Source organism: Lepidothrix coronata, unplaced genomic scaffold (genome assembly GCF_001604755.1).
Source record: "Lepidothrix coronata isolate B3197 unplaced genomic scaffold, Lepidothrix_coronata-1.0 Scaffold23, whole genome shotgun sequence".
Lineage (NCBI taxonomy): Eukaryota > Metazoa > Chordata > Aves > Passeriformes > Pipridae > Lepidothrix > Lepidothrix coronata.
The window spans coordinates 832,154-904,242 of NW_016690203.1; the positions used below are offsets into that span (position 1 = coordinate 832,154).

Below are 72,089 nucleotides of genomic sequence, written 5' to 3' on the forward strand. Positions count from 1 at the left end.
TCATCATCAGCTAAAGTATCCAAACCACTCCACTGCTACCAGCTTTAGTGGGACACAATAAACTCAAGACCTTTCTGATGAGCCACGCACAGTGACAAGTCTGCACTTTTGCTTCTCTGAAAAGAAATTTATACTCAATCCACATGAGTGATACGAGGATTAATTTTTGAATACTTGCAAATTACTTCAGAAAAGAGATATAAATAGCAAATATGTTTTATTGAGCATTCCAGCATATGATTAACTTTTGCTTTATTCTTCTTTTAAGCTTGTTGTTTCCTGTTCCTTATGCTCACTTAAAATACTGTGAGATTACAGCTATTAAACAACTCTGCTTGGACATCCCTACCATGTAGGGAAAGACGAAAATGTGGATTTTTACGATGTAATTATGAGAAATCATGTTAAAAAATAAGCTTGGTAATATCTGCAATTACTATTAACATTTCTGTCACAATGACATCTGGCTTGGGACCTCTGTTTGTGGATAAAGTTCAGGTAGCAGAAGAAGGAAGTGCAGTTCTTTAATAGAACTCCATAAGTCAACACACATTATCAGCTTTATTGCAGTGAGTCACTCTTTCAAGCCTTTGCATGCTTCACATCTGACGGTGAAAGGAGACTTACCATTTCAGATATTCTAACATAGCAACTACTGCTCCTGGACTGCAATTACAACAATTACTACTGATGGGAAACTGAGTCATAAATTTGAGATGCATGTTCAATCTTCTACAAGGTTGGAGGGCACACCAAGGGCTTTGTGTCACTCCTATCTTTAGAGGGACCACAATGTCTTTAGCTGCTTACACCTTCAGCCATTGTCCAAAATGAGACACTGCAAAGAAGGCGGTGGGGATTTACATGCCACATTGCATGTCACATTTGTCATACTGACATGCCTGGAGTCCCACTGAAGCAGATGGACCTGAGGGATAAACTGTTTGTTTTACATGGTAATATTGTGCAACATTGCATGTTTATAACCATTCTTACAAGGCACCTGTCTGATGTGCCTCATACCTTAAGGCATTGGACTTTCTAACTTTGTCAAAGAAATAGAGAGGAAAAGGAGAAAGGAATCGGTTCATAAAATACACTAAAATTCTGGAAAAGACTTTGACAGAATGTGCTTTCAGTGGTTTATGGAAGGACTAGCACTAACAGAAGAAGACAAAAAATGTTGTTGTCTTGAATCAGAAACCAAAGAAGATCTGAGAAAAAAAACTCAAAGCCATGACAGTTAGTAAAGAGAAATGGTGGACAGACAGAGGCTTCCTCCTGCACTTATGCATATGTTCAGCATGTGTTACAGATGTGTTAAAGTCCACAGCCAGAGCTATACATGCTATTACAGACTGTAGTGCAAACAATAAGCAATATAAACCACTGGTAAGACATGGATAGCTCGGGAGTGCTAACATTGCAAAGCTTCCAGATAGGACTTTTAAAATAATGGCCTGAAAAAAAAGAATTCTAAGGTGGGAAAATTTGCAAGTGGCACAAATGTTCTTAAAGTAGCAAAGAGTAGAGAAGGTCACATGGAGCTTCAATCAGTTGGTTTGAATTTAATTAAAATTTTTTCAGACAAGTGCATGTATTTAAATTAATGGAATATTTTTAATTATCAGGCACCTGGAATATCTCATTTAATGGACTTCAGCAGAGTGCTTATTTAGGTATATTGATGTATACCCCAATATTTAACTAACTATATAGATATATATAGACAGAGATATACCATAGTTGCCTTAATATTCAGGAGGGCAAAGCACTGGCCACAAAAGTAAATTTCCATAGAGGATCAAACTAAATATTAAATAAAAGTCTTTCTGGTAATTATTTTTAGTCTTTAACGTGTTTTCAAATGCTAGTGAAAGCCGCTTCAAGAGGTGGAAAATTCACACTCTCCCTTTATACTCTGGGAAAGCGAGGTGAAGGATCACAGACCCTGAACTCTGCAGCAGTGTCTCAGAACACCTGCAGAGAAATGAAAATAACATCTTCTCCCTTACTCCTCAAGGAGCTCCCTCAAGGGAGCTTATTCCCTTCCACCCCATGAGATATCCCGGGAAGAGCATGCAGCCCTCACCTACCCACAGTGGTCATTTTCAAGAGAGCCCTGTAAATGCAGTCCTAACGTTAGGGATCTCATCTCTTCAGAAATGAGCGAGATGTTTGAGGTTTTTATCTCTCCTCCTTGCATGCTCAGGTACCACAGCAAGTGCTTACATCCAGTATCAGAAATGTAACCATCACACTGGCCTCCCACATGTTGTCAGGGCGCTAGATTACACATTTCTTGGAACAATGTAGACAGGTTATTCTTGTGCTGAGCCCTGCGCAGTCGATGACAATAACTAAACACCTTTTAACTCTCTAAAATAGTATCCTTCCTAATTCTGGGCTACTCGTGGCTTCTGAACTGGAGCCTTCCCCAAAATAAAGGCAAAAGCTCTTTGAAATGAAGCCAAATTCAAGCTGACGTTTCAGCAGCTTCCAGCCACCATCTTCTGAACCATCCCTCCTAATCAAACTGCCATCCCACACATGGGATGCTGGGGGCTGTCCTGGTGCTGTGCATGCACAACTTCTCAAACTCTGGGAAAGCCTTTGGTGTCCTCCTAATCAGGAAAGAAAATAGCTTTTTCATGAGTGTATTTAGTTATTAATAGGAAGGAATTGTTCACAGGCAGCTCAGAATAGCAGTATTTATTGAGAAGTTAAGCACTCTCTTAGATCTCTAGGTTTCTGATCTTTTGGATTCTTTAGGGGACAGATCCTACAGAGCTAGACTAAATTGAAAGTCCTCAACTTGACCTGTAGCCTGAGGAAGGGTTATTTGCCTTTGCCACTTTCAAATGCTATTTTTAAGTAATATCGTGCTCTTTCTCAGCCAGCTCAGTGAGCACGTTCAGTGCTGTTTGCTCCTCAGTCTCAGAAATGCCTACAGGTGCATTTGCCAGGTGTTAGTAGATTAACACAGCAGGGAGGGGAGAAAAACCACAAACAGCTGTGTCTGCCTGTGTAGAAAGGAAGTGAGATGGCAGCTGAAATGTTACCCAACTTCCAGAGTCCCTAACTCTCTAAAAAAATAGATGGCTACTATCTGGTGTAGCTACTAGTTACACATTTTGGGTGTTTTGTCTTAACTAATTTGTGGTGAGAAAGGGTGTGAAGAAAGATGAGCTGACTGCTTAGAGTCCTCTGTGGTACATGTGGAAGACACTCGGAGAAGAAGCTGAGAGTTCCAGTGGAAGATTCACTGGTAGCATTCACCAAAAGTGAAATACTGGGATGCTGCCAATGTTAGTAGTGACAAGAAGAGTTTCTCAAGTTCTTCAAGATAAATATGGTATGAATACAGCACAGTCATCTACGAGAGGATAAAAAGTGCTATCAGCTACCAAATGTATCCTGAGGGTACAGATGGAGATACTATAAACTACTGTCCAATACGTTGGTAATCACAGCTGCAGTGGAGAACACTGATGGTCTTGGCACCACAATGCCAAATCTCTTCCATCTTGAAACACAGTTTCTCTTGTGGTCTCCTTTCTGCTGTCACTTGGGACTGACTGGTGTTTTGTGGCATTTCCAGGTCAGAAAGCTCGCAAAAGCATTTTGGAGGTCCAAGCATGCTTCTACACAGTCAGAGTCCTGCTGCACCTAAGGTAGCCATACATTTTGATGTTTTTCTAAGAAGATGTTTTTGACAACACTCTCTTCTGATCTCATGAGAAGGTGTTTAACTTCCTCACTTTCTACATTTGTTCTGGGAATCCAGTGTGGTTCATGTTCCTTATCTATATTTTGCTACCTATAAGGCAAGAAAACTACAACACTTAAAAGAATTAGATCTTAGGCAAAGTTAATATGATATCATAAACAGGAAGCTTAAGTAGGTATTAGATGGGAAGGAAAGAGGCACAGTGAAAACTCAAGGCAAATCAAATCAATAGCGCATCATTAAAATAAAACTAGTTGTTTTACATCAAATGACAAACAAGTTGCAGCAGTGCTAAGGCTTGTACGGCTGAATGCTTAGAAACACATCAGGTAAGATCAGGAGCTGAACACCCCAATACCTTAAGGGGAATGAATATCAATGTGTTTTTAAAGTCATTAAAGCTGGTGATATGTTAACTCTGGGCTAACACTGGGAACAAAGAGACGCTCAACTACCACTTACCTTGCTGACAAAAGCAGAAAGTCATGATGACAGTGAGCAGCTCCAGACCCACCACTCCTCTCTGCTCCTCCCTTTCATCTTGTGCTGGCACAGCTGTGCATACCTTCATCTGACAGAGCCCACTGGGGCACTAACCCTGCTGGCAAACACCCAGCACAAGGGAAGGGCATCACAGCAACAAATAGTTGAAGGTGGGGGTCACTGCTGATCCCCATTGGGAGTTCTGGCAGCCTACGGAGCATCTCTAGCCCTGGCCCTGCAGGCACTGCCTGCCAGCGACTTGCAAGGTGGCTCTCAGCCCATAGCACTAGTCTGCCTCATCATTTAGGTGCCCCAAATGCCCTTGCATGGCATGGCAGCCTCTTTAGTCAGGAACAGGGCTGCTACAGTGAAAAGGTCGATTTCATTCACAGAACACTGGATGCGTTGATTTCTTCCAAGAGTGGTTGCGTTTTGTAAAGGAAATATTTATTTTTAAGTTTGTTGATTTCTTATTTTGCCCTGTGATCTAATGTAGCTTTTTTCTTTCCTTTCCTGGCACCACACTAGCTATTAGTTATTTATAGGGCAAACAAAAATAGGCTAAACTCTTAAAAAAAAAGAAAAGAGATATGTGAAAGGTGTGATCTCTTCCTCTAGTGCTAACAGTCTAACTTTAGATGTGATAGGATAAAGTGGGAGTGAGAAGACAGGTGGTTGAGATAGGCTCATGGACAAAGATTACAGTTTAAGTACATTTGGGATGTTCAAATTTTATAATAATATTGTTGATTCACAGGAAGTCATTATTTTCCCACCCTGAACTCATACCTCAGAAATCAGTAACTTTCTCATATCTTGGTCTAGTGGTTATGAAAAATTTTATTGCAAGCCATCTTCATGTTGTTTTGTATCCCTGTCCTTTCTGTTGTGAAACAAAAATAATGTTAATGGTTCAGTAAAGCCTAACTTTAGAATTCAAAATACCAGGAAATTTAAAGTTTAAAAATCAGCAGTAATTTTGTGTCTTTGTGTTGAAGGACCTAGAGCCCTAAATTGGATATGACAGTGCATGAAAACCAGCTCTGAGATCTGAAGTGAGAAGTGGCATGATGAAATTAATAAATTGTTTGAATTCAACCCATTTTAGGGGGGAAGCACGTGCCCCTGTGACACAGGCATGTTGCAAGAGCTAAAGAGCAACACATGGTAAAATAAAAGCTAAAATGAGAGATTTGGATGAAGTTATGGTAAAGACAGCTCTGTAGAAAAAGAAGTGGAAGGATCTTAATACAATCTAGCTGTATAGACAAGGAAGAGGAAAGAATAACAGAAAATAATCTCTACCAAGCCGGACTAGAAAGGCGGTTTCTGACACTGAGCCAGATCAAGAAGCAAATTTCATTTAAGACATATAAAAGATGCAGAACAAAATAATAGGTTCCAATGTCTCCTTAATCTTAGTATGAAGGCCACCTTTAGTTGACGATCCCGAACATACCATTTCCCACTGCTGCCCACTCTAAAACCCCAAAACTTGCTATATTCCTTTGTTAAATTAAACATATTAAGTCATATTTCATTAATCATGATGAATTTTGGGTCACATACAAATTTATCTTTAGAGGTGTTTAAATTAGATTCAAAATGCTATTTAGTAAGATATCTGTTTTGTCCAAAAAGCCATGTAAATAGCTGTACAGCTGTAACTTAGAGTTATCATATTTGTGAAGTCTGAGTTTCTCTGACTAGCTAGCAGAGGGATCTTCTCTCAAAAAGAACCACAACACAGTCACAAGGTCAAATTTTGAAACACTTTTTGTAAAAGAATTTGCCTCAGGTGATCCTACTTTTTTCACTCTCGAGCAAAAGAGTCATCCAGATCAAACATAGCAGCATTGATATGAACAAGTGATCCCTATTTTGCAGAATAAGACTGGAGACAAACAGGCTGAACTGTCAAATGCAAACTGTTGCGAGCTCATTTCACATCACCCATCATATGGGATCTTACTTTTAAAAACACAATGCTTTGACTGAGAAGACCTTAACCAGCTCCAGGATGTGTGTGCATTCGTGAGCAATACTTACCTCAACATTGAACTGTCTTCAGGGTTTTGTCAGTGTGGCTTTGGCACTTTAAAAAAGCTTGCTGCATTAGGCTGATACTATTAGTAGACTACTTAAAATAACTGGCTGGCTACCACAGAATGTTACATTAACCAGTGGGTGCCTGCCTCCTCCTCCTCCGCCAGGTAGAGCCTGCAAAGCATGCCTGGCTCTTGGTTGCATCCTGCTGTTTATCTGTGGCAGGCAAGCTGCAACCCCTGTGCTTCCAGAGCTTCAGCTTCTCCTCACCCTGGTGATAAGTTACTCCTCGAGTCCTTTCTGCCAATTGTTCTTGGCAAAGGGACCAGGGAAGACTATTGTTGTTGCTGGCTGTTATCTCTGCCTCTGACTCCACTTGGCAGAGGTGCAATTCCATCTCTCTGGTGCGGAAACAAGCTGCTGGACTCTGGATGAGTCAACTCATTAATAAACAAAGAGTTACAAAGGAAATGGGGATCAGTCTTAACAAAATAAATGCTTTAAAAGTTATTGGATGCTAGGGTGTTTGTCCTCCCCAGCATGACACTGCTTTATCTTGGGCCCCAGCCTTCCTATCAGAAAACATGGAAGTTAGTATTTTATCAAATTTTAATCAGCTTAAATGCTGATATATTACTTACATAGCATGGAAAGTATTTTCCTCTGTTGTTACTGGTGAAAGTGGGTTATTTTTAATTATAATTTATATCTGTTTCTGTACCTTCCCTGCTTTGTGGAGTATGCTAGTGCTAACTGGAAAACCTTCCATCACCTACTGCTTACCCTGTCTCTGTGAAGGAGCCCAAGCCAGCTGCCCTGTGGGAAGCTCAAGACTGAAGTATTAAATTCTCATGGAATTCTCTTATGTGCTGAAGCAGAAGTATGTGATCAGATTCAGGAACACGAGATGGGACTTGGAGGAGGGGTGTTGCTGCTTTTTGGCAGAGGGGTTGGTGGGGTTTGCTCTGTGTGCTTTTTTTTTTTTAGGAGAGGATGTTTGTGTATTCTCCTTGTTCATAGCTCACTGTTGGCCAGAAAAGATTTAATTTGAATTGGGCCTTAGTGTTAGTTCAGCACTACCGTTATAGTGGTAAAAGGAAAGCCTGGCTCAGCTTTCTTGGTTCTCCTTATACCACCCCTAAGGACAGCAATCCTGCTTTTCTTGGGCCAGTACCAGAAAAACCTCACAATTTCCTCATCTGTAAGGTGTCCACAGCCACATGCCCTTCTCTCACAATCAGAAGCTGATCTTTCTTTCCAATAGACACTTCAACAGTCAGTCCCCACAGAAGCACACGACTATTCCAGTGGTGTTAAAAGAAATCAAGATTACACGTCAGAAAATCTAGAAGCAAAACTAGATGTAGGCAAACATGCTGCTGGACTATTAAATTCCACATAAAGCAAAGCTATTTAGATAGGAAGCTTATTTACAGTGAACTCTTAATAAGCAAGAACAACAAATTATTACAGCTTTGCCACAGACAGTAGCCACCTTGCCTTTCAATACCTTTGCATAGTAAATTTATTTTAAAGCCCCATAAGTCATTCCAGTGGCATGGATGTATTTGATTTATAGGAAAAAATGTCATTCTTTGTATTTTCCTAATAAAAGCATGTCCTCTCTCTCTCTCCCCTAAGCCAAAGCACTACATAGTTTCCCCCATGGCACCTTGCAAAGCCATGCAGGATCCAATGTAACCCTGCCTCCCACAACATATTTCTAACTAACAGCACTGATAGATCATCCTGCCCAATATTCACTGTTTAAGCCTGGAAATAAACCAAAGATGACCAGCCACGTGCATGCTCCTCATTGAAAATTTTGTGAAATGCACATAAATCTTTACCTACCCAGAAAAAACAGCAAGGTGCAATAGGATGGGGGAATCTTAAAGAAAAAAGAATACAAATTTTTTTTACTTTCAGTAAAACATGGGAGTTTTTTTATTAATGTATTCCTAGAGCTCCTTAACTAATAAGAATTAAATAGCAATTGTTACATAACAAAAAGTGTGAAATAGATTGTTTGAAGAACTAAAATCCATCGAAAACACATACCTAAAGATTAGTGTCTGATAAGATGCCTTCCTCTGTGTTAGAAAGTGTTGTGCAAAGGGTAAGTATTCAAGAGTTAGAAAAGGTCACGATGAAATTTACCCAAGAAAGCCAACAGAAAGTTTCCTAAGTGGAGTCCTCCAATGAAGTGCGAACAATTTTCCTGGAAAGTTCACCTACAAAGCAGTTGGTCAACAGCAACCTGTAGTGTGGACTACAAAATAATTTGTGTTATATAAAAAAACCAATTTCTTTAATCAGTTGTAAAAGTCCAATAGATTTAATCCCTTTTCTGTCTACTCTTAGATAATAAAGAGATGTGAATAGAGGTGTGATTTATTTTCTCTGTACTGTTTACTGTACTGAAGACTGCACCCTCCACTTCAGACCTCTAAAAGTTTCTCTCTACATACATACTTCTCCGAATTTCATTTGATTTTCACTGTCCTTTTCTTTTCCCTTCTCAGTCATATCCCTTCTGAGATGAAGCAGACTGTATTTAGTAGTTCATGTGAGTACATACTGTAGATCAAGGTACTACATTGTTTATTTATTTATAGTACTGTTCTTTGTTCTTCTCTTCATGCTACCTTATTTCCCATATATCTATTTGCTTTTCAGCCAACAGTGCATGGAAAGATCTTTTCACTCAGTTCCTCACAGCCACATCTGTATCTTTTTCCCAGCTGGTTTCAGTGAATTAATATCTACTATATATAAATGGTCAACATTGTTCTCTAAATTACATTACACTGCAGTTGCAGCTCCATCATTATGTCAGATTGCCTGATCTTTGTTAAGTCCTTCCACATTTCCTTCACCTCCTTTCCAAATGTAACTGAGTAATTTTTGGGGCATGTGTTGATTTTACCATCCCACTGCTTGTGCCTTCCTCCAAATTAAACATTAGAGAGCACCAGCACAAACCTTGGGGGAACCCACTTAACCTCACTTAAACTCTATGAAAACAACTTGCATCCACCTTTTCTGTTATAAAGTGTTAGACCTTCTACCCTAAAGTAAACCAAACTGACCTTTTCGTGTTAAAGAAAGAAAAAAAGAAGGAAAAAAAATTGAAACTGTGCAACTCCTAATACAGGCTTGTTGAGGAAAAGCACGGTCAGGGACAAGGTTGGTAAAGACAAATGCTAGAGTTCACAGGGCATCATTGCTCACCAAGAAGCCAAGCACAAAACAGAAATCAGACGAGGGAAATCACAGAAGTGAATGCGACCCTCGGGAAACAACTCTTGAGGGCGAGTCCCATATCAGGTAAGGAGGCTGTACACATATGTCGGCTCTCTTGGTCGCATCACCAACACAGGACATGGTGAAAGAAGGGAACTGATCATTGCTGGAAACCTATGTGTCCTAGAGGACCTCGTCTCATGCAAGTCCAAAGGCAGCTTTTGTACCCATTGCCAAGGGTTTATGAAATGCAAAAACCAAGTCATAAAAAAGAAAAAAAAAAAAGTGAGGGAAAAAGTGTGCTAAAACTCTCCAGTCCTCCCAGGTATAATTACAGAAAATAACAACAAAAATAAGGTGGCTTTTGGCACTTTTGGTGTTCTGAGGTGTTTACTGTTTTGAGTCTCGACTGCGGTAACGTGTAGGACGCATAAACAGTGAAGTTGGCCAACCAGAACGGGCACGCAACCTGCTAATTGGGGAAAGTCTGCCTGAGCCTCCGGCCACTGGTTGACAACACAACAGCCTCCAGAAAGTCAATTTTTATTCTGATATTTTTTTTTAATAATTATTTTAAATGCTGGCTCAACCACCGATCTAAAAATTAAATGAATATCCATTTGATAGGCAAAAGAAATGTTTTTTTCTGATTATGTATAACCTTTCATCCTTTCTCTGTTTATAGCACTTAATAGCAAGAAATACAGGAAAATAATATAACTGCAAGTGCTTTATCTATCTGCGTAGTACTCCTATCTCTACAGTTCTGGTTTTCTCCTTTTCCTTAGTTACACAGAAGTTACACAGATCCCAGGAACAAGATATTGTACTTATCACAAAACACAGTTATTCCACTAACATGCTCAGGAAAAAAACACTGCAAAAAGAATTCCACAAAAAAGCCTGTACTACCCTTGGATGCACAGTATAGTTACCTGTTGGTAAGAAACACAATTTGAGACCTTTTCTTTCCCTTTCAATTTTATAGAAAATAATTTTGGAGCCTTTATGACTCAATTACTTGCACAGTAAGAAAGCTGACAATCCTGTTTTCTATAGATGTTAAAAAAACAGATAATAAATTCCACACTTCTCTAATAAATTCCATGTTTAAAAAAATGTAAATAATAGATTGCCTAAGGTTCCTAGATGATATATCCTAAAATACATGTTGTTTCCAAGCAAGCTGACACTTCTTATGTCTTATCTAATCTTTAGCTGTTTACCACTCAGTTCAATTTCTCTAATCAAAGGGCTTAGCAAAATATCAATATAGATATTATAGAATACCAAGACATACTGATTTTAGTTTGCTTTACTCAACTCTCTGGAAGTGTTTTTTTCTCTCTTTCTTCTTTACGATCCTATAATGGAGTGAGGGTCTGATTCTCAGGCCAGGTTTTAGATAATTGCATGGAGCCACAAACACTTTGAGTATTAGGTAGGTAAGCTACATACTTCTAATTGTGAAAGGTGGCAACAGGAATAACGTTTCCCATTGTAAATTATCTGACCTTTCAGTTGAACATCTGTTACTGACTTAATGGCCACTAATTCTAGTAACAGAAATAATTTATTGCCTTGTACTCCTTTAGGATTACATTGCCAGCTCAGCAATGAGCTGAAATGAAGCCAAAGGGACAGCACTGGTGAAAAGCAGAGCAACAAAGTCCTATGGCAGTCTTGAATCCTACCACCAGTGGCAACTATCAGGCCATTTGAAAAGGATGGGAGGTGAAGCCTGTTGGGCTCTACTAAAACAATTGTGGAAACTATTAGCTTATCATCTCTTTACCATGAGCCAAGAGCAGAGAAAGCAAAATGAAAATAAGAAGTTGACCTTTACATATGCCTGTTTATGTACCAGGGCTGTCAGGTAGGAAAAGAAAGATCTATTAAACAATAAACTAATTTTAAACTTTATTATTTTTGGTTCATGTGCAAAACCACTGTGACATTTTGTGTAGAAGACAAGATAGTCTTACTACCTAACCTTTACAGGCAGCACAAACCAGTCTAATGTTCATGAAACATGTCATGAGCCATGAAACATGCTGAAGCTGTTTGACCTCATTACTGATGAGATGCCTTCCAATTTTAGATGCTTGAAAAAAGCGAGTTTTGAGTATATATGTATATATATATATATGATATATATATATATTCTCAATAAATCAGAACTATCTCTTTTCTTAATCAGTTAAAGGGAATCTATACCTTTCCCTTTTAAGAGTATTTTCTTTGAACTCCACCATGATGCAAGAATGAGGGCAAGCTCAATGAAGAGCTTCTGGTTTAATACTATTTGATTTTTGATTTGCATTGACTTGCAGTTTTCTTGCTATAACATCACAAATTTAATAGTGCAAGGTTCGCCTTGCTACTTTACTAAAATCCTTCACTTTGGATCCAAACAAACACTTATCAGATGTATTTTCCATTTTCTTGATTTTTAAACACCTAAACTGAGTTCTTCAGAGATCCAGAGCATCAACTCTTTTCCCATGAGCAGCATTTCACTTTTTTTATATGCCAATATAATGCCTATCATACAATCCAAATTGCAATCCCCCCTAAGAACTATTCAATCACAAATCAATGAGTAAGCTGAAGATTACTTTGACAGAGAACTTGCAAAGGCAGTATCTGAATCCTCTTGTATGTATTCACTCTTCCTTCCTTTGCCCTAATAAAACAAAACAAAATGAAAAATTAATACAGACAGCAGATGTAGTAATTTCAGAGTGACAGAAATGAGACCAGGATAATGCTGGTAAAAATTGCATTCATTGAGATACATGAGAAAGAGGTAAACGTGCTTTTACACCACTCATTTTTTTCCCCATTTATTTTCCTGTTAGAGTACATTTCTCAGACCCTGTTACTGGTTTTCCTTCACAGAGGTAAAATGGAAAAAAAATAATCTCGATGATACTTTCCTATCTCTAAAATAAATTTGATTCAAGGTACTTTGCTGTCAGGTTCCTGTTTCTTCTAGGTGTAATCCATGTGATTGCTAATGAAAGTCTATTAAGAAAGAAGCCTTGCCTGTCACCGGACAAAGGATGTAAAAGCACTTCATTGTTCCCGCTCTGAAGAAAAAACAATTTGCCACAGCCAGACCCCACTCCCAACAGTGCCAAGCGCGTGGTAATTTATTACCTCTGGATGTCTGATTCCAAGTGAAGGAAACTGAAATGTCATACCTTCATTCACAACACCGTCTCATGGAATTATTTTTTCCGGATTCCTGGGAAGTTGAAATATTTGAGAAGAATATCAGGAACTGTTCTTTTAGCCTGTTTGGTGAGTAGATAATTGCCTTCCAACTCTATTCTTTCAGGAAATGATGTGAGTGTTGCATTGTTCCTAGACAGGGGCAGCAATGTTTTTTAACAGGACACATACATACATATTTTTAAAAGAAACAAAACACAATAAAAACATGCAGTCTAAGCCACTGTACTGAACCAGACTTTTTGAATCTGGCACAGATAAGAGGTTGGCCCAGACAACATGTCCACATTTCACATAACTCGGAGCATTCCTTAGAAGGGATGTAAGCAACACTTTTTGTTGAAGGAAGAAAAAAAAAAGACATTTCAAACAAAACCTTTTATGATGTGAGAGTAAAAAGCTCATTATGTTAAGTGATATCAAACATGACCAGAAAAGACCCTAGGGAGAAATTACACTTTCTTTATTGGATTCTGTGGGACAAACCAGCCTGGGAACTTAAAAGCAGAAGGAAGGTGCACGTGGAAATCACATCATATATGAAGAATAATTCCTTACCGTGTGAAAATAATTGGAAATAGTTTTCAGCTAAAGCTTCTCCTTATGGCAGCCTTTTCAAAGGGATCATACTGAGGCAATGACCTACAGTAGCACTAATTCAATAGCTGCTGGATAACCTCCTTGCAGAGGTATGTGGTCTTAGTCCAGTTACGTGTCAACAGGCAAAATATAATGAGGACTGAAACTCTTAACAATAGGGTCTCTTTCTTGAGCCTTTTCTTATTTTGACTGAAGATAATGGCAAAAATTCAACTAAGTTTTTGAATTTCAATTTAATTTTTGATAAAAGCAAAATTGGACCTGGAAAGGGCATAAAGAGGGGATGCTTCAAGGGACAAAGGGGCAGTATGCAAAAACTCTGCTATGACTTTCCATGCTCCAGTTTGACCACCACACATTTCTCTGGGACTTGCATCCTCTAAAAACCAACTGAAGAAAGATTTTGCATTTTTGTGACCTTGTGCTGATGGTGACCACCTCAGCTGCAAACAGCAACACTGCAACAACCTGCTGTAGTGGGCTGCATTGTCCATTTCCTCCCTACTTCATCATCTGGCTAAGAAACAAAAGTCAAAAATTAGACAGTTTTATTACATAAAATTCTATCTGTTATGGATGTTTTAAAGGAAATTGCATTTGCTGTACCATCTGCAAGTCACAGCTGCAAGAAAGTTTCAAAACACAATGCATCTTGGTCACCTCGCTTTTTTTTTTTTTAATATGTATGTAGATATTTTGGAGTTCGAATTTTTTTTTTCATTTTTTGTTTTTGTTTTTTTTTCCACAACCAGAGATGGCAGTCAGTGTTTAGGCCCACTTCTCCTGGATACACGGATACACAGAAAGTGTTAAACAAAATGGGAGAAAGATACTGTCCTATACTAGGTATCTGTGCAGTATTTGTATTCTGCACCCAAGGTGCCCTAGACAAAAAATTCATTACATTGGCTGATGCAATGAGGATCTCTAACCTTGTCCAGGACATAAATATCAAAGTCCTACAAGCTCCAAGTACTTCTTGATTCCAAAAAATGTTTCCACTGTTGCAATGTATTGCAGGCTATTTATTCTGAAAAAATTTTTGAACCCTTAAAACTCTGACAGTTTATAGGATAGTTCCTCCTTAGGATTCCAAAAGCTAATTAGCTGTTTGAAACCAAGCTGCTATGTAGGTGTACTACTGTAATTCCACTTTACAATTTTAAACATTGTTTGATAAATAAATTCTAAATTATTTTAAATTTTCCTTCAAATCAGTACATTGGAAGGATGGACAGTATTTCCTATTTATGTAATTCAGCTTAGAAGCTTTCTAGTTGACAGAGTAAATATTGGAACATATTTAGAGCCATCTGGAGAGAGGATTTTCAGGAACCGGAATTTATTTAATGAGGGCTAAAAACATCTGGAAAGGACAAACTTGGGTCCATTAATAAAGGACTTCCTATGGCCTCGAGCAATCCGGAACTAAATTTCCCGGAGCTAAAGCTACTGAAAAGTGCTGTGCATATTCTAGAACATGTTGCAGCAAGAGGTATATTTGCATATCCTAGTTTGGGAGAGCACTGGTTAGGTAACACCCTACAAGCTTTGCGAAGCAAACTTGCAAATTTATTTTACAGTTAATTCAAAGACAACTAAAAATGCTTATCTGGGTCCTGCAATGTTTGCTGCAGCAAGAACAAAGTTTATTTTTTTCCAGATTGCAAAATGTTGCAACAATGTGTCATGAAAAGCTAGGTAAATTCATATTATGTCCATCTCAAAATGTTAGTAATGAGTACCAAGCCAAAGCCATAAATAGTGCTTTGCTTCTCACTAAATTCCATTACATCACATTAAATGCAATGTCTGTTAAAAAAAAAAAAAAAAAGATATTCAGTTGCAGGTCTCCTTGTATCCACCCAGTGAGTCATTAGTGGAGAAGACTGAGGAAATGTAAGGTTTTATTTTAAATTACAGTTTTAAAATACAATATCGTCCACCCTTCAGTGCAGCTGTCTTGAAAATACATATTGAAAGGGTTATCTTTTTCTTCATAGTCAATAAAATGATGTTAAATAAAAATCGGAGCCACCCATGTTCTGATTTGGCCCAGACAGAGCATTTAAGGCAGCAAACCGAAAACTAGGTGGATAGGTCTACACGATTCCTAGTTAGGAAGTTCAATTCTGAGCCTGGATTTTCAAAGTTACAGCTTTAATCCCTGGCTGGACTTCTGCAAGCTTTTCTTCTTTCTAATGCTCAGCATTGTCTTGAGTAATTTTGTTCCTACTTTGCTCATTACTTATATATATGAAACTGCAAAGGTGTTGCACGCAGTACTGTACCTCTGCAGAACTGGAAGGTACGTTTGTGTGGAGCAATGTATTTCTACAAGATTTCTTTCAACCCTTATTAACTACCTTTGTTAAGTGCTTCAAAACAGATTTGGATTCTCCCGTCTCTTTTAAATGTCTACGTTATATGGAATTTTTGAATAATCTTTGCCTTAACTATTTATGAAACTTGTGTTATTCACTAAAATTTAACTGAGCGGCTGCAATTTCATCTTCCTGTAGATTCTGCTGCATCTTGACGCACAGACCAGAAGTTTGACTCACAGCACTGAATGTACTGCATCTTTACTACTTTGAGAAGTTCATTTGATTATAAGCAATAAAATAACTGGCCTATTTTAAAAATGTGTGGTATGATGATTTTGTTCACAGATTTTATTTGCAGAAGATCCCATTTCCTTACTAAGGTGCAATCTCTATCAATAAGCACAAACTTTTGCCTCAAAAGTTCAGAAAACCTGATCCACTAAAACAAACAGCAGTGTAAGAATGCAGCTCTTGAAGTTTTTAATCTCTGACATTGAGATTAAATTATTATAATATTATAATACATTTTAACTAGAACGTGCAAGAACTGCAGACAATGTTGTTCAGGTCAGCACACATTACATAAATAACTTTGAGAGTGACCTGTTCTAAGGTTTTTTGAGCACTAATGGGGCAAAACGTTGTTGATAACTAGTGTCACTTTACATTTAAAAGTATGGCTTCATCCATAAAATGTCTTTTACTTACACAAAACATCGTGTTAAACTGAACAGCAGCATTTACATTTCATACCTCGTATAAAACCAGACTTCCTCACGCTCCTTCTCTGGCCTGCACTGACACCTGCTGGGGAACATTTGTCAATCTCCAGTGCACACCCTTGAGACAATCAGGCTTTTCAACCCGGCAGTGAACTGTACATGATTCAGTTTACTTGCCGATTATGCCACGTATTTGCTATTTAATTTGACTACGAAAAAACTCCACAGTGACCTAGTGTCACCATAGAAAGAAGCAGAGGAAGGTCATATAAATAGGCATTCTCCCTCATTCCTAAGATTAAAACAATGTGATAGGCCTTAGATAAACATTCCAAGAAGAACAGCAGGTTCATTGTTAACATAAACCAGTTTAAAAAAACCCAAACCTTTAAGTATCTCTTCAGTTCCTCAGTTTGTTATTACTTCTAAATACAGCAGCAGCAGATTTCATACAGCAATTCCAAGGAAGATACCAGCTTCTTGCTATGTGTTCATTAGAACAGAAAGACTAAGAAAATATTCCAGTGGTTACATGACACCCAGCCCCACTTTCAGTTACAAGGAACAGTTACACCTACGGTTCAGCATAATAAACAGTGCTAATAGCTAAGCAAAAACATACACATAGGCTGGTACAAAGACACAGAAACTCACTTGCCATACTAGAAGTTAACAATGTTGAGGACCCTTTCCAACTCCTACTGGAAACCAATGCAAACTTCGATCAAGTTTAACTGGGATTAAATAAATCCTCAAGATTTTTAAAACTGTGACGTTCATTCATGTAAAATTGCAACTATAAATTAAAACACTTCCTTCACGCACCAATGACATAAAGCCAACTTTTAAACTATTTTTTTTGAACTACTCATTTTTCTATTTCTCCCAAATGGCAGAGACTGTGAATAACAAGAATTTGAATCTTGCAAAGAAAGTTGCACTTTTGAGAACGATTGTGACCGGATAGACCATAATCCCACCTTGATAAAAAACTGCAGAAGATAGGAATATTTTTTTATCAGTCAGATATGTTCTGTTTTGACATAGTATTAGACACATCAGGTATTGGTTGGGATTTTTTTAAGCATTTGGACAGAAAAAATAGGTTTTCCTATTATTGTTGGCAAGTTGCTTCAAAGATGATTAAGCATTTCTAGGTACCTCAAAACCTACAGCATATCACACACAAAAAAGTAAGAGTTATGAAATGAAATATTTCAGAAACAGATAGTTTTCACTGTAGTCCCCGCAATGAATAGCAATGGGCCAAGAGGGAGATATGGACTGAAGAAAACTGCTTTCAAATGACCTTCAGCATAAAAAATTCCTCAGCATAAAACATTCTAAAAGAAGAACACATCTTCAGTGTTAGTACTTAGACGCTTTCCGAAAAATCAGGACCACACAGCTCAGAAGGTTTTGGAAATACCACTTTATTTTCTAGTGAATATCCAACTTGTAACACTTGCATCATTGCTTAAGAGCCTTCAAATTGATGAAATACTAGAATCCAGTGCACAGTTAATTAGATATCTAAATCTCAATAAAAATTATCAGTGCAAAAATAAAAATGAATTCAGTATGCAGTTAAATGCATTTTGTTACAAAGGTATTTGAGCTTTGAGCACATATACATCAAATAATCTGGTAAGAGAGAAGCCACTTCCAATCTCTGCTCCAAATGAAATTATTCCACACCTGATTCTAAAGAGAGGCAAAAAACTAACTTTTTCTTTTTAAATGAAAACTCTGAGCTTAGTTACAACATTCATCATGGGTACATAAGCTGAGAAATACTACAGAAGTCACCTTCTATTCAGATAGGAGTTGTTCTAAAAGAGGCTTTCCTATTTTTCATGTGTGGGATACCTTTAAGACATCTATGTTTTTTCCATCCACAACAGAGAATTAACAACATTCCAGCATGCCCCAGTGTCGGCAAGTCCTCTTTTCAGTCCAGACACACGATGATGATTGATGAAGCTGTTGGGCCTACAGTAGCAGGCAGAGCAGCTTGGCAGCAATTCAGTGTTATTGAAAGAAATCTCAAATACTTATTCCATCTCCTCTACTAACTTTAATCACACTATCAACATGCTGCCAGGAGCAGAGCCTTGACACCAAGCCATAATCTTATACAAGCAACCATTGTTGGTATATTACTGCTGCAATACAGGTAAAGCGTAAATTCTGTTTATTTTTGCCTGTTTCCATTCTACATTGGACACCAGCTAAATTATGGAAAGATATTTCCTGTACTAACGGTTAGCTTGCAGCAAATTTCATTAAGGTACTAAGTCTCATTTTCCTTGGTTAATGAACTGATTAAGTTAACTTCTTCAGTTACATTGCTGTAAACTGCAAGTTTCAAATAAAAAGAGTTTAATGTATCCTGTAAGAGTAAGAAAGCAGATCAGTACTACAGGCATTTTACCACTAATCTGCTCATTTGTTATGTTGATAAAGAAACAAAAAGCTTACCTCAATTGCTTCATAAAGTTCTGACAAGCTTATCCTAAGTAAACCAACAGCATGATAAATATTTAAGTTAAATACTGTACTAGCTACAAAGGTAATACAAGGACAGATATGCTTTTCATGATTACTTTTGAGCTTGTTTTGGCTTTGCTTAGAACAGTAAAGCTTAAAAAGAGAGGCCTGAGACAATTACATGATGAAAAAAAAAGAAATTGTTGTCCAAGCTTACTTAGCCATTTTTATGCTAGCAAAACCCATTCGAATCACAACTCTATTTCATAATACTGAACATACAACCCAAAAGTTTGAATTACAATTGGATTTAAAACTCTGTTGAGATCTTTCACTGCTAAAACTTCAAAGTAAAATATTCCATAAGACAAGTTTATTTTCTTGAAATCTACAAGCAGGATATATAGTTTTCCCAGTGAATTCTCAACTATGGCTGGAACCTACTAACCTACTTTTTAGGAAAGGGCTGTGGCTGCACACTGGGATAGTTAATATTACATTAGTCTCTGTTTTCCTAAATGATATGATACTCTGCTGATGGAAGAGAATTCTAGTTTGCAACTCCCTGAGCTGATGTAGTCACAAAATTTTCATTTCCACTTCCCAACAAAGAAATACTGGCATTCCACCTGCCCTGAACCAAACAAGCAGAGATAGGCACTTAAGTTGAAAGTATGCAAACCTTTTCTTCCCATACCAAGCCTGTAGAGGAAATTCTCCTTTTTCTTATCTGTTTCAGCTTTCCAAAAGAACCTCAATTTAAGTCAGAATAAACTGAGTAATGGCACAAATCTATCATTATTAAAAAAGGTCTTAAAAAGAAACATATTTGGCCAGTTCCTTCTCCATCTCAGAATACTGCTCTTTGAGGCGCTCCATAGCTTTTCTGTGCTCTTCATCCACCTCTGCACGTTGGTTCTGCTGTTCTTTCATAAATTCCTCCCAGTGGGCGATGCACTTCTCTTCTCGAGCCATCACCTTGTCTGCCTGAAGCTGAGAGGAGGAAAATGTGAAGTTTTAACAGTCATTTCCATGTTAAAACAGGAGGTTTAATGAGGGCTACATAATTTTGAAGTATCAGAGAAACTGGAAACTAGCAAGAAAACATAGGGAAAGGTGAAACTAAAAAGAAAACATCTATTTTTTTACAGTCAATCCAAAACAAGTGGTAAAATGTCTGCAATACTATTAACGTAATAGCATTAGCAATGATAGCTTTTCTATGCTATTTCTATAAAATATAACAACACAGAGACTAAATGTTTTGAAACTGGCAGCTAGTGTTTCTGTTTTAGCCAGCTAGCTCTCACTGTGATTAATGTCTTCCTTTATAAATAAGTTATTTTTTCCCCTCATACTTTCTTACTGCTTGGCTTCTGGTAAGTCTGATTCCTTTCACTCTCTTATCTTGAAAAAAAAATATTAAAAATTGTCTAGATATCCAGAAAGAGAAATAATACACACATCCAATGCACATGTCATAATGCAGTGTACTTCTGTGGATTGCTTGCATGCAGTATTAACAGTCTGGCCTCCTTATATTATAGGTGCAGAAGCGAAAATAAATCTAGGCAGGTGTTCTTACATTTGCTCCATCTTCTGACAAAGGAAAGGATTAATTTTTTTTTTATTTTACCCCCCTCTCCTTTTCGGTCTATCAGCAATGACTGTTTACTACGTACAGTACTTCTGTGTAGGAATAAACACTATCATACAGCTTTAATAGATATATGGCACTTTTGTCAACTGAAGGCACTGAGAATCCATTTATGTATTCTTAAACACCCTCTCTGTTGTTCTTCAAGGTCACATATCATGGGCTAAGTACACAGGTTTTGCAGTGCAGCATTTTCAACAACATTACACCAAGATCCATTTTGTTTGCAGCACTTGTAGTAACAGCTACTAACAAAACTAATAGTTTGACTAGTGTGCTACTTTGTATTCAACAGGCTTTGAAATGCTGGTGTTTCGCACACTTTTTGACATGATTACACAGCACCTACCCAAACTACACTTCATCTAGACTAACTCTCACAATATGAATAGTTTGCAAGGAACTGATGTTGCTACTTTCTACTTTCATTTTCCACTGCACCATTTCTACCCAAGGATATAAAATGATTTGCCTGGTAAAACAGTCTAAGACACTTCTAGAACATGAAAAGCAAAATTAAGATATGCTTGCGCAAGCAAGTAAGAATGATAAGAAATACCAAGTAAAAGACATTAAGGACTTGAATACTGTTTTCACTTTCCCATCTCAGCAATGACGTGGAAAACCCCATGGCAGAAGCTCAGTGCACACCCTGAGCACTGCAGCTCTCCTTCCTAGAAAACAAATTCAAATCCAGCTGTGGTCAGCAGCACCTCCAGATCATTAATACTTACTGCTGCCAAGTGGGTATGTTTGTGGGTGTGAGACAGTCACAATCTTAAAACCAATATTCTTATTTGTACCAGACAAACAGCTGTGCAAACAAGCAAATATAATAAAGCGTGATGCTTAAAGGATGAGTGCCTTAGGATACAGGTCTTTCAATCAAAGAACATGTTGCAGAGTAAACCTGCTGGTTTAGAAGTTAAAGAATCCACACAGGAGAGACCTATGAATGCTATTGCTGTGGGATAATCTTCAATGAGCACTTAGTCTTGTTAAGCATGACAGAGCAATGAGAGAGACATCCGACCAAAGACAGGTTCCTCCTTTGCCCACATCCAACTGCAAGACCCAAGCTGCCACAAACACCATCCCTGAAGCTAAGGTACTAAAAGGCTTCCCTCATCCAAGCCTTCTCTGCTCTCTTGTGACAGCTGCTACCATAGTACAGCCTTTTGTTTAGCAGAGTGTCACTAAGAGTCTCTTGAGAACCAGGACACGCAACTACTTCCACTGACACCTACTGCTACAGCCACAAAAAATTCAGTTTCTCAGCACAAAAAAGACGACTTCCACACTGTACCTCTGCAATTACCCATCAGGTCTTCCCAATATATATTGTGCTTTCTTACCACAGTGCTCTCCACTATTACCACATCCTCTTAATATCCAGCACTATTAACTTCACACTTTATTCAACATAACACACAGGAGGAAAAACTAATGAAATCAAGACACTATGTAAAAAAATACTATGTTCTAACTGCAGCATAGCTAGAAAGCATAGAGGTCCATATCTCTCCTGCTACATATGCCCTTGACAGTCATGAAAAATCTTTAAAATACAAAGGTTTTCAAGATGTACAGACAACTTGGCATGGATTTGTCTTAAGTCAAGTCAAAAATCACTTTCAAAGAGCAAAAACAGTTTCCAAAAGTAGCATAATTAGTGATCTGTAGAGGCAATACTGAGTGTATTTTATACTACCAACTCATAAATTCCAAACTTATAGATTTAGAAAAGGTTTGTTTTCTGGAAAACAAACCATGTAGAATTTGATAGTATGCCTTCTTTCAATGACACTCACAGAATCACATATTACTTTACATCCTAAGTGAGACTGTGGTAGGGGCAACATAATTTCCGTTTTGTTACTTGGCCAGTAGCTGAAAAGAACTGCAAGAAAAAGATAATTAGTAAAGTAAATAATCTTAAAATTCATCCTATTCAGCAGAAATTGAATTAATTTCACTGAGGGCTGCTAATACTAATAACTTGACACTACATTCTACCAAAATCTCCTTATTTTTTCAGAACACACGATTTCAGAAAAGTAAGGAAAAAGTATTTCTCCTCAAGTGGTTGCACTACAATGACAACTGTTATCTATAATTTTAAAAGAATGTTACTACTCACATTTGAAAGTTTCAAGCCAAAAAGTCTTACTCTACTGGCTTAAAGAAATGCTACAAATCCTGAATAGCTATTACTATTCCTCCGCTACATATTAAAAAACCAAAGAGTGGAAACATAGTTAATATTTTAAAAAAAGAATAGTCATCATTCTTACTGAGTGTTCATTTTGTAAGTTATAAACTTTTTATTAAAGTTTTACTTCAAACAAACAGTAGCCGAACTGCAAGAATTTCCTATTTAACCTCTCTACCGGTATCTACACTAGTGCTAGACACAAGCAAACTTTGTCAGGGTTCAGCAGTGTGCTGTTTGCACAGTACCAGTATTCAATTGCAACCGAACTGCCCATCTTCATCGATTGCAAAAAGGAAAGAAAAACATGATTATCAGCTTACATACATCAATGCACCGACTGTTTTGCTTGATGGCCACGGAGACGCCTTCAGTTTTTCTGGATTAAATTATTATAAATAGTGTTTTGCAAGTTAAGAGATAACCCAGGGACACAATAACGAAGCCGTAATGGGAAAACATGAAACTAATTTCTTGTATAATTTTCCAGCTTCTAGATTCAGAGCACATGTATTTCAAATAAGCAAAATGTAGCCAACTGAAAAGGTTCCAATGATTCGCATGTTCCTATAATATAGCCCTTCATTAAATAACCCATCCACAAGTGAAAAACACACTTCCTTTTCAACAAGCAATATATATAAAGCAATATATATAATATGGTCAATGTTCTCAGCTAACTAGGAAAGATTTACATTTCCATTCTGGTAGGTTAGTAGGTGTTTTTTGTTCCACAGAAAATAAGGGCTTTTTTATATTTAAGCTTTCCCTGTATGTGACAAATGTTATAGTCTGAGTTAGGAGGGAAAATAAAGTGAAGGAAATAAAAAAAATAGTTTCCATACATCAGGAGATTGTAGGAAGACTTAGCTAGATCCATCTGCAGTGTGCATTTTGTAAGTGCAGAAATCACCCCAGAAGAAGTTTTACTGCAAGTATATACAGTATAGGAAAACATGTTTTTAAGTTTTGCTATACTGAAGGCAGATGAACTTGCTGTGAAGCACGAGACTTCCGACTTAGATCACACTACAAAATTGTATCCATCCACCCTTCTTTTACCTTTCTCACTTCACTCTCTTTCTCTTGGAGTCTGTGGATCATGTTGTTGGCAGCTTGCACTGAAACAACAAATTGCAGTAGATCAGTCTGCTGTTCTAAATCAAAGAAACTTGCCTGAAAGGGATTTAGAAGATGTGAGATTATTACAAATCAAAGATTATATTCCACTGTGCCACTTAACTCTGCACAAGAGTTGTCAGTACTTGCAAAAAATGCTTTACACTTAAACTGTAAGTAGGCTTATCACTGAGTTTAACCTTTGAGCATTCTAGAAGCCAAAATGAGAAAAGCAGCTAGGTCCTCTTGGGTCCATACTCCCTAGTGTGGCTCATGAGCTAGAGTGCACTACTCAGCACCTCAGAAGACATCAAAAAACACTCTTAAGTCAGTAAGTAGAAACAGGTGACCAAGCTCTATGTTTTACTTGGTTCAGTTTTTTTCTTATTTTTTCCCCATCAACTGTAAAAAGTGATGTAGCATAGACTTTACATGGAGAACATCTTTATGCTGGAGCCAGCCTCTTCTCTCATGAGACTAAGCCTGGGAAAGCTTCTCAATGGAAATAGGAACTGTATTCCTATGCACTTTTTCTTCCTAACTTATTTAACACTTCATTAATGTAGAATTAAATAAACTAATTTCCCCAAAGCAGTCACTTCGCCCACTAACACAATCTGGCATTGAGAAATACCTTATTTATTTATCACCATCTTGAAGCTGGTGACTTTCCAAAACAGGAGGCAGGCTCCTGCCACCCTGAGGACTTCCAGTTACAGAACAGGTTCATTGCCCACATAGCTGATGAGGAGCTGGGAGCACCGTGAATTGGAGCATCTGGTGGCTGAGCCTGAGCTGCTCAGGACCACTAGAAGAGAGTGGCAAGTGACAACTGTAGCAGACTCCCTATGGCAGGGGACAGACGCTCCCCACCTTTCAATATGTTTTGTCATCTAGGGAGGTTTGCTGCTTGCCAGGGGCTCACATTTGGGATGTTGCAAGTTTGGACTATTACCCCTGGTGCTCTTCCATGTAGACAACAGTGGTACTGCAAGGGTGACCTGAGAAATAACAGGAATGACTACAAGGATCTCAGGACAGTGGTCAAAGGCAGGGCAATCCAGATAATGATCTCCCCAACCTTCCTTTTGAGGGGAACTAGGTGGATTTTTGGGTTTAACAGCTGGTTGCACAGTTGGTGTTGGCAGCTGGAGTTTGGTTTCTATATCCTTGTGACCCATTCTGAGCATCAGCAGATGCTTGGAAGAGATGGGATCCACCTGACTAAACCGGGTAAAAAAGTACCTTTGCCAGAAGGCTGGCCAACCTGGTAGGGACAACTTTAAACTAGAAATGACAGGCAAAGGAGTGATTCACAAAAAAAAAAAAGTAAAGAGGCTGGGGACACGGTAGCCCTGGGATGATGGTAACAAGGATCACCTCCTCCAAGCTCAAGAAAGGTGCATCCCAACAAGCATGGATGTTTCCTGCAGTAAGAGGTCTGCATGGATGACTAAATTCAAACTTAAAAAGGAAGTGTACAGGAGGTGGAAGTAGGGGCAAGTCACACAGCAGTATAGAGTTGCTGTCTTATCGAGCAGAGACAGCATGAGGAAAGTAAAAGCTGATTGGGAGTCGAATTTGGTGAGAGGTACAAAAGATAGCAAGAAAGGATTCTCTAAGTATGTAGCAGCAAAAGGAAAACTGGGGAAAATTGCAGGCCTTCTGCTGAATGGGGTAGGGGAGCTGGTGACAAAGAACATGGAAAAGGCCAAGGTACTCAATGCCTTCTTTGCCTCAGTCTTTACCATAAAGACCAGCCTTGAGGAATCCCAGGCTTCTGAAACCAGAGGGAAAGTCTAGAGCAAAGCAGACTTATTGTCTGTGAAGGAGCACCAGGTTAGGGGGCACTTAAACTGGAAATGGTTGTGCTGCCATTCAGAGGGACCTTGTGCAACAGGAGAATTGGGCTGACAGGAATTTTAATGAAGTTCAACAAAGGGAAATGTCAAGTACTGCATCTGGGAAGGAATAATCTCAGGCAGCAAGGCATAACAAGGGCCAACAACACAGGCCGCACCTGAGGTAGTCTGTCTACTTCTAGGCTCCCCAGTAAACACAGATTAATTTACTGGAGTAAGTCCAGCACATGGCCAAAAAGATGATTAAGGACTGGAGCATCTTTTGTATGAGGCAAGGCTGAGAGAGTTGGGACTGTTCCGTGTGGAAAAAAGAAGGCCCAGGGGAGAATGTGAATAAATATCTGAATGGAATGAAGATGAGGGAGCCAGACTCTTCTCGGTAGTGCTCACTAGCAGGACAAGAGGCAGTGGGCACAAAATCAAATACATGGGATTTCAAATTAACACGAGAAAACACTTTTTTCTGTGACGGTAGTCAAACACTGGGACAGGAACAGGTTGCCCAGAGTGGCTGTGGAGTCTCCACCTGTAAAGGTATTAAAAATGCAATGGGACAAAGTCCTGGCTCTAGCTGCTGCTGCTTGAGCAGGCAGGAGGCTTAAAAACATGACCTCCTGAGGTCCCTTCCCACCTCAACCATTCTGTGATTGTATTACTAAAGATGTACTGCACAGCTGACCCCTTAGAAAGACAGGAAACAGCATCACAGGTTTACTCCAGTCAGATGGTATTAGAACATACATCTTATTTGCATGACTAAATTTAAAGTTTAAAATACTTCCCTGCAATTGTTTCGTGTGTATAGTATCATCTAGCATTTGTTATTCTGCATATGCCAGACATGTATAAGTAAGTTATAAGAAATTAAATGCTTATACAACATGCCACACATAAAATATAACACAACCTACACTGGCAAGTTCCGACTGCATAAATTTGGCAGCTAAAGCTATGTACCCACACTCTCTTGAAATCTCTTTTTAAGAAGTCATCCTGCCGAATGAGCAAGAAAAAAAAAAGATACTGAAAAATTAGTACAAAAAATTTTAAATTTTCTTTTAAAATCTGAGCAATAAAAAAATATATTATTGTAATGATGAAACTAAGATTAGCACGCAATTACTCCTATTTCACTATTTGTGACTAAGATGATGATGATGAAATAATAATAATAATAATAATAATAATAATAATAATAATAATAATAATAATAATAAATGTCACAGCTATACAGCAGCAGGTTTTGTTTTAAATCTTGGGGGACAGTATTATGCGCTCCTGTGGGAAAATTAAGAAACTTGAAGGTCACACCACAACATGCTTGCAACAAACTGAAAAAACCCCCTGAAATTTCAGAAAACTGAAATTTTGTCCATGGCTTTGGTCAACATGGAGCACTATTTCCAAGTGAGTAGCAAACAACTGAGCTGAAACAGCTTCTACTTAAATCAACAAAAATCTTTAATGTAACCTTAGCAAGAGCTGTGTGGCTGGACTGATACGTATCAAAAAAATCCCTGCTGTTTCCCTTTTAAAATTTCACAGAAATGAGAAAAAAAGCACATAAATAGTAGAAAATTATCCAACTACGATAATTTTTCTATGAATTTTCTACATTTTGAATTCAAACTACCTAAATTACTCCTCAAAATGATGCAACAAGAGAAATAAGAAGCAACGTGCTTACATCTCTTGAATGTTTCATTCAAATTGTCATGCATTGCCTGCTCACACTTAGGAAGAACATGTTCATTCGTTTCAAAGATTGTATTCTTTAGATTTTCAAGTACTCGCAGTTCTCGGAGGCCACGTTTTTCCTGCCAGAAAAAGGAAAGAAAATGAGCGGCTAACAAGGAATTCCACTTTACAAAATAAAGATGGTTTCCCAGTTGATAAACTAATAGCTTCCTCTCAGAAAACTATACTATTGTCTATTAAAGAGCTACTCTACTTATTTAGCATGATTAATAAAACTGTTTTGCGAAAAAGAAGAGCAATGTTCCATTCTTCCACACTAAAATACAGGAATTCTTTGAATTACCCTTCTGGCCTTTGTGAAAAAAGTCAGTACTGATCAGCTAAAACACTGTGTGGAAAAATGTGCCATTTTGTAAAGAGGATTTACCACATATCAAAAACAACTGAGAGCAAAAAAACTTGAAAACACTGCATTTTTATAACTCAATTGTTACTGAGAGATAACGTAGCAGTGATTCTGCTTGCTTGATGTCTGACCCACACTTAGCATGGGAAGAGATTAAAACAATCCAAGTAAAATTGTTTTAACTGAAGTAAAGCAATGAAGTCAAGACTAAAAAATAATATAATACAGCTGACTAAAGAAGCATCCCTTCTTCTGGATCACTGCTGATCATGATTAATTACAAGAACAACAAGATCTTGCTTTACTGTTTACATTTTAAAAAATAATCTTTTTTCTGAAGCTATAGCACTACTTCCACTCCGAATTTCACCAACACTTTCCTTTAGATGACTACTCTAGGTAAACAAAAAATACTGCATCCTATGAAATGGGCAACTGGATATCAACATACCTGTTTTAAAATTTCAGAAACCGAGGCACAGACAAGTAAAACCACTTTATTAAACAGGCTCCAGACTTCCTGAATGCAAATCTACATTCTTTACACACTAGGTGCTCATCATTGAAAGAATAAGCATATGTCCTACTACAACCAAAAAATAGCTGATATCTCAAAGTTACAAACAAGTGTAATTTTTTGAAGGAATTCTAAGTTGCAAAGATTTATACAATCCTCTGCTTTGCTATTTCCACCCCTAAAAGTAAAAACCAGTAACTGAATTTCAATAAAAGATCTAAGAATATATTAAATTTGTCTAAGAAACAGAACAAGACTTCAGGTGCAATGAGAGAAATACATGAATTATAATTATAAAGATATGAGTTCTAATTTTGTAATTGAGCTTAAAATTTCCCTTCCTATGGAATGCCACATAAAATTACTTACTGTACCCTAAATTCTACTTAGGGAAGGCAGAGAAAATAAATAATTTCTTATGACTCTCAAGCCCATGCGATACAGATCTGATGAGAGTTTATTTCAGTGTGTATTTTGCTAAACCGGTAGAGACAAAACAGACCTGCTTCAAATATAAGCTACAACCTGGGATGAGGGGGGAAGACATTCTTGATGTCATTCAAATCAGGTTTGCTTGCTGGAAGTTTGAGGTGTAGCTGCATTTTCAGGACTGATTTTAATTTTAAATTCCACACTCTGTGAGAACGAAAATCTACTCAGAAACAGCCTTTTGTTGACATAAGATTTGACTTCTCTAAACTTTTGCTGCCATCTTGTGGAAACCAAATTATACTTTCCAAGAAAAGCTGTACATAAACACTTTCGCACCTTCAATACTTAAGCCTTATTTGCAGCCAATCAGACAAAAGTCATTCAATTCTTAATGATTTTCTTACTTTGCATAAAGTGTTTCTCTTCCAGTAATATTACTTTCTTTTGTGTAACAAATATTAAAGCAAAGTAAAACTACAGCTGTGCTCGCTGAATCCAGCCTGATGCATAAAGCAGTTTCTCAGTCAGATGTAAACCTACACTGGCCAACAATACTTTACTTGAACCGACTGGACTTCTCTAAGATGTCAGGATTTCATAATTGTCTAACATCAGTGTTCCTGCCAGTCTTTTGCAGGAAAAGAAATTATGTCCCTTTCGAAACTTTCAAAAGAAAAAGGCCTAAATTACTGCCTTGTTTACTAAAGATGCAGATGTATACTTCAAGTGTGTTATTTTGGAAAAAAACCAACACATCAAGTGCTTCAGACGAAACTTATGTACATACTGAGATCTCTAAGCAGATGCTAAGACTGTTGAAAGTATCAGACTACGACAGCATCCAGTAAGATACAAATACTTACTTCAAATTCTTTAACAAAGTAACGTATTTCTCCCTGAATTACTGGTCTGTGATCCAGGAGTCTTGAATAGATTTCCCCAACATCTAGAATATTAATGAAAGCCAGAATTTTAGTTTTTCTCTCACTCCTACACCAGGCTACACAACACACGGTAGCATATCATACCTCAGTTTGAAGAAGGACAACAAAATACATACAAAACCAAAAGAGCATCAGAACAGTGTTTATTGGGTAACCTATTTATTCAGCAAATCACCAACTTAGATAAAATGCAATGACTCAGTATTCCAGATCCCAAAGACACCTTTCTGGGAAGGCTGAACGTTCTCTTCTGTGCCTCAGCACCCTTTGTTTCAATCCTCTTTCTCATCAGTACAAGCTTCTGTATCTGATTGTTGACAGTGGTAAAAGAACAGAACTAAACGCTGCAGCTTAATAGAGATTTACATACTAAGGTGTGGGAGTTTTCTGCAGCAAGAGAAGCAAAATGCTCCCTACAAAGGAAAACTGTCAGCATTTTCTTGTGTTCCAGCGCCAAAGACTTGAAATTTAAGTCTTGAAAAAGAGTATTTACAATATAAGTGTGTGTGCAAATCAGGCTCGTCTGTCACAGAGAAAGAAAAAGCCCGTTAAATCGAAAACCAGTGTGAGAGTACAGCAAATAAAGACTATTTCAATAAATATACAGCGTAGCGCCAACAAACGCTTTAAAATGGCACTGCCATGTAAAGTATGTCTTCCTGCCCCACCTGTTTGGACCTGCCTCGAGGCTCTCCCTCGCTACTGTATCCACCTGTTTGTTCAACATCCCGATTCTCACCCCGTTCAAAAAAGGTGCAGAACGGTTATTCCAAATCTGGGGAATTACGTGATTGCAGTAAATAAAGCACAGGCTAAACCACTCCCCAGTCCGAACGCTCCTGTGCGCAGATGAACCAGGGCAAGACCTTGGGCGAACAAGACCAAAGCAGGAGCTTCCCAGAAAACTTCACACGCCGGCGGCAGGGCCTCGGTGGCAGACTCAGTTTCCCGGAAGAACGCCTTGTTTCAAACTCCGAGAGGTGAAAGCCAGCAGGTGTCCAGCTTTAAACCTCAGAGCGTGTCACGGAGCCCCGGGGGGCTGGAAGGCGGCCGAAGGGGGGCTGCTGACGCCGCGGTGACACCCCGCCCGCTCCTTACCCTTTATGATGGCCTGAATGGGGGAGCCGGCGGCCGGCGCCTCCCGCCTCCTGTCGCCATGCGGCGGGGACGCCGCGGTGCTGCGGCCGGGGGACGCGGGGCCAGCCCCGCTCATGGCGCTCGGCGGCCCCGGGGCAGCGCGGCGGGACCTGCCCGGCCCCGGCCCCGGCCCCGGCCCTGGCCCTGCCCGGCCCGCAGAGCTTCCGCAGGGCCCCGGTGCCGCGGCGTGAGGTCATCGCGGCGCGCCCGCCGCGCTGCGGTACCGCCCCCAAACACACCCCGAACACACCCGGGATTTTGGTGATTTGATGGGTGTTGTTTTAGGAGAAGGGCACGAGTCTGGAAAAGGGGAGCGGAGCTGGTGAAGGGTCTGGAGCGCATGTCCTGGGAGGGGCGGCTGAGGGAGCTGGGGGTGTTTAGCCTGGAGAAAAGGAGGCTCAGGGGAGACCTTATCGCTCTCTACAGCTACCTGAAAGGAGGTTGTAGCCAGGCAACCAGCGACAGGACGAGAGGAAAAGGCCTCAAGGTGCGCCAGGGGAGGTTCAGGTTGGACAACAGGAGGAATTTCTTCACAGAAGGGGTGGTTCAACATTAGAACGAGCTGCCCAGGGAGGTGGTGGAGTCACCATGCCCAGAGGTGTTTAAGGAAAGACTGGACTTGGCGCTCAGTGCCATGGTCTAGTTGATAGGGTGGTGTTCAGTCATAGGTTGGACTTGATGATCTCAGAGATCTTTTCCAATCTAATTGATTCTGTGATTCAGATAATGTAGTAAGAGACGTGCGTTCAGGAAACCCACTTGCCTTCTGCGTGTAGCAAACATGAGTAACAACTGCTGAAAAGAACTGCAGAAAGAAAAACATAAGAACAGTAGTCTTTTACAACTATACAAAAAAAGGGCAAAAATTATGTAAAATCCCTATACATTTCTTTTAAAACTATTTGAGAGTACAAAAGAGGCTCCTAGTACAAGAGAGACACGGAGCTCCTGGAGCAAGTCCAGCAGAGAGCTACGAAGTCGATTGGTGGACTGGAGCATCTCTCTTATGAGGACAGGCTGAGGAAACAGGGCTTGTACAGCCTTGAAAAGAAATGACTGAGAGGGGACCTCGTTAGTGTCTATAAGTATCTGAAGGGAAGGTGTCAAGAAGACAGGCCCAGGCTCATCTTGGTGTTGCCAAGCAATAGGACAAGAGGCAACAGGTAAAAACTGATGCACGGGAAGTTCCACCTGAATATGAGGAAGAACTTCGTTACTGAGTGGGTGACCGAGCACTGGAACAGATTGCCCAGAGAAGTTGTGGACTCTCCCTCACCGGAGATATTCAAGAACCGCCTGGACGCAATCCTGTGCCCTGCGCTCTAGGATGGCCCTGACTGAGCAGGGAGGTTGGAGCAAATGACCCACTGTGGTCCCTTTCAAACTGACCCCATTCTGTGACTCTGACAGCACTAGGATATTTTCAATATACCTCCCCCCTTACAGCCTCCCCCCTTATAAATTACAGTATATTAACTTCTGTTTGTGACTTTTCATGCCACATAAACTCAATACTTTTAGAATAGGTTGATCCTAGTTAGGCCATTGCATCTACAGTTTGTTTCTTCTTTTATACATTTTTTTTAAAAATTTGCAATACACACCACACAGTGTCATTGCAATGAAGAAAGAACTGGACTACAAATTCTGCTACAGCTGCTGCACCTTCAGTGTCCTGACCTGGAATACCACAAAGGAGCCAGTTTAGCTGTAGCAATTACTAGTTTATTCGTAAAAAACAGGAGCAATATATATTTCTTTTTTAGAAATTAGTTCTGCCTATGTTCTACTCTCCATAGCTTTTATGTGTAGGAGCAATTGTGTGGCTGAGAAAAAAAAAGAGACTTTTTAAAGCTATTATAACTGACACAAAAAATGATCCTATTATAAATTTTGTGTCCCATCATCAAAGCTCAGAAACTGTTCACTGAAATTACTATACAGGTTTTTCTGACAAAACCTGTAATCTTCTAAACACGGGTTAAAAATGAGTGAATTGATTTTGTTGAAACTATCTACTCCAAAATCAGTCAAAATACAGTTAGAATCTGTTTAAATAAGAAAATGCATCTCACACTGGGAAGTGTTCAATACTTAACTAACATTATTACTAAATTCAGTATAAATACATAATCTAAAAGTCTTTCACTCCTCCACTGTTTTGTAGTCTGTAAATATTAATTAGACAATTAGCACACAAAGAATTATTTAAAAAATAGTTCCCTTCCACATTATTTTTTTTCACCCCAAAGTAACCACCTCTTGCAACCTATAGATTAGTATTTATATTTTCCCATAAATATAAGCACATAAAGCACATAAGCAACTGACAATTACCATTAGATTACACTAGTGCTCATATATTAATAATATCTGTAGGATATTCCAGCTGGCTCCATCATCACTAATAATTTGAGGTAGAATTGTTGAAATGTTAATTTTATCCCTTTCCTCTGCCTAGCTGCCATCCTTTTGTAGTGTCTCTCTCAGACAAGTTATTTCCCCCTCTAAGCTCTATGCTCCAGCTTTTTATTTGTTAAGGAGGAAATCCTGTAGTTAAGGGGCTTTGCAACTACTGCATTTCTAGGAAACAGTTCTTACATCATGAATAATGTCAGGTTTGGCATTATGGGAATGAAACAAGAGCAAATCCTGTGACAAACAACTGCATTGGTTTCTAGGACTACTGTCCTGAAACCATTCCTCCTTTGTTTGAATAGTTGTGTTTTTAAAGAATATGCTTTATTGTTGCATTTATGTCTGTTTTGTTGTGTGTCCCCCCCCCCCCCCCCCCCCCCCCCCCCCCTGCCCCATCAAGCTTATTTTCAAAACATATTCAAAAAAATTAAGGAGGACTTAAAGAGGTGATGGCTATAAAAAGACAATACTTGTGGAGCCCCTAACGTGTCAGTTTGTAGAAAGTAGTCATCAAGTCACAAAAATATGGAAATAGCTATGGCTTGGAGCATGAAAATCAACATATGTAGTCATCATGTATTTTTTTGGAAGATAGGCTAAACAACCTCTGTCACTTTTGCCGTGCAATGGAACCCACTTTCTCTTTTAGGGATCACCCTGCCACTTCCCATTAGCGTTAGCAGCACTCTGAATTGCAAAATCTTCAGATGAACGTGCCGAGTCCTGTCATTTTCCCCACAGGCTGTCTAGCAATGATAATCCACTAAAGTATTATTTCATCCAAGTGGCGGTGTCCGAGTCAAATGCCGGCAACAGGCAGGGAAACCCAAACCTGTTGAGGCAGACATCTGCCCAGATGGGAGGAATTGGAGCGACGGCCCTTAAGAGGGCAAGGCGGGGGACATACTTTGCGCCAGCAGAATAAGTCCATGGGCTGCACCCGTGATGGGAGACCAAGACCACGATCATGATGGCTGGAAGTTTGCGGGCTGCGATGCCAATGCTGGCCAAAGCAGGCCCGGGGCTGCGCTGTTTGGAGGAGTGCCTTGTCAGATTAGCCGTGCGGCTACTGTAGTTGATGCTCAACCTGTACGGACAGGCCTGCCAGGCAAAAACTGCTCAGGCAGATGATGCTAGGGAGGACAAAAATTATCCACCGCAAGACTAAGAAGACAGATGACACCCAGCAGGAACAGCAAGCCAAATCTGCAGAATCCACAATGCAGCTGGCTAGCCCGAGGCCACCTGCCTCTTTGAAGAGGAACAGACATCACCTACGAGCTGTCAAATTAGATCACCAGCCTGAAAATGCTGAAAGAGATTTAGTTCCTCCAACAGAGGAGGGAAAGTTTAATAGATGAAAATTTTCCTAAAGGGGCCAAGGTAGTGTGGGAGGGGAAAGGGGAATCCTTCAGATGCAGCAACAATGAAAAATTACTCACCTCCTGCCTGCCTGTAGAGTGGGAGATGGGATACGTGGTGTTCCGTGGCAGCTGTGGTGGCTGTAGTCACTACCAGCATGGAAAATAAAGGCCACGCCTGCAGGAATGTGCACAGAGTAGCAACAACTAATGCTTGCTGCAAAATCAATCCCCCTCCCAAATCTGTGGTATCTTTATATATTGCCCTGGAGCTGGGCTCTGAAGTACTATAAATTTAACATTCAAGACATGCAGCAGTAGGGTACAAAGACCCAGTCTCGATCTGAAAGCTTGGAGCAGCAAGAGGTGCGTGATGGCATTTCCTCTCACATTTCTTTTGCAATAAAATTCAAGCACAAAAATTCCCCCCACATAATACAATTCAATTTTGATAAATCAAAAAAAAAAAATAGGATTACCAAGTGAGTAAGCATGTGCTCAGGTGTATGGTGAATATGAAACCTGGTGTTTCCATCAGGGACAGCAGCAGCATGATCCAATTATAGATGCAAAGAAGAAATACTGCTCCTAGGGGGAAAATATTAAATGTAGCAATCCATTAAGCAGCTGCATCATTGCAATTACACTTTGAAGTTAAAGACTGTGAAACACACCAAAGATTAAAAGAAGTGATAAGATTAAAAACCGAAAGGGGAAAAAAAAAAACAAATAGGCCTACTGATCCCTCTTCCTAGCAAAAAAAAAATCAAAAAAAGTTAGAAAAAATTACATACTAGGTTCTCTATACACATACAATTAGAAAATCAATTCATGGCTATATCAAGCAAATTTACTTGGAGAAAAATGTACTCCCAATTTCAGCATTCATGTAGCAGACAACCCACAAATCACCTGCAGAGATGCAAACAGATCAGAAAGAATATGAACCAGACTTTTGAATAGAAGAGCTTACATTGAATTTCTTGATAATTTTACAGTCCTATTCCTTTATTTCCATCTTTCTCAGCTAGTATCTTTTTACATACTTTGTTCCAAATCAACAGCACTGACAAGCAGATTTTTTATCATCTGTTGTCTTTTAACTGAGAATAAAGATACCCAAGTTCTACTGCCTCTTCATCTATAATGTTACTTGGGTGCATTTAATGGACAAAAGCACCTGAGTCGCATTTTCATATGAAATAGTTAATATAAGGGACTGTCTTATTTGAATTGCAAAGTACATCTATATTGCACCTTACTTAGAGCCACAGTTCCCTGTAATAACTCAGGATCACACCCACACTGAAGAGTCTAGATTAGTCTTCCATCAGCTATAACTGAAATTAATGTGTGTGTGTGTAAGAGATAAAGAAACTAATGTTGAAGAATTATTTAATAAAAGTACTCTGAGGAGCTGTAACACCTACTAGGAAGTTTAAGATGTACCTCACAAAAAACAGGCTCCCTATTTCTAGGCCTATGTGCTTCCAAAGATTCAGGCAATAGTACGAAATTCCTGGGAGAAAGGCTACTCAATTTAAAAATATGTTGAAGAGGGTGGGGTAGGCTATAGAAAAGGATTACAAAATAAAAAATATTAGAAGTATGTGAAAATATCATCCCTTACAGGCAAACAACTAAGACTTCACTGGCAAAAGTTACACATACAATCTCTGGCAATTTAATAGTTGCAAATCTCCTGAAAGCAAGTACTTGCTGTGGTTGATTGGACTGTTTGATTGGACTGTTTTAATTTTAAACTAGAAGTAGTATCTCCTAACATGTTTTCTCTGTATAAAAAATATGATGCCAACCTGGTAGGTAAATCAACAGGAACTTGAAAGAAAACATGTTGTACATTTAAGTTATCATAAATAATTTCTGTACAGTTTTGCTGATGAAAAGCCTATACTTTGGTCCATTTGAATGGTCAGAATTTCTTAGTACCCACGTCTAAACTGGAACTATTGGTTTTTTTTGTTCAGAGTAATCTTTCCAAATTTCTTATTTCTACTCACTCTTTTCTAATCCCATATGAAACCTGAATTTTCTTGTAAGTCACTGTCGCTCAGTTATAAGCCTCAGAGCAATAAATACCCCTACAGACTTCAGAAGTCAACATGAACTCTCACTTAAAAATGAAATTATTACACATACAAAGAAAACTAAAAATCATCAGCACAGTCCTAACATATCTGATGCAAAACTCAAACACCTGTTTCAACCTGGCCTGTCTGCAAGCAGTCATCTTGGCATTAAGAGGAAAAAGACAAGTCAAAGTGGTTAAGTGTAAGATTTCACTGAACACTTAAAATGATCATATTTATTTCACTGTTGAATTCTTCAGTTGCTGAAAGGTTGTCATGCAGCACTATCTCACCATATGGCAACAACCTCAAGTCCCAGAGGCACATACTTAAAAGACCATAACACGTCAGGCCCCTTGAATAAATTAGAACAATTATGCAAAATAATAATACTGCAATGATGAGATACATTAACAAATGAAAGCGTTGCTGATCATGAAATGCTGTGAAAATAAATTTCACACATCACTGTGGTCATCATCATGATCAAACTGCTAAGCAACAGAAGTGAAACATCACAGTGCCCTTCAGCAACTGAAGTTTTAAGAAAGGAGAAAGGGGTTGTGAGGGAAGAAAGTCACTTTTGCTAACGTTCAGTGAAAGTATAATAAAATATTACAGAAAGATAGGTGGAAGTACTGTTAAAAACAGCCGAAGATTTGCCCATGCACACCCTTTATACCATCGATGGTAATTTGAAAGCTCACGCTACAGTACACTTCGTCTGTATAAATTACAAAGTATAATTGTAAAAAATGTACCCCATACACTCTCAGATAGACTCAGCTACATTTGTGTGATTTCTCAGAACTTCTTTTACAGATTTAGTTGTCCTTGATCAAAAGGCATTAGACAGAAAGGGGGAGATGGCAGAAAAATCAATACCATCTGGTTTTCCCAGTTATCTCTCTAAAGGCAAAGTCTTCATTCTTCTTTGCTTTTAACCCTCTATCCCTTTAAGTTTCTCTGTGCAGGAGAGAGAAAATTGAAATATGCTCAAGTCACCATATGATAATGGTGATTGTGAAGAGTTAAATATTACTAATCCAATTCTAAACATTTCATCTTTCTGCTAGGTGAAATTTTTTTAATAGTATTTCAGAAGCAAGTAACACTTCTGTTCTACACCAGAGAAAATAAAACTGGCACAAGAGGCTAGGGGATACTGCAGCAGCAGCATGTAGGCAACTTGAGAAATCCCAATACTTGGAAACAGCAGCTATTTGGGATTAAAAAAAAAGACACTTTGTAGCAACATCTATACAAAACTTGCCTGAAAAGATGACAGTATTGTTTTCAGCAGTATTTAGCTCTGGTTGCAATTCAGTTGTCTCAGCTGTAACATAAGCTGCTGTTCTCACAGAGGACGACTTGCACATACACGTTACAAAACACAAATAATTCTCACTTGGAATAGCATAGATAAAAACAACAAATCTGTAAGATGAATGTGAAACTTCCCTAAACCCTGAACAAATGCACTGATGATTCACACCCATGCTCCCCTTCTGCAACAGAAAACAGCTCATTATAGTAGAATGGAGTAGAAGTGTAGGTATTTTTCTAAGTCTTGCCATCACTTGGTCCCACACATAATTGAGGGGAAAAGCAAACTCACTTGTATACATAATACTAGGTAGCAAATATTTGAATAAATTGGGAATTAAGAGTGCAAGCACTGACAGCTAACACCTGAAGCTTTCAGGTAGTCAAATGCAAAAAATTTGGATTGTGAAGTCTCTAACGTATGTTTGTACTAAAGCCCACTCCACGATTCTCAAACAGATCTCAAGATTTCAGCGAGATCTGTGTAAGTACAGAAGGTGAGCTTCTGAATAGCAAGGAACAAGACTATCTAACATGAGACAAGGCAGAAGCAGAGATTTAAGCCCCCTGGAAAATGGTGAGAAATTTCTGGAATTAAGTATTTTCACTGTAAATGTAACTTGGTGTACCTTTAAGCCCTCTATAAAAATTACACATATATAGAAAACACTTATTAGAGCCCAGAATTGTCCTGGTTATGCTTACCCTTACAATTTTCTTGTGTTCACTTGTGTGTCAGGATGTATTTTAATTATCTACCCATCTTTTTTTTTTTTTTTAAAGGACTTGTAACATTCAAAATGCTCAAACATCTATCCAAGATAGCTTTGTATTTATATTTACTTGGTGGGAAGTTCCTAAAGTAGCACACAAGTTAAGACTAAAGAATGTACAAGCGAAGTTGTCTGCTAAACCCTGTTGTAGAAACCAACACAGAAGTCAATTTATCAATTAAAATATAATTTTTTTCTTTCATGTGTTAAAAGAAATGTTAACTGAACTGTGCAGAAGATATTTAACCAATTAAAGTTAGCACTCTTAAATTTGTTAAAAATGAAGGGACCACATTCTACAGTTAAATGATCTGTCCAAATGTGTGACTCAACAAGAGTCTTGCTGTTTTTAAAACCAACTTTAAACACTGCAAGTGAACTTGACAGACCAGCTTATTATCTTATCTTAAGCTGAGGTTTTTTGGTTGGTTTTGTTGAGGTGGGGTGTGGGTGGGTTTTTTTGGCTGGTTTTTTACAATCTTGAACTTGCGTTCACGCTTGTGTAAAAAATGAAGTGAAGCACACACAAAATCTCTAAGAACACTAACCTTTCTACTCTGAAAGAAAATGCTTCTAGAATCAAAACAGTATAGCACAAAATGAAGTAGGAAGTGAACTAACTTTTTAAAATCTTCATATTCCTAACTGAATAAAAACTAGAAAGTTTCACAGCCAAATTAAAACTACAGTTTTAAAATAATTTATTCAGTCACATAAATACTTTGTAACATTTGCATGTTCCCTTTTTCACATCCTTGGCACACAATATAGCTCTTAACTTTTACAAAACTAGTGTAAACATCCATGGAAAACAAAATGAAAAGAAAGTGGGACGACATACATAAAAATTCAATAAATAGCAAAAGGAGTGGAGAATTGAAGGAAAATAACCAATTATTTCCTATAAAGATCATGTCATTACACTTAAATGTTTAATTAAAGGAACTTTAAATTTTTTTTTAAAATAGTGAATTAAAACTCAATTTCCATCTTTCTACCATTGCTGCATTTAATCAGATACATGATACAATTCTTTAGTTCAAATTCTTGAATGAACAACAGCAATTCAATGCAACTGTATTATCTGAGGCATTAACAGTTTTGGTTCACATACAGAAGGTTACAAAACAATATTTGCTACTAGTGGCTTTGGACAGTATAACTTCTAAACTCCCAAACCTCCTTCCAACACAACATTAGGATTCTCCTTAATGAGCATTTGTGTATAATCTGTTCTTGATGAAGACGACATTAGACAGATGCTGCCGGACACCTGGGTAATGCTGAATGTGGTTGAACCAACGAGACACGTTAAGGTATTTCTCCTTTTCTTGCACTGTGAGGTCCACCTGCATGGGGAATAAATACAAGGCACCAAGTAATATCAGGCACTGCATCGCTAGTGTAAAGCAAAATGAAAGTAGATAGTTTTACAAATGATTTAAACTCAAGTAAGCTGTCGCAGTCCAGCAGTACTCCATATTAGTTTCACATATTAATATTTAAGCCCCAAACATGTAAGAACTTTTAATTTACTCAAATGAACAGACCTGGAGGTGGAATATACATTTGTATGATAAAGAGGGGAAAAAAGTTTGCTGGAATTTAATGCATCTTTCTGTTGCTCGGATGAGCATACAGTATTGAGGCGTGCAGGGAAGGAGTTCCACAACACGCACAACCCTTTCACGTTAATTTAGAAGACAGACAGTATCGTCTCACAGACAAACTGACTACTTTGTGTTTCCAGGTGTATTGTAAGTACAGGAGTAAGTTTTTTTCAAGCAATTTGAGACTGGATAGGTAATTGGAAGTTGTTTTATATGACTATTGCCTAATATGGCATAGTTACTAAGAATCAGCATAGTTTAACACTTAACTGTTGAGATGTACTAGCTCACATTATTAAGATAGCAGTGGCATGATTCAAATTACCACAGTAAAACAAACTGGAAACCTGTCCATGCTTCATAAAAATATATGAAGTACTATCACCTAGTCCTACAGTTTGAGATCTTGTTGTTCACGAGAGTTCTCAAGTTAAGAGCACAGTTACCTGCTTATTTCAACCCAGATCTAAATAGCTGCAAAATTAGTCAGGAAGAAGTTTCCAACTATCACACACAATCATTGCAACAACACCTTGCTACAGGAATTGTGGCTAATATACATGCAGAACTTCAAGCCTACCTTTAATCAGAGGGCTGGCTCAGATAAAGTCATCTACAGTTACAGATCCAAACTCCACCTTTAAAAGTCTTGTAAGTTCAGGTCAGCAGCATCCTCAAAGCTTCACTAAAAAGTCCGTAATTCCTTCAGTCTTTCAAGCCAGCTGAAGAAGATCTATTCCCATCCTGTATCACCTGTATTACTATTCTACTATTCCTTGATTAGCAATTTTATCTCTCCTTATGGTTTTGTAATCAAGTTAGTTTATCAGTTTAGATAATTATCATTAACAATCCTCACATTAACCTACTACAACTGAATTACAAATGGGGTAGTCCTCAAAACAGCCTACAAAACCTACATCAAGAACAAAATGATCTTCACATTAACTACCCTATTTTATCTCATCAATACTGAAACCAGTCAGCGCGGGATTAACCTCATTTCATTTTCAGTTAGCCAAGTTTAACTTAACTTAAGTCTTGACAATGCCTGCAGTCAATTAAAAAGGGCACATCTGTAGAGGACACTTTTAACAGAAAATCGCTACCCACACATGCCTAATATTTTTCCAAGTTTAGATTTCTAAAACTACCCAAGGTTAATCCTCTCCTCAAAAGCTAAACAGATGGCATATTCCTTATGCTTTGTTCTATAAATTCTAGATTGTATGGATGCTGCAGGTTCATTCCAAATTTGGTCTTGGGCACAGGACAGCTAGAAACAAATCTGTTTCAACAAACTTTAGATCCCAGTGAGAACTATACATACTCACTCAGCTGTACGAGTGAAAAGCTGCTGTTTAAAACCAAGCCTCATGTTAAATTTGACCTTGTGACACACCAGCCTTTCGATTTCAAGCGCTGCCTTTAGCATTTGCTACTTCTCCTAGCTGTTCTCTCACACAGCCCAGCACTCGACTTAGAAGATTTAAATGTGTAGCAGGAAAAAGAAAATAAGGAAATATACTGGAAAATGAACCAATGGAAATATACCAAGGAAGAATTCAAGGAGCTGCAGGAAGGAATTCTAAACTAATGGCACATGCCATTAAAGCTCTATTAACAGGAAGTTAAGAACACAGTAACTGTGGCAACAACCAAAAAGCAGAGATCTTGCAGCTGCTCCTAAACCCAAGTAGCTCCTCTTCCTATAGAACTTACCTGCCTACAAGTGGGGCACTACACATGTATTTCCACAACACATTCTGCAGTTTTGAACTGTTATGAACCTCAGTTCAGGCAGTAGGAGAAAATCTGCTTTTCTTGCTGCTGGCAAGGAAATGTAAATACTATTCCTACAGCTGTATAGTCTGATAGAAATGCAAAGAAAAATCAATTAAAATCAGCCACATTTTTTCTGATCTAGAAATATAAGAGTTATTTGAATTAGGTAAGTGGAAGAGAATAACCCTAATAAGTGAGAAAAAAATTGTCCAGAATTTTACAAACAAAAAGTGGAAGCTATTAAAATATAACACCGAGTATTTCACAAATTGCCTGAGTTTCTGCAAGTGCTGTATATTCAGGACCAAAATAAAAAGGCAGTACCATTTAAGGGAAGATGCTTTTGATCATCTGCAGTGCATTATAATTAATGGTAGTAGGAAGCTGATGTTTGATATGAAGCTGTAGAACCATTAGCAAGGTAACACAGAGAATGAAAAGAACAATGTGGGTACTCTAAGGCCATCTAAAATTACTCAAAGTGAAGAAAAAGTATTAAAGTATAAGCAGACACTAAAAGGCTGACACTTTAAGTTCCTTGAGATTACAATACCCTTTTTCAAAGTCTTTAATCGGTAAGCACTTGGTTATGAAAATGCTGAACCAAACTTTAGGTTTTGAAGCAGATACAGTATTTCCTCCCCATAATTTTTCACTGAAAATATTCAATCTTTACATTTCTCCAATGTAAATCAACGATGTCTGGAAAACTAGTCCTCTTTCATTCTGTTAGCATAGTGAAAAAACATCTGAAGGGCAAAACAGACAGCTACTCTAATAATAAAACCCCTTTTTGTACTCTAGGCACAACAAGCAAGATATTTTTACTTATTTACATAATGTACTATATCAGTGAAATATATTAAAAAGCACTTTGTGGCATGCTCTACTTTTTACTCAGAACATAACTCTTAGGTTAATTGTTTAGAGATCACTTCCATGGCATTTTTTACAACATTTTGTTAGATGGGTATTTTCTGTTCTTCCTCATTAAATTAGACAATTCCCCCAAGTTAAGAAAGGCTGCTGTTCTGCTGTTATAATAATTATTTGCTATTAAAGCAATTATTTTAATAGCAAAGAAGCAGACACTCAATTTGACAGGCTTTTTTTTTCCATGACACAAAAAAAAAGAAAAAAGTCTTGTTCTTCCACCACAAAGCTCACAAAGGGGAACCAAGGTGGTCATCATATAATGCAACTCTAAGAACTGCTGCAAGGGCTATAAATACACAAGCTTTAATTATATTTGCTTTCCATAGCATTGGGGATGCAGGCATAAACTCTCATTCCCACACTCTACATGTGCACCGAAAGTCTAAAAATACATGGCTATATCTGAAGCTCTTCAGTATGAGGAAAGGCTAAGATACTATTACACTTTTTAACTTTAGCTTTTAAATATGGGAGAAAAAGACACACAGCTGGATGGTGTATTTCATGACATACATATGCTTTCACGTTGTTTTGACTATTTTACTGCTGTTAAAGGAATAGGTTTAAAAGTAAATCTTTCCTTTAAGTTAAAACTGTTTTTTTTTTTTGTAATTCAGTTGAAGAACCATTTTTAGCATCATTCTTTGGAAGGAAAGCCTCATCTCAGTACTAAAATAAGCAGCATATCAGTGAATATTAACAAAAATTCATGGTAATCTCTTTATTATGGGAAATATTCATTATGGAAAAATCCCTACAAAATAAACTACTATTGCAGTCTCATTATAGTTCACTATTAGTAGTTGTGACTCAAGGAGAACAGCTTAGTTTGTTTTGTACTCGACTGTTTTTGATTTGACCCCAAAATTTTGACTGAGGCTTCTTCTTCCATCTGCACATATAAATTTCACCCATAAGTTATTTTCCTGACCTTATTAAAAAAATTTTGAAGTCAGACATACAGATTTGAGACCACTTCTTTGGTTCTGACAACTTTTTGAAGTACAAAAGCAGATCAATCTTCATATTGATTATTTCTCTTAAAATAGAACTGGACTTCTGCTGTTCAAAAATACTTAAGAATAAAGACACGGATTTTTTTTTTATAATTTTAAATAAAAAAACAGATATGAAAACAAGTTTATTATCATAGGGGGAATTTAATGTTTACTGATTGCCCGAGCTATCCTCAAGCAATGCTTCCAAATTCATGTTTTCTCTGCAATCTGTGCTTTAACCTAGTGGAACTTCATTGTTCGTCATATTTATCCACATATATATTTAAGCAATTTAAGTCTCTTTAAGACAACAATATTTATATTACATACATAGAGACATCAATTACATATGACAAAGTAGATCACATTGACTGAAAAGGCAGTATCAAGCACTGATTAAAATACTAATTATTTTGCCACAACGTGGATTTTTAAACACATTGTACTATTGTACTTAATAATACTTATTAAGATAACTAGAACGGACAAGGAGAATGAAAGAAAAGCACCCAACTGCAGAATTAAGAGTTGCTGCTGGTCAGTAGACAAACTCAGCTAGTCAGCTCAAATGGACGAGCCTGGACAGTAAAGAATCAGACTCCAGAACTCTCCCTGGATTATGGGAAAGCAAAATGAAGATGGAAGGAGTGAATGAATACAAAGACACGTTATCTGTACTCAGGAACACTAAGAAAGGAAGATGATACCACAAGCGAAGAACTGAGCAAAAGGATTGGTTGGTCTTAAAAACCTTTCCAGTGAAACGTGCATCAGAAGGATTTTAAAGTTTTACTACTTGGCTTATTGATTATGATATGTCGGTAATATTTCCAGTATTCTATTGCTAATGTCTGTGTCAGCATCACAGTTAGTTAATCAAAAGTGCAGAGATTAGACTTAAAGGTCATTATCAGCAACATTTTCAGATCAATTTTCTAGACAACTTGATGGACAGCAAGATCTGTCGGTCTCCCCATGTCTCCCATTTTTACCTCCTTGCTTAAAGGATTACAGGAAACATTTATTGATATTTTGCATAATTTGGCTGAAGCAGTGGTGGATATGACCAACTGCTGCCCTGGACCACATCGCATGAAGAGACACAGCAACTCTTCCTGTCTCCCTCATAAAGCTCAGGGCAGAGCAGCAGTCCTGGATGTACTCTCTTCTCATTACAGGGAAAATAAAAATAATTAAAAAAAATTAAAATCACAGGATTCTACAGTTCAAGATCTTACCTATATAGTTAAGTACTAATATGAATCAATTCTGAAAGCTTCAAAATATATGTAATTCCTAATTAATAGCTTCTAGATTTTCACATTTATTTAGGATAGTAACCTTGTTACTTGCCCTTTACACCTTTCTGATTCACCAAATTATATTCTGTGAAATCAAACATTTCAGAAACAGATGCTATAGTATAAACTTGTCCCAAGTAGTGTCTGGGTGGTTGCAGGCACCCAGGAGCACCAAGTCATTTGTTTTTACCATCTGTTCTATTTCCCAAAGCAATAACTTGTATCTTTTCTTCTTGATTAGGTAGTCTACTCTAGAGCAAACTCTAAATTTAAAAATGCTTGGATTTTCCCCTAAGTTTTTTAAAAAAATCTCATTTGAACTCCTACTCTCTTACAGCATATACAGTCATATTTTTAGAAGGTACTTAAGCGTTTTTTCTACATCTGCATATCATATGTGAAAGGTAACCCATTCTGACACTTTAGTCAAAACATCTATCCTGCTACTTAGGATATTTTACAAGGCAAATATGAATTAACAGAATTAATTCTAAGTGACTTACTCTAGCATGTTTTCAAAAACCTTCTGAAATGAAGCTTCCCTTTCCTCTCCTCTGCTCAACCCTCTCTCATTTGAACTTTTACTCCTGGACAGTCAAGACACAGATACATAAATTCTCCCTCACTTCTGGTAGTATTTCACAACTTGATTCCTCCTCTCCTCTGCCTCCATTCTGAAATGTAGCATTCTTCCACTCTTCTCCAAGAGCTCTGCTTTTAATTGTGTAAAAGTAACCATTCACCCAGTTGATTGAATTCACTGATTCTCAGACACATGCGCATCCGTCAGAGGCATCTTCTTCTAATTGTCCTCTCCCCCCTCACTCCCCCCCCAACCCCATGATTTTCTAATGCAAAACTGATGGATTTCATCTTCTTCCAAGAATTTAGTAGACCTTCTCCTGTAAGTCCTTTGGTTTCTTTAGCTGCACCCACTCCAGAGAATGACAATGGCTCATTTACAAACACATTCCAGCACAAAATGCAAATAATTTCTGCTGCTCTATCTTTCATTTAACACTTGGGGTTCAGAACTGAAGGTCCAATGACTTTCGAGCACTTCATGGTAACCTGAGCTGACTACAAGGAATCTCAACATCTTCCCCACTCAGGACAAACTTATTTTGCGGGGAGGCGGGGGGTGTGTTGTGTGGGTTTTTTTTCTGCTCCTAAGCACTAGCTCCCCATGCTATTTCATATTATGAATCTTTCATCAAGTATTATCATTCAAGTCTTGAAACACAAATGACAAGTTGTTATGGCTCAAACTTTTTTTATATGCATTCATCCTTCAGGAGCTTAATTTACATGCATCTGTATTCCTCTAATACTAACAAGGTTAGTACTTTCAGTTCTGACATATCCTTTCAGTTTCATTTATCTATTTCCTCATGTAATTCTGTAAGCAGTCATATTTCAGACTAGAAAAGGTAAGAATCAAACAATCAATCCTTGAAACACAGGGACAGGTATCATCCTTGCTACATTATACAGAGGAAACTAAAGCATTCTGGACATTACAGGCAATACACTTCTTCTGACAGATCCATAGCTAAATATGAAAGTATAAAACAAACAACTTAAAAATGAGTTTTATTTTTCTCTGTTCTGTTCCATAACTGTCATTGATCAATTCAGAAGGTCAACTACTACAACAATAAAATGCCCTTTAGATAAATAACGATTATGGCAGTTGTACATATAAAATTAAGGCAAGTAATGCTTACCATGATATGATGCAATCCATAGTACATCAAAATGTCTGCTAAGGTAAAAATGTTTCCTGCAAGGTAGACTTTATCTTCAAGGTGCATGTTAAGATCCTACAAAAGAAAAAGTCATTATACTGCTGTAGTATTGACTTCGTGAAACAATACATTAAGGCAATCGTTAAAAATAATAGAAACTTCCTTTGGAGACCATGCATATAAAATTAACACCAGCTTTAAATTATCCCAACTCAGCAAATGAGAAAAACAATAAAAGAAGAAAAAATTCTAGAAAGTGAGTGACAAGATAAGAAACTAAAATATCACCGTTCTTTGACAGCGAGATTAGGTAAAATTTAAATGCTGGTGTCTAAAAAAAGTGCTTTACATCTAGTCAAGTTTTGTAAATACAAGCGTAATTTATTTTAATCTGACTCCAAAGAAATATTTCCTTCCTTTTCTCTATGTCTTACCTACTTCTTATCCAATTTATGCATCTTTCTGCCCTCTACTTCCCTCTAAATAAAGAAACGTAACCACAAAGAAAATTACCTACTTGACACTGATGCCAGCTTAAGCAAGCTTTAGTTTTAAAGTATTCTTTTCAGAAGTGTACAAAACCAAGTTTCCCAGCTTCTCCTTAGATTTGGAAACTCTCCTTGTTAGTTGTGCGCTCCTCTTTTCCCCCTCAGACATCTCCTTAAGCCAACACCCCCCGAAACAGTTAGTTATGCTTAAATATAACTAACATTTTAAAAAATTTAAATTTTTCAGTCTCAATTACAGCATGCTCCATTTTAAGACAACCTTTTATTAAAAGAAATAAAAAACGTCTAGGGCAAAGAGAAGGGGGTTAATAATTAGTGAACAATTAAAAAAATTATATTTAGCCTTAAGCATGTTGCACTTTTTGTGGTTACATAATTTTACCAATATAGAGATAACCTACAGGACACATACTGAAAAAAAAATAAGACTGAAACACAAAACTGAAATAATGAGACTTTTAAGACATCTGACCTTGCATTTGCATTTGACAAGTTTGACTACATTATGCCATCTTACTGTTTCTTTGATAACCTCTTCATGACAGGACTCCTGTACTTCTGTAATATTTAAACATCCTCCTGTCTGCTTTGATTTCTTTTATTAGAGCAAATCAGGGAAAAATATTAACCCCTGCATAGTTAACATTCTGTAAGGTCAATTGCCCCTGGCTATGTAGCTTCTTTTCTTTAGACTGGTTTACTCCTTTGTTCATGTTAGTTAGCACTCAAATTACTTTAAACATGCAACTACAGTTCTGTGGAATTTCCTACACACAATGCAAAGGCAAATGCAATGTTAAGAAGAAAAAGCTTGTAGGAAGAAAAAAACCCAACAACTTAGAGATCTGTTTACTAGAAAAAAACCCCATAAACTTGTCTGTTCTGACAGAGATCTTTGACCAGCATTTTGCATTTCAACTAACCAGAAATTCCACATGCATTATAATGAAAAGTAACACCACTAGAACTATATGCCAAACTCCCATCTCTGTTCTTCTTAGCCTAGGCTATGGAATTGGGATTTTGTAAAGTAAAAAGCTCATTATCTCCAAAGACACAATTACCACAGTTATTTCCATGCTCAAAATTTTGGATTTCTGCATCAAAAAAATTACAGCATGTTAATTCTGAGTTTTATACTGTATGTGTACACTCAAAACAGTCATCAATAGAAAAAACCCTAAAACTTTAAAGGCAAAGTAAGCCATTACAGCGTGAACAATTATTTATTCTGGTTAATCAAATTTTATGAAGTCAGTTAACTGAGTAAATTAAATTTGACAAAAATGGTTTAGTCTTGTATAAATTAGCATCAGTTTACAATTTTGGTTTAGAACATGTACTTTCCTCCCATAAAACACAGACAGATATTCCTATTTCATTCTGCAAGTCAAGATAATGCAGAAGCCCCACAGTAAGTTTTCCTCCATGTGCATTAGGCACATTTAGTTAATCTTGCCTCATGGGTTATCCTTCCCATGGATGATTACATTACTGGCTAATAGCCAACTGTGCTAAAACTCCTGAAAGTCAAGTTTTCTGAAGTGACCATGGTATTAAAGTGAAACAGCGTTTCTGTCCTGCAGACTAATGAAAACACGAATATGAAACTGTATTGAATTTCTACTACATGCAGGAAATTCAGGTCTGTTAGCTGTCTTCTGTATCACTCTCTTTCATGCACTGAACACATGAAAGATGGAAGTTGCTTGTAACTATATAAACTTACTGTTGCAATCCCTCAGAAAATTCTTTCTCAAAATTTCAAACAGGTATGTGTGGCATAGCTGCAGTATGATGCACTAATATACATCGAACAACTGCAGCAATTCAAATTCCATTTTTAGGTATGAGGGCGAAAAAGCGACGTAAGAACAGACGCTGCATAATTTAAGGACTAACTGATGGATTTTCATTTGCTTGTTCTATGGAAAAAAAAAATTTGATTTACAGTCCATATCTAGCAACAGCTCAACACATCCCATCCACAGCACACTTCTGACTACCCCACATTATTCCCCACTATCTTTTAAGTATGCAATATAATTGCCTGTAATCCATTTAATCCACTAAGGCAACTGAATTGCTTCCAGTCACCGCAAGCTGGAACAGCAATCCGGATAAGCAACAGTTGCTTCTTGTGACTCAGTAGCTTACAATGGACCTACTCATACTCCGATTTTATTTTGGATATTTTGTCCACAACATCCTGCTGGTGTATATATTTCCCTTACACACAGAAGCACATCCTTTCAGTCAGCAAGATTGTCAAGGTCATTTATGCCCTAAGTGCCTTTTTATCTATCACACCATGCAAAGACAAAAAGCTGAGCACTCTCAAATGCCCCAGGAAAGCCCCTGACAATGCAGAACCCAAGAAAGGGTTTCTGCAGCCACATCCAAGAAAAACAGAACTGCACTGTTGTTGCATAGCTGTATTTTTAACTCTCATGCAACAATCTTCTGTTGAACTGGCAAACTATGAGTTACACTTGGTCTGGATAACTATTATATTCAACATACCAAGTTTCTTGTAAAAAAGAAAAATAATCAAGAAATATTGCTCCAATAATCGAAATTCAATCCTTTAACCTGTAAGCACAAAAACATATCCTGGTGCTAAAAGAAGAGGGAGAGAAGTGAACACACAAAGTTGAAGTTTAAAAGATACTTGCTGGATAAGCTTGCTAAAGCAGGTAGGCATCCCATTTAGAACTCTACCAAAAAAGAGTGTACAAGAACTGTGGATTAATGGCATGGGCAGAGCATGGATTAACCTGCTTTTTTATCTGTGGAAAGAGTAATTTTTTTCAAGCAAGCACATTAGATAGGAACTGAAGCTTTCTTATTCAGATTTCTAACTGAACTTCATGGTTACAGCCGGACAGCACAGGAGATTGGGATAAAGCTAGTTCAAGTCATGGAACACTGTTTTGCATAAGACACAAAGTAGTACACAAAAATTCTGGGTTATAATTATCATTCAGGGACCAGAGGTATCTACATTCTTGTGAATTCAAGTACAAGCTCCCAGTTATTTGGCAGATGCTGAATATGCCTGAAGACGGAGGGGGGGTGGGAGGAACATGCTCAAGTTTTACATACCTAAAATTGACAAAGCAGAGACATTAAAACCTCCTGAACAGAATTCACTAACGTCTAAGTAGCCATTTGATAGCACAAGTGTTTCACAAAGGTTCTCAATTCCTTCCCTGAGGAGTAGAAAAACTACTAGTTATCAAGCCTGACGGCGCAGTAATTTTCAGCTTTTTTTCCCCCCTATGCAGCTTGATTCACCACTAACCAAACATCAAAGAAACAAGGAAAATACTCTCTTATCCCGTGTAAAGAAGTTAACATAATGCATTGGATATTGTGCTATCACTGCTATTGACATTCATCGTTCCTACATATCTGCTATAGAACAGTCCAGAAGTATTGCTCCCATTTATTCTGTCCAGTACAGAAGCACAGATCAAAATTAGACAAAACTTCACAAGTCCATTTATTGGCCCGTTGTGAACAGTATGGCATTTGCTCTGAATAAATATAAAAAACCTGGCTGAGATGGTCTGTTTCACCATTGTTTCATGCCAAGTAATAGCTTTAGGCAACACATCAGTAAGAACAATTTAAGAACCTATTTTCCGAGGGCAAACAGATCCTTCCTGTTCAAATTAACAGACATTAAACCAGTTATTTACTGACACTTTGTAGAATCACATCACCTCAGTTAAGGGTTAAATGGAGGCAGCCTAAAGTTTATAGCAGAAGTGACTGAACTGTTTTTGGTGCAGCTTATTATAAATTGTGGCTCTAGGCTGCAACTGTCCCAAGACTGCCATTGTGTATTCCAGACACGTTGTAAAACTACAGCCTCAGACTTCCCTCCCTATTTTAGTTTTTCTTTTTTTTTAAACCGTACTCCCTTTTGGCACAGTATACTTTAATGGTAGGCTGCCTCTTCTTCTGATTAATCATAGTGGCAAGAGAACAAATTAAAAAAATCCTTAATTGCTATACTATGAAATTATTAGTGCTGGAACAATTCCACAGCAGCCCTGTGTTAAAATAAATTCTGGTTATTCAACACTTGCTAAGAAAAAAAAAAAACACAGGAAAACTTTAAAATGGTAATATCTGTTAAGCTATTTAAAAGGCAGAGATTCTCCTTCAAGTGACACTGATTGTTTCTCAGCAAGAAAATTTTGCTTTGCTTGGAAACACTTGATTTATCCACATATTTGTATTTCAATATATTGTCTTTTCTACATGGCCAGTGTTCCTAAGCCTAAAACTGAAGAGTGATACCAGCTTCAGCATAAAACTGCCCTATCTCTGCATCTGGTTTTCATACTCTAACGCAGTTCTGCAAATACTCACGTGTATGTGCTGACAATGCAGATATCACCATTGAAGCCATCAGAGCAGATGTACTTTTTGATAAGAAGACAGAAAACTTGCTTTTGGTTTTTATATGATAGAAGGGCAAGAAAGGTGAATAAAAGTTATCTATTCTCATATGGTCTTCTCACAGTTCAGAAGAAGAAAAAGCACCACAAATTCGTTTAAAAAAATGACTGAAACTATATGACACTTGTCATAAAGCTAAAGTTAAAACCCAGATTAGTCAATGTCTCCTTCAATCATGTTCAGAAAATCCCAAAGGGTAGACAGTTTTCACGTGATATTTGTAGAGTAACCATGACTGTAAAGGTTTTGATAACGTTTACACATAGAAAGTAAGAGCAGAGCTATTACAAAAAGAGAAGCAATGTAAACAAACTTATAATTAACTAATGGAAGATATTTCCCAGATGCTATGAAATCAAGATAACTCAGATTATTTGGGGTGCAAGTGAGAGAAATGGTTCTTGAGGACTTTCACCAAGTTGGTAAAGCAGACGTGATATTCCAAGTCCTCGAGATCAAGAGGGTTGTCAGCTTGAAGAGGGCAACAAAGTTTTGCTTTGCATCATTCTGAGATGCAAATCAGAGTCAAAGTAAAGTCAACCAAAGCTATTTCTAAACCCATACTGACTAGTAGGACTGAGCAGTTCAACTTTCCATCTAAAACATACTTTCAAAGTTAGAAAAAATAACCACTTTAAAAACTGAGTGAATTTCACTGCTGTTTTATACATGCCTAGTAAACAGTGCCCTTAGAAGTTAACAGTGTAAAGCAAGTTTTCTCTTCAAGTTGTTCCCACAACACTGCAAAAACACTAATTACCAGTCACGAGGAGCAAGAAGATATATAGAGTAAGTTTTACTATCTACTCCTTGCCATCTAGCTGCTCAAATAACAGGGTGACCCTTGAGATTTTCTTTTCTGCTTCCACCTGTTTAACAGGAAGTAAGTGTCAGACCGCAGGAAAAGTTTAATAACAGCAGACCAAGGTCCCCACACAAAGTACCTTGATGTAAAGGGCAGTTTTGTAGAGGCTCCTTTACGATTTCACTTTTCACACACAATTCTGTCCAATAACGACTTTTGGCATCAATGCCAATTACCACAGCATCAAGTATCGCCTGTATTCCATAACTGCCAAGTCAATAAGAACAGTTCTTAAAACAATCAGAGAAGTGTTACCTTGAAATACAAGGCCAACTCGTTTATAACCAAGGGTTTATGAAGATAATAAGAAACTGGTGTCTTACACAGGCAGCTGAACAATCTCTAAACTACATTGAACAGCCTGCTCTGCTTCATATGTTTTACAGTTTTAACTGTTTTCCCTTCTGTTTCAGCTTACTAGAAGTGAAAAGCGGCAAGCAGAATAAAAGCCAGTACTTAACAATACTGTCAAGCTTTTAGCATTTGCGTAGTTTTATTAACTGCACGTTCACACACACATTAGCGCTGTAACCTTCTTCTAGATCTAGTCACTCCAAAACTCAGTGGCAAGATAATTAAGTATTCCTTACCTTCAGAATTATTCTAGTATCTTCCTTACTTGAGCCTCCATTTACTCGAGTCACTCTGTATTCCAACCACTGCTGAACAACAGCTTTCTCTTCTGCAGTGTTCCCGAGCAGTTGCTCTTTCTTAGCCTGCCTGACAAGGTGGGCAGCAATGGTCATCAACCCTGTCAGCCCGGGGCCATTGTTGGTTTGGAGAACAGGAACCTGGAAGCGGAGACAAGAGCGTAAGACTTAACAACTCATTAAAAAAAGCCGTCCCTATATGGATAGCTACTGGTTTTTTACAGCCCCTCAAAAGGATATTTAAGGCAATAAGTCAGAATTTAGAAGCATTCATAGTAAAGGTAGTACCATCAAAACCAAGTGTATGTTTGCTTTTCACTCTCTGGGGTTTATTTTCAGTTCTTACAGAAGAACGTGAACAAAGCAAGACATCTTTAGCTCCAATTAATCAAATTCTGCCAATATTAGCCAGAAATAGTATTGTTTGTTCCAACATTGGCAGAAATCTTATTAACTGACTTTTAACTCATTCTCAAATTCAGGACTCTTCCTTAAGATGTAAAGTCAGCAGCATCCAAGTTTTCTCTGAGCAAGCAAACTGCAGTGACCACACCTCCTGAAATGCTTATTCATCCCAAATGTCCTGACAGAAGCCAGGAGCTCCCTAGTACTGTGAGGGGACAACACAACACACCTCTAGATTTAACTATGTCTTTGTTAGTGACAGCAGCACATGTCAAATTGTGGGAAAGAAAACCGAACCACTAAGTCAATAAATGAAAGAATGAATTGAAACTCACTGCAACAGACTGAAGTCCATTCAGTTATTTATGACATCGAACAACAGAAACTGATTAAAATGCAACATTTCTTTTCATTTAAAGTATCTGACCACACAGAGGAGTCTATGTTCAGACTTATTTAAACTAAGGTGCAAGCTGATACAACTACAAAAATAATTTAATGTCTTTGACTACTACTAAGGTTTTTTCTCCACTGAACATGCAGCCAGAAAAACTACAGACAGATCTAGTTACTCAATTTTTTTCAGCCTTATGCTTTACAGTAAATAGCACTAAAATACTTGTGAGGTTGCTAAATAATTAAGACAGCTTTTGCAACTTAAGGATATATATAGATATTCAGGACTCTTAATTATAAATAATCAACTAAAAAACCTCAAACTATAAGGCAACTGCACAGCTTCTTTTCTCCATCCACTTTCTCCAGGAGGGAGGATCAGGTAAAAGGCATCACAAAATTTGTGATATTCAGCCTCATTATTACATTTTTCATGCCTCAGGTGCCTCTCAAACCATGGAACTTTATGTTTCCATACAAAACTTAAAATCATCAAGACATCTAGAATCAAAGAATCATCAGGGTTGGAATAGACCTTCAAGATCATCAAGTCCAGCACTGCCACTGTAACCTCTAAACCACATCACCTGGCACTAGATCCAGATGCCTCTTAAGGGTGGTGACTCCACCACCTCCCTGGGCATCCTATTCCAATGCCTGACCACCCTAACAGTTAAATTTTTATTCTAATATCTAATCTGAATCTGTCATGTCTAAGTTTAAGGTCATTTCCTCTGATCCTCTCACTGCAGGCACGGCAGAAGAGACCGACCCCCCATCTCACTACAACCTCCTTTCAGGCAGAAGTACTTTAAAAGAACAAAATATTTAAGAGCAACAGTTCCTCACCACAGACACGATCCCAACACTAAAGCAGCATCTTTCCCCTCCCTCCATGTACTTTAACCACGCCTGCACAGACGTAACTCGCACAGGCATCAGGGAAAGGCAGAGAAAAGGAGAGCGGTGCAAGAACAGATATATTTCAAACAGACATCCCTTCCACGATACATGATGCCCTTTCCACGGGCAGAGGGATGAGGTTTCCAGAACCCACAGATAAACACACAGCGAGGGCCTACAAAATCCATAACATATGGGGGACGATGAAGGAAGTCTGGAGAAAGCACAGGCGAGATCCCGCTCAAAGAGAACACGCAGGCTGGTAACGGGGGGCCGCAGTCACCGTCGCACGGGTGCTGGGCGGGAATCGCAAGGGAGGCGAGAGGGGAAGCGCAGGGGGAAGCAGCCGTCGGGGAAGGGAGGCAAGGGACGCCATCCCACGCGCGTCGCCGCCGCCCGCTCCCGGCCCCTCCTCGCTCCCTTCACCTTCCGCTCCCCCTGGACGCCGTACTTGTTCCCGGCCGGCAGCCCCAGTAGCCGCTCCAGCAGCTCCAGCTCCGCCGCACCCGGCGCCGCCGCTGCCATCTTGAAGCGCGGTACACGCGGGAGAGGGCAGGAGGGAGGCAAGAACCGGCCGCACCATTGGCGGGCGAAGCCGCCGGGCTGCCCCAAGAAGCGCCACTGCCATTGGCTAGAAAGGCCAGGCCAGCCAATCAGGCGCCGAGAGAGGCTGCGCCTTGCAGCACCTCGGGGGCGGAAGAAGAGCGGTGGGGGTCACGGGTGGCGCATGCGCAGTCGAGCACACTCACGCGACCCACATGTCGGGCAAAGCCCGCTCTCGCCAAGCCACGCCCCCCTAGGGCGGGGCTTCAGCGAGGGGGCGGAGCCAGCTGTGCCTCCACCCCCTGACGGTCCGTGGGTGGTGGCTGGGGGGTGGTGCGCGGGGTGCTTGTCTGACTTTGCGGTTTCAGAGAATCACAGAATCAGCTAGGCTGGAAAAGACCTCTGAGATCATGGAGTCCAACCTACAACCGAACACCACCTTGTCAACTAGACCGTGGCACAAAGTGCCACGTCCAGTCTTTCCTTAAACACCTCTAGGGAGAGCGAATCCACCACTTCCCTGCTCAGTTCATCCCAATGTCTATTCACCTTTTGTAAGAAGAAATTCGTCCTAATGTCTAACATGGACCTCCCCTGGCGCAGCTGAAGACTATGTCCTCTTGTCTTTTCATTTGTGACCTGGGAGAAGGGGCCGACCCCCACCTGGCTACATCCTCCTTTCAGGTGATTGTAGAGAGCAATAAGGTCTCCCCTGAGTCTCCTTTTCTGCATACTAAACACCCCCAGCTCCCTCAGATGCTCCTCTCAGGACATGCACTCCAGACCCTTCACCAGCTTCGTTGCCCTTCTTTGGAAACCAGCTTTGCTCCCGGGAGCCCCAGCTCTCGGTGTGTCCTGGCTTTCCAGATCCTTTGGCTCGATGTCCTGCAATGAGCTGCCCTGATGTGCCCCTGGGCGATGCCCTCAGGTCACCCACACAGACCCTTCTCCCGGGGTTTTCAGGAATCAGGGCTACTGAGATTGCACTGCTTTTATCCATCCATACACCAGTCCTGCCTTCCTCCACCTGGTAAATTGTGAGCTCATTGTCCAAGTGTAGCTAAATTTAGCAGAGAAGCTAAAATTTTGGGGGGAGCTCTGTCACTAGGGATCTTGTGAAATCAAGGAAGAACAGACAGAACCAAGCCTCTACCCAAGGGCATCAAAGGAAGAGGAGGGATAGAAGCAGGGTTAAGAAAATCATGCTAATCACCATTGTTAATGGTAGTAATGAAGTTAATAGATCAACCCCACAAAATCTCAGCTGGCCATGAAATAGCCTGATTTAACTGCACATTATTGTATTTGAAGGTTGATGAAGACATGATTTAATCACCTTTCCAATGGAAGTTATTCTGCTGCAGGTGTCATACTTCTACATCTGATCATAAATATTAGGAATTAAAACAATTTTAGATTGGCAGGTCTACTTCTGCAGAGTATCAAGGTGCAATTCTTGACAGAAGACTATTGAATACCAAACTAACATTTTTTACTAGAAAGTATGAGCTAGTCTTGTCCTACTACTGACAATTTTGCAATACAGACTCAGGGCTGTCACTGCGTTAGTCATCTCAAATAAGATGATCCTGACAAATGTCCTGTTTCTCCAGTGAAACGCTTTATCTTGATACAAGGTGACATTTAGATTTGTACCTTCTGTTGCAGAAAAAGTCTGAAAGTGGTCACTGAGCCTTCCTCTGGCTGCAGAGCAAATCTGAGATTGTGAGTGAATTTTTAAGCTTCTGGAGGACTTTGTATAATCTTTTATATTAACATTTGCAAAGCACTTAAAAAAAATTGCTCCACCTTGAAAATGGCATTGATCTTTGCAAAATTTTTTAAATTCTTCAGCTCCTTTCCCTCATATTTTGAAATGCTAGTGTTCCAGTAGTGTTCCAGCTGTGTGATATCAATGAGTGATCTAAAATTGTACAGAAAGCCTTCATTTTCAGTGGGGAAATTGAAAGAAATATTTTGCCAATTTTTTAAAAAGCTCGTTGATTGTTCCATTAATGAGTGATTTTACTTGAACCGTCTAGCAGTAAATACATACCAACATTTACAGCTTATTTTATATATTTATAATTTTTAAATGCTTTGGGATCTATAAGATGCAACTTACCAGTGTGAAAGACTAGAATTAATGGAGTGAAAATTCTATCAGTTAAAATAAAAAGGTTACAATTTCAGTCAGATGAAAAGGTAAAGGATGAGGTTGCTTCTGAGATTTTTTGCTTTGGTTTTTTTTTTTCCCCTTATGACTTTCATCCCACCTCGATGTTTGAAAGACCTTGGAAAGGGAGACTTTATAAATTAGGTGGAGGAGATTAACTGTTATGTTTTCCCCTGATAGCAGAGTTTAGCAGTGTCTCTCTCCCTTTCTTTTTCTGTGCACAGTTCTCCCCTCATTCCATTAGGTGGAGCTTTGTGATTAAGGCTGTAAAAGAAACTTGCTTCCAAGTGCAAAATAATTCACCAAGGAATGGCTGGGGGAGGAGGTGAATGAAGCCCTCTTTGCTTAGAGGTATCACTGTCCTGTATGCAAGCTCGATACACAAAAATCCGAATCATGGCCCTCACATACAAGGAAAATAAATTGAAAAATCGATTCTGTCAAATGGAGGCCTGCTCTAATCTGCTGTTATCATAGTCAAGTTCCAAATCTAAAATACCTTAGGTTATAAATTAAATGTCAAATATAATTAATTTGGCACTTGAAACATGAAGTGGATGACTGTCCTTTAGAGAAAGTCTGACAGCTTTATGTATGTCATGTTGGTATCTGTTAAAACGAGCTTTACATGCCAGATGATCCTTGTGTGAATCATATTGCTGTTAGCTGTACCAGAATTTTGTCGATGGAATAAGTCTCAGAACAGTTTTCTCCTTAATTGTCTGAAGCTTTTGCAAGACAATATAAATCAATTGTCATCTGCCTCATCTGTGCAGAATAATGGTTTTATCATACATCAAATAAGCAATTTATTTCTTATTCATTACTACAGAAGTTATTGCTGAATATTTACATACAAATCTATATTTTATACAAATGGAAAACGTTTTCTGCCCTGTGCCTTGAACCCACTGCAGTTACAATTTTAATCCAGTTTTCCTTCCCTCTTCTTAACTTCAGCAACAGCAGCTGTATTCCCGCAGTACCCTTCCTCAGGGAGGCCCAGGTTATAATTGCATGTACCACTCCTGCCTCAGCCCAATGCCCCAGCACATGGAGACCCCCTTTTTCACACCTTCATCCCCTTACCCCAAACCAGAAGCAAAGAGATCTTTCTTCACTTTCTGCCTTTTGTGTCCTTCCTTTGCGAAATGAACTACAATGGCCTTAACACTTATTTATTCACAGGTACCCCTGGGGAAGTGGAGGAGGCAGGTTTGCCCAATGGACACTTTTACACAGTTGTTGAAATAAAAATGTAAGTATACCACATTATTTCCCACTAACAAGGCCAGTAGGACCTTCCTAATCCAAACCTCATAAAAATTCCCCAAGCAAAGGTTTAATAGCGGGGTGCTGCAGCAAGGTTTCATGACTAGTTTTTGAATGTGTGTAACAAACTGGCTAAATGTTTGTGGGTGATACCATTAATACTGCCTGATCTGCAGCCTGCGTGATCAGGCTATTCATCATTTAGCTTAAGAGCAAAAGAAAAAAAATCCAAAAAAGAGGCTGAGACCTTGCTGCTGTTATTCCTCTCACTGAAATGAGGGGAATGTGTGTGGCCAAACTAAGAGATCCAGATTTGTTCCTGGTTCCTGCGGTGGCTGAATGAAGTAAAGACGAAATTGAATTTTTTCTCAAGTGCTCTTGGAAAATCAAACACATGAAAAGAATGATTCTAGTAACAGCCATCTCTCCTCTGCTTCAGCTTCCCTTTTCTTCTTCTCAACCTCATGCTCTATAACAGAAACACAAGGCCCAGGCCCATGTTAAAATTTAGCCATTCTTGTATGTGTCAGGCAGCAAGCAACTCCAAAGCAATATTTTACAATTAAGAGGCATGACAATTTTTTTCTTTTTGTCTCATTTTCACTAGGTTACACTAACAAAAGGGCTTCTCGTTAGAAGCCTTTCTGCAGGTAGTGACTCGGAGAGGTTACTGTCCCAGCAGCTGATTTCAGCTGAAGTGCATATTGGAGGAAACATGGAAGGGAAAGTTGCCATGATAATAATGCTGTGAAAGTGCACCAGCAAAAGTAGGGCAAGAGAGACTTTTCGTACTTCTGAGAAGACTGATCTCATGCACATGTATGTCTTAATTTAGTGATAGAATGCATATGTGTATATTCACTGCAGGCGGAGTGACAACAGGATTCATCGCTGACCGTTATAAAATTGACTTGGTTCTTTTTCACTTCTGTTCCCTGGAATATGACTGCAAGTCACAATGCTGTCTGGGCACTACGGTGATTTAAGGGCCAGATCCACAGGCAGCATAGCTGCTTTACTGCACTGCTGCATCAAAACTGATTAGCCCACGTAGGAGGCAATTAGCTCTGCACTGCCGTGGCTGTTTTTAGAGCATTCCCAGACCTGACTCACTTGTTCATAGCCTGGAGTTCCCTGAACTTTGTCTCTCATAGGGAGGTCTGCATTTGGATCTGAAAAACATCGTGACTTAGTTTTGGAATTAAACAACTGTTGAACATGGATGACTGTCTGGGCTTGATAATTCCAGAATAACTTTGACTATTTTCTATGGATTTGGAGACCAATCAACGGAGTGTGTATGTATTCTTACACATCTAAAAAGAATGCATCACTAATACTCCTTTGCATGTGTTTTTTTGATAGAAAGCCCAGGTAACTTTATTGTTCTATAAGGAAAGAGTCAATTCCTAGGCACCGATCGCCACAAATTTGATTTCCTGAGACAAGAAAATATGGACCTGCATAGAAAATTTACTGAGAGATCTGTACAGACATGTTCTACTCTCAATTCCATCCTCATTTCTTAAGTAAAATTTACTATCCTTTATTACTCATTCGCCTTTCATATTAGAAGATGTCATTGAAGAAAAACAACCATTGATGGGTATGTGGAAATTAAAACTTACAAAAAATGGCTGATTGGCACAAAAGGGAACAAACTGGTGTCTGACATAGCAACCTGGATGCTAGGGTTTGGTATGACAGAAGACCACTGGTTTGTTCAGCAGTTGTGCATATGCAGCACAAGCAGTTCTCCTCCTGACAGCTAAAGAGATGAAGCAGATAACTGATTTTAAAAGTAGTATACCTAGAACATTATACCTAGTTTATCATGTGTAAATGCGGTACATTTGGTTATTGAAAATATAATCCGCTGCTTCTTTTACTGCTAAGTAAGTGCTGGGTTTAGTCTGCTGTGCTTTTGAGAACACGATTGTTGTAAGTGAATCGCTGCTGGCAAGAAGCTGGTTTTAGGGGGTTTACCCTATTTACAAATACAGAGTCCTGGGATGAAAAGGCTAAGCTATTTCAGCATATGCTATCAGTAACATGCCATGTTAGAACAGACTAATTCTGTTCTTTGTTCTCCAGCTACGCTGTTCGGAGCTGGAAGTGTGTCCTGAACATACACTAGATGGCAGGCGGGTCAGGTGGCTGGAAGCAAGCCTTGCCCATTCATCACGCAGCCCTCTCTCCTGCCTCCAAAAGATCAATTGGTCTTCCTCAGGCCTATACAAAAGCACGTTTGGCTCACTGTACTCAAAACGAGTATTCAGTCAGCAGACTAGAAGCTGATCTAGCCCTCTGCCCACAAGATGTTTGGCCATGTTGTTTCTGACAGATTTGCTTTTGCCTTTTAGCAGACAAGAAGATGCCCGATCAGTAACAGCTCGATCAGTAGCAGCTGTTGTTGAGAATAAGGCTTGTGTTAGAGAAGTGGATGTGTTAAGGAAGCACTGTCAGCACCTGAGGCAGGCTCTGATGGCTTGTCTTCAACTGTAGACTCCTGTATTTGCCCCGCAGGAGACGATGGCAGCTTGTCACAAATTTTTTGTAGCAGAACATCTTTCCAATGCTCTGTGATGCCCCAGGATGAAAGATGTCCTCAACGTTGCCCTTAAAGATCTCATTGCAATGCCAGTATGTACAGCCTTGAATACATCAGTGCTTACTGCAGGATCCTTTGGGAGCTGTCGTGGCACAAGGTCAAATTCAGCCCTCATGTAAACTGGTGTGGTGCTCGCTTGACCCACAGCTCTGTCAGTGTAACAGAAATGCTGTCAGCTTTCACCTCTCCTGATGTCCTTGAGGAAAGGATGGATTTGAAAGGAGATGTCACCTCACTATCAGATTATGCTAATGTCATAGGTGAGTCTCACAGGGCTCTAAGAATAAACCACATTTTAAAAATAGTCCTTCCTATAGGTTTTTTTTGTTGTTGTTTTTTTCCATTAGTGATAGTTGTAAGAAAGCCATGAGTGGTCATTGATTGCTTTTTCTTTTTCAAACAAAAAGTTTCTTCAGTGTTGAGTTGGATTCAGATGCATTTAGGATTCCTGCTGTGGTATGGGAATTTCTGAACTGGTGCACCTCTTCTTATTTTATTATCAAGTATTCTTCAGATTTTAAGGACACAGCTACTCTACAGTCGGAATCATTCTAATGGAGTTATTAGCACAAATAAAACAAGTCTATACTAAGGATCTTAGAGAGTTTATCATATCTGTTGCAGGGCTAGAGCACTTCCATAGAAGCAAGATGGTTTTTGTTGCCAGTTAATCTAAACCCATCAGCATATCTCTAGGCAACAAATGGTGGAAAACATGTTTTTTTCTAGACTTTTCTCTAAACTACTGCTGCTTGTCTCTGTATAAGCTGAGAGTTATGGGGAAGCAAATGCTTTAGTTTCAATTGCCTTACTGAATCAGTTAGTGGAATAGTTTGGACTCTTGAGAAGAGCAATGGGAAAATCTCAGTTTGAATAAACCTGCAGTGTTGTATCTTTTAGTGTTTAGAGAATACACTAGTAAATTAGGAGTAAAAAAAAGAGGAATCAGGCTCCAATCATTTCTAATCTAACCATTTGACACTTGCTAGAGTATTTGTACATTTTCTCTAATAGTATAGGGATGGTCAAATATTACACACAAGCACATTTTTCTTTTTAATTTTTTTTTGAGTCATTGAGGAACTGCTCACTAAAAGGGACCACTCACTATGAAGTGTTGCAGAACAGGAAAATGAGAAAAAAAGCCACAGAGACTTGACAGCATGAATAGGCAGGTGTATTTATACAGACATGAACGACGAGAGAGTTCCTTCACTGAGCAGCAGCCAGCCTCATAGGCAAGCTTAGAAACCCTTCCTCCTGCAAATGTGGTTTGAAACAAGTTGCATGAAGATAACAGCAGAAAGCATCAGGTCACAACCAGACAAATGAAAATATGGAGCTAATGACTCACCATACTTTTAGTTCTTCTTCATATATGTGCAGTCACAAGGTTTATCTGCAGCAAAGCCCCTTAAAACTGGTATTGCTAGTGAAAGTAAATGTTACACTCCTTCATTTGTTCTTTGCTTCTCTTTATCCAGTCTCATTCAATGTTTAGTTGCTGGAGACCTACATCTACAAAGTAAACAAACATATTCAAAATATAAAATTGGAATTAAAGCAGTACGTTTTATAACTTTTAATGCATTGTTTTCCATTAAAGCAACTCTTAAAGGTAAAATGTGTTTGGGATATATGTTACAGACACAGGCCAACACAAACTCTGTGAGAGGCTTCCTTTGTGAGAAGAAATTTAGCTTTTGGCAAGTGTGTTTGTTTGACATTAGCACATACATCACCCAAAGGAAAATCTGTATTAGCATGGAGATGTCAGATGATACTTTGCTACTAAGGCACATGATGCTTGACCCAGGACTGCAGCAAGAAATTACACACAAAGCTTATGAATTTAAGCACTTCAGGTTATGTTGCACCATAACCCATGTGTTTGATAATGGATCTAACAGAAGAAAACAGGGTTGCAAATAGAAGATTGTCCTGTCATCCAGCATCTCTGCAAAATGACACATTTCCTCCTTTTCCTAGGTGTTAGGGTGTTGGGTTTTTTTTTATTTTAGATTTTTGTAATGAACTCTCCTTTTCCCCATTGATCCCTGCAGTGATCTTCAGTCTTGCTTCCTCTCTCCATCCAAAACTTGTCAAAACCATACCTGGCAAGACAGACTTTTTTTTTTTTAATTGACTCTTTATTTGCTGCTGTTTTGGAAAGCATTTTGTGGAGGTGAGGAGCAAGGCTTATGTGATGATAAGAATTTGAAATTATTACAGCAAGGAAGTATAATGGAAAGGAAGAAGGTTATGATTATAAGCTGCTGGGTGTTGTTCAACACATTGGCGACAATGTGAAAAATCTGGTTTAGAATTATTTGAGCCCACAGGAGCTCACAGAGGTTCAGATAATGGTTTATAAAATTTACACAGAGATCAATGTGGTTTGAAATTCAGAGTGATTTTCTATCTTTTTTTTTTTTTGGTGCGGGAAAAATGAATAAACCCTCAAAACACTTTCATTCAAGGCCATTTCTTGCCAGCAAGGGAAATTTAATCCACTCAACCCACCAAATCATTGAGTACATTTATTCATTAAAGTAATCAATCAGTGGAAATAGGTTTTTCTTTTTATATATTAAATGGCAAAAATGATGGGTTCATAAAAATGTCAAGAAATTTTCATCTCTGCTATCTCTTTTCTTAGGTCAGCTGTCTTCAAATGTATTATCCCATTTGTGGGAATCTTACTTATTCTGTCTTTCTTGTAGAAAGCCAAGCATTGAGTATTATACAGAGATTAAAATTGAGTAGAAACTGTAGAAAATGTCAAACATAGCAGAAATCATGACACTTGCTCTTTCGACTAGTCACAAAAGCATCAACAGTTGTTAATTTTTGAAGCTAGTATTCTGGCAGTGTTACATTAATACATCAGTCACAGCAACTTCTTGTTTACATTTTTGCTAGCATCTACAAGTTTGTCAAGATCTATCGTCTCTTTCCCTTTTGCAGTTGGCTTCTTTTATTTTGACAAATGGATCCTTGCCAAGAAGTTATGTATGTGCCTTGGAATCATTATTTGGAATCAGGAGACAGCATTAGGATTATCATTTTTCTCTACCATTTATAATCCAGGGTGCTTCTCTGAGGTCTTTTCTTGGAAAAGACCTGGTGAACAAAAACATCAACCGTCCATTTACCACAGGAAATAAAATAACATGCATTGTTTGTCTGAGGTACTCTAAACCTAGAAATTAAGCTCCTTTTAGTTTGGGAAAGATGAAGTGCCTCCCAGGTTTGTCTGTGACCTCTTAATCATTTAGGAAAGGAGGAATATAAATGGACCAACTGTGTCATGAAATTCAGTGTCTTACATCTGCAGACAGTCCTGTAATATAGACTAACCCAAATTTGTAAAACACCTTTTGAGACCTTTGAGTCAAAGACCTCACAGTTGTTATAATGATTTTAAACCTCAAATATGTGGCCACAGGTAAGGAAGAGATGAAATAAAAAGGCATCATATTTTGAGTGAAGCAGTAATGTCTAGGGTGATGTTTCCAGATCTTCCCAGGAAGCTATGGGACCATGGGCCACGTCCCAGACTCCAGAGGAGGAAGGATATTCCCAGCTAATTTCCTGAAGTAAAATTCTGTCCTGAAATGTGTTATCAGACCATTAGCTTGTTACTATTGAGTCTGGTGACAGGTTTAACCCTGAGAGTGTGAAAAAGACATGCTGATCTTCCTCAACAGTGCCAAGAATATCTACCACCTCCCCCAGCACCGCAGCTCCATCTGTGGCCAATCGACAGAGGAAATTGATTGACAGCAGCCCTGAAGTATGGACTAATTAAATATATCATAAGTAGGTTGCAGTGAACACAAATCGGCTTGACCCAAAAAATTTTGGTTCCCAGATGCCTGCAAGATTTTCTGTTTAGCTTTGTAATATGGTCAGGGTCCAGAAGCAGTCTCTGTAAATAACAGGGGCATCTTTCATGCCAATTCTTACTCCTCGGAGTTTTAAAGTTGACCAACAAATATCCTTGGAGCAAGCAGACCCTAAAGGGCAGCCAAAGGCCTGTTTGTATGGGGAAATCAGCATGGGGTAAGGTAAGATGAAAACTGATAGTACAGTAGCTGTCTGTGCTCATTCTTCACAGGGAGAGTGGTGAGCACTCAGGGTCTGCTCAGATGGCCTCTGCCATCAGATGGCTCCAGTGCTCACTGGGGTAGTTTAAGGGGTCACCTCCCTGGGTATCTGCTTTGTCCTTTTGCTGGAGACTATGGCCCCTATTTGAGCAGAGACAGAAAGAAGAGCATGGCCACCCTTCCACCATCCTCCTTGAGCCTGCTGTGTTAGTTGAAATTAGCCATGAAGATTGATTTGCGTTAATGAGCTGAGCTGGTGTTTGATGAAGGCTGAAGAACTGAACCGTGATATGGTTTGCTGCCCCAGCTAAGGGAAGAAAACTGCTGTCATAGGCATAGGGCAGGTGCCATAATGACATAAAAGTTTTAAAAGGAACTATTTGTGAATGGATTGGAATAAAATATCATGTATTTCATTATTAAAAGCATCTACGTGGAAAATCAGGGCAGAATAACTAGTGGCTTGCTTGTTCTCAGATTACATAGCTGTGTATGTATGGTCTTGCTCTAAATTCTTGGGCACGGCAACAAAAAAACTCTGCAAGTTTCAGTTATTCAAAGACATAGTAAACCTGTTCCTTCTCAGACAGAACAACACCATATTGTTTCATTATTTCACTAGAATTCATCAGTCCTCGTATTCTGGATGACATTAAACAGAGAAGAAGTTTGCCTGAATAAGGGTGCACTACTACAATGGAGCTGTCATTATTCCTATATGGGAGAACAAAACCCTTTCAGATCCTGCTGAGCATTTCCTCACATGCCTAGTGCATGCACTGCAAAGCTCTTTTTCTCCTGAGATTTTTTTTCTTTTTCTTTTTATGTGGGTCTACAAGTCTTAATGCATATCCCTTTGAGGCCTTAGGATTGGGCTGCATCATCTTTCCACGAAGATGCAGCATTTAGGTAAGGAGATCAAAGAGGCTCAGACGCAGTCTTAAAGATTATCTGTGCAACTTGAAGATCATGTTGTCAGTTTGTAATGATTTGTCAAACACGCAACAGAGCTAACAAAATATCTTTAATTGCTGTGCATTTCTGAAGGAATTAAGCTATCTTAAAAGTATTCAGAAAACAGATATGTGTCAAGATACTGTAGACTGGGCTCACAAACATCTTAGTTCACGGGCTTGAAAAAATCAGTCTTTACTACTCATCAGAAAGCTCCACAGATGAATGGTAAGTATTGTGAATACCACTTCATACTTCCAAACAAAGCTTTTCTCTTGGTCATTGGCAAAACCATTTTGGGATAAATGGGCTATACACAGAAAGGATTGCTCTGTATCCCATGTGATTTAGCTCAGTTGGAGCATGGCGCTAATAACATCGAGGTTGCAGGTTTGATCCCTATATGGGCCATTCACTTAAGAGCTGGAATTGATGACCCTTCTGGGTCCCTTCCAACTCAGAATATTCTGTGATTCTGTGATCTATCTGGCTGTAACATATTTTTTTTCCTCTGTATCCAAATCTTTGTGTGTAAATGAATATATCCACTAGCAGGAACAATTTACGAGGTTGAATCCAACAACATACCCTGCAAAAAATACTAAGGTTGTCTGCTGTAGCAACCTCACCATCATTGAAACTTTCCTGACAAAGTTTCATCTGCACTTGGCTAAGTTTAGTCAAGATGGAAGGCTTCAAGAACTTCAGGCAGATATTTTCCCACAGACTTCCTTATGTCAAAAAAATACCTTGCCCTAATACAAATTGTTTTATGGACACCACGAATTCCTACCTTGAAAGGCATCTGGGTCAATATTAATAGCAAAGAGGAGAAACCTGAAGATCTGCAGCTTCCCTCAGGTTCTTTCATGCATGATTGCATGAAGAGAAGGTTTTTGCCATTCTGCATGCACAAGGACTTTGCTGTAATTGAGACACCCAACTCTGCTGGCCTTGGCAGAGTTGTTTTCCATCCTCCACTCCTGTTGATGCCAAAAGCTCAGTTCCAACACATCAGGTTGGTGTTTGTTTGAGAAACAAGTGTATGAGAGTCCTTGGGGAAGAAAGTAACTCTGGATTTCTATTCCACAGCTTGTCTTGCTTCTGCTGCATTTTATAACATCTGGACTCCGTACAGGCAATGGAGCACATATTGGTTCTGTCCTATGCTCTCTGCCCTGGAGAAACAACAAGTACTGCTGGTCAAAAAGCTCTTATTTTGTGAGTCTACCAAAGAGGGAATGCAAGTGGAAAACAAGTGGAAGAAAATCATCAGTACCACTCAAAAACATTCCTTCCCTATTGCAATACTTGGACTTGAATGTTCTTATTAAAATCACCATATCAACTGTAAAGTTTTGTACAAAATTTGTACAGAATCCCAGGAAGAAGGAAATCCCATGAAAACACACCATTCTAGACCCAGATGGACTTCCATGCTTGACAAGGAGAATTTTGCCACTGGTTCAATTGAGAACACTTGGGGTAAGCCTTCTGCAGTCACTGATTCTTCTTCTCTTCTAGTGTTCGTTCATATGATAGCAAAACAATGCTAAAACAGAACAGAAGAAGTACTAAGAGCTCTTTGAGGAAACACAGGGCAGGTCCTGAGGTAATTAAATTAGCCCAGTTCCATTGGTTCTGGTGATATATACTGTATTCACTGAAGCTATATCAATTTTTCCTATTCAGGGCTCGGGCTGTCAGTGTTTGAGCACATCATTGTTCCATAGGATGCTGCTCTATCTGTACATCTGGGTGGGATAGAAACCAGAGACCGAATGCAGTCCTTGGATGACACTTCAGAAGTATTACAGAAGACTGCATTTTGTATAAAAAAATGTAAATTATTTTCAGAGTGAATTCAGTTCATTTTTCACAACTTAATTTTACAGAGATGTGTAGCTGCAGCTGGACACTGCTTGTACTGGTTAAACTGTACAGTTGTGGCAAGGGTCCAGTCCCTTGGAGGGCTTTGCAAGTGCAGCTGTTCAGTCTTCTCAGCCACACCTAAGTCACACTGGCTTCCACCCACTTGCTTAACCTCACAGATGAAAGACAGAAACTTTTCACCTGGTCTGATACCTCTCATACATACAAGTATGCACATGTGTTTATAATTTACATATTTTAAAGCCAAACAAAATGAAAGCAAACACGCAATAGGGACGTATGACATGTGTAGCATGTTGGAGGTAAAGCCCAGTTTCCAGAGGCTACTGACAATTGCCTCATGCCATAGGGAAAGGCATTACTTTCCTTAATGCGTGGAGCCAATTATACCAGTGTCTTGACAGAGGGGAGGGGGAGAAATCTTTTCACTGACCCTGACAGACAACAAACTTGCACCCTGAAGCCTGATGTCTGATTAGTTTTCCCGGCTTTTTACTGACAGGCTGTTAAGTAATAAAATAGTTTTTCCTAAGACCAATACTATTTTGTTTATCAATATGCCATTTGATGTATTCCTCTTTGTTTACGACATCAACTTAAATACCTGTACCTTCCCTCCTGAAGATGTGGAATCGCAAACCAACAAGCCCAGTTAGCGGCAGCTGAGTGTCAGTAATACCTGCAGAGATGAAGGGAAGAGAATATTTATAAACAACCTAATATTTTAGAGTACTTTTCATAAAAAATGGAATCTAGCAATTAGGTAATAATATAAAAAGCACTAAATAATATAGTATTAAAAGGTCATGTTTACATAATAGCCACACAGAGAAAAAAAGTTAGGCATTTGATTTCACTCTGAACCTCGTGCCTTTGATAAATCTAAGATTATTGTTGTATTAAAGCCATTTTATATCCTCAGTGGGAGTTAAAGCACTCAGCACTTGCAGGACTGAAGTAAGGATGGGAGCAGTAATTTGACCACTCTCGAATTGTACTGCCTAACATCTGAGAAGGATCAGGAAGACAATCCTTAGCCCTGAGCATTATATACAAATGAAATAGGGGTTATCTGGGGGCAGCATAATTCATTAAATGTTCCTTCTAAATGTAAAACACCAAATTCCCTCGACACAGTCAGCCTTTCTATCTGCCGTCTAGTTGTGACATAAAAAACTGTATTACAGTGAGAGTAAACTGAAATTCAGAAAAGCCCAGAAGTTCACTGTTAAAGCTCTTTCTATTTTCTCATTACATCTTGTAACAAACAGGCAGCAAAAACCTTATAGGTATCACAGTCCTTTTAAAAAGTGACTGATTTTAGAAGATGGGATTGTCAGCTGGTGTCATTTAGGGAATTTACAATAACTGTAATCTAATAACCCTGTAGTTCTATCAGCTAAGAATCTGATCCAGGAGCTGTAACAGTTAAAAAAGCATCCATATATAGCTTCATCTTCCCCTTGAATGTCTTTTACTTCAGGCCAGTGCTGGGAAAAATTTCAGACAAATACTCTGATCAGATTTTTGTGAAGATTCAATAGAATTACATTGGGATAGAAAAAAGTGTATTTCAAGGAAGGTGAAAGGAATCAGACCAAATTTCAAAAAAATCTCGTAACTGTAATTGTACTGTAGGACAGGTACATCACTCCATTACACAGACTGTGTTCTCTTATCATTGATATATTTATCCTTACATCAAGCTTCCTCATGAAACAAGGAAGGGCTAGTTGTCCAGTCTCGTCAAACAGGACACAACAGCGTAAGTAAGTGACTTGTTTAAGGCTACACAGAGAAGATGTATCAGAAGAGCATGAGTCTTTCTCATGCTGGGCTCATGCCCCAGTTCTCAGACCACTTCTGCCTGCCTAGTTCACCTTCTGTTATTTAATTAATACAAGCTCTATTGATAATCTTTAGAAAGTCAGTTATTTATACTCCAGCTTAACCAATGCAGAGAAGTGGAGATGTCTGTCTTGTGAGCTGACAAATGGAGGGTGTTATATAAAGGCAACTGATTTTACATTTACTGTTACCATGCCATTAACAGGAGACCAGTCCAATGACCAGGGAGTTTTAAAGGTGCTCCCCTTGCCTTCACCAGCATAGCCCAGCACCCTGCTCATGTTCTCAGTCAGGCGAGACAGAGGCAGTCAAGTGGCAACGCTGATCCCCTTCCATTGTACAGCCCCAACTGTGCTCACAAAGATGGGATGAAGTCTCAGTGTCTGAAGGAAGGTACTGCTGACCCCTGTGCATATTCAGTTATGATGAGTGACACTTGTTTTCACTATAAATTGATGACAAATGTGAAGGAAAGTTAAAGAAGTCTTGGACAACAGCTTTGTAGGAATTGCCCTAAGTGAGATTATAAAAACATTTGTGGAGAAAAGGGAATGGAGAAACCTTAAAGAGAAGGATTTATGTTTCCTTGATTTTTTTCATAATTGTGTTTTAAAATTTCTTCATGGAAACTCTTCTGATTCATATATTTGAAAACTACACTTTCTGCCTCTTCAGCCTTTCCCACAGTAGGTCAGTCCTGATTCACTGTCCACTGAAGCAGACATTTGTAGTTCCTCGTGTTTGTGTTAAACTTTACCGAGAGATTTTGAAACTGTAATATAAATGCACATCTAGGGTCCCTCTAAAACTCAAGATTACTTTTAAACAGATATTTTTAAGTCCTTTAAGGTAGATTATATACTAACAATGACGTTAAAAGTGGTTACTAGAAAGATTTGGTTCCTTTTCAATCTGTCAGTGACCATGCAGCATTGCAAAGTGGCCAGTGGAAGAAATAGGTGAATCTGGCAACTTAATGGCTTTTTATTGTCTTAATGTAGTGAGATAAAGAACAGGCAAAAGTATGCCTTTTTGTGAGCAATTCTGTTTTTATTCAAAATCTATGACGGCTTACCTTAAAAATACATGATGCTATTGAGTTCAGCAAGCTGCATGATTTATTAACCCTGGCTCACCATTTCTCCCTGTCAGTTATATGTGATCAGTTATTGCAAGTGCCTATCACTCATTATATATTTATTTATTGGAATTTAGAGACAGTCTTTTAGAAGACTTTCATACATGGGTATTAGGTCCCAATACTCAAGAAC

At 38.6% G+C, this 72,089-nt stretch overlaps 2 protein-coding genes across 2 annotated transcripts; both read right to left on the bottom strand.

Annotated features, from left to right (window-relative positions):
- Positions 1 to 17,804: 17,804 nt before the first annotated feature.
- BLOC1S5 (biogenesis of lysosomal organelles complex 1 subunit 5) lies at positions 17,805 to 30,961 on the bottom strand. Its single transcript, XM_017808614.1, has 5 exons — positions 30,827 to 30,961; positions 29,648 to 29,730; positions 27,419 to 27,548; positions 23,813 to 23,871; positions 17,805 to 19,874 (listed from the first exon to the last, which is right to left on the bottom strand). The coding sequence occupies exons 1-5, from the start codon at positions 30,939 to 30,941 to the stop codon at positions 19,695 to 19,697; spliced, it is 567 nt and encodes a 188-aa protein (XP_017664103.1). The 5' UTR covers positions 30,942 to 30,961; the 3' UTR covers positions 17,805 to 19,694.
- Positions 30,962 to 39,517: 8,556 nt separating this feature from the next.
- Positions 39,518 to 55,982, bottom strand: EEF1E1 (eukaryotic translation elongation factor 1 epsilon 1). The gene is made up of 4 exons (XM_017808641.1): positions 55,839 to 55,982; positions 53,649 to 53,849; positions 47,191 to 47,286; positions 39,518 to 40,182 (listed from the first exon to the last, which is right to left on the bottom strand). The coding sequence occupies exons 1-4, from the start codon at positions 55,935 to 55,937 to the stop codon at positions 40,042 to 40,044; spliced, it is 537 nt and encodes a 178-aa protein (XP_017664130.1). The 5' UTR covers positions 55,938 to 55,982; the 3' UTR covers positions 39,518 to 40,041.
- Positions 55,983 to 72,089: the final 16,107 nt, after the last annotated feature.

What these genes read in the sequence shown, in the direction of transcription:
- BLOC1S5 (XM_017808614.1), bottom strand. Translation starts at nt 30,941, where the DNA reads ATGAGCGGGGCTGGCCCCGCGTCCCCCGGCCGCAGCACCGCGGCGTCC. An exon ending in ACTTTGTTAAAGAATTTGAA is followed by an intron (nt 27,549 to 29,647) that starts GTAAGTATTTGT and finishes TTTTTCTGGCAG; the next exon opens with GAAAAACGTGGCCTCCGAGA. An exon ending in GAATGAAACATTCAAGAGAT is followed by an intron (nt 23,872 to 27,418) that starts GTAAGCACGTTG and finishes TTGTTGTTTCAG; the next exon opens with TGCAAGCTGCCAACAACATG.
- EEF1E1 (XM_017808641.1), bottom strand. Translation starts at nt 55,937, where the DNA reads ATGGCAGCGGCGGCGCCGGGTGCGGCGGAGCTGGAGCTGCTGGAGCGG. An exon ending in ATACTAGAATAATTCTGAAG is followed by an intron (nt 47,287 to 53,648) that starts GTAAGGAATACT and finishes TTTCTTTTGTAG; the next exon opens with GATCTTAACATGCACCTTGA. An exon ending in ATGGATTGCATCATATCATG is followed by an intron (nt 40,183 to 47,190) that starts GTAAGCATTACT and finishes TTCCCCATGCAG; the next exon opens with GTGGACCTCACAGTGCAAGA.